Source organism: Labeo rohita, unplaced genomic scaffold (genome assembly GCF_022985175.1).
Source record: "Labeo rohita strain BAU-BD-2019 unplaced genomic scaffold, IGBB_LRoh.1.0 scaffold_175, whole genome shotgun sequence".
In the NCBI taxonomy this organism is placed as follows: domain Eukaryota; kingdom Metazoa; phylum Chordata; class Actinopteri; order Cypriniformes; family Cyprinidae; genus Labeo; species Labeo rohita.
In genome coordinates, this window is record NW_026127945.1 from 20,311 (window position 1) to 92,399 (window position 72,089).

A 72,089-nucleotide genomic window follows, 5' to 3' on the forward strand; every position below is an offset into this window, starting at 1 on the left:
GTCACTGTGGTTGTCTTTATTGAAAAACCTCTTCTGAGGGTTTGGGCAATACGTGTTAACGTGAGTTAATAGATTATTCACCTTAAAATGAAAATAAGTACATGTCAATGCATTTCAACCTTACACTTTTAAAGTATCCTTAGGGTTTAGTGTAGATTGAGACCTACTTTGTTAAGCGCCTGTGAGGCGGATTCTACCAGTGAAAACAAAGTCAGCATGGGTAGAGGAAAGTACGAGTTCTGTAGCTGGAAATAGAATCATTATTTTGAGTTTATTTCTGTCAAAGGAAAGAACATTATTGTGCGTTGTTAGAGGGGAAGAAAACCTTTTCGACCGTGAAAAACACCATATCCATTTTAAAACACCTGAAAGGGCAGCAAGGCACATTAAAACTTCTTGAGAATGTACCGGGTGTGGAGAGCAACGCACCAACTTCCATTTGTCTTCACATGAGTCTCCAGATTCACTTTCCAGTCCAAGTATAACACCATCCACATCACCTATACTGCCATGCTGCACTGAGGTAAGCGGCATTCTACTCTCAATTGAAAATAAACTTTCTGGACTTGATACCAGGATCACACTGATCAGTCAAGGACTTTATGTCAGTCAAGGAAATCTGCAGAAACCATTAAACAGTTCATGAGTGATCTTGGTCTTGGTGATAGTTGGCGTCTACAATATCCTAACGTTAAAGATGTTCCCACCGGTCCTACAGCATGCTAACATTAAAAACGTTCCCACCAGTCCATCACTCATAATTTTGCATTGACTGCTTTCTCACCAGTAATCATATCAAATATTTCTGAATCAAAGATTCATCCAATAGTCATTAGTGAGTAAAAAAGTTACTTGTCCGGGGCAAAAAAAAAAAAAGCATAAATGTTATCTATTCTGAAGCAATAGTCTCATCACTGCTCTATGAGGTTTTACTTTAAGCAGAATATTTGTGATATTTGCCTTGATTGATTTTTAGGACACTTTTTAGTTTCATGAAGGGCAATATTTTCCTAACCTTACCAAATGTATGTGTCATCATGTATGTCAAATTCTTACATTTTAATAACACATTCAGTTAGAATAATTAAACTCTGTATGGTTGTTACAATTCAAATAAAATCAGTATCAACAAACTCATTTCGCATCGAAAATGCCATTTAGATGTATTTACTGTTTAATGAAGATAAGAAGTTCCATAAATGCATTTACACAGTAAAATGCAGAAATAAGATTAATATTTTACTTAACGTATAAATCTAAAATGTTGGAAAAATGCAATGATACTTTTACATATAAAAACCAAGCCACCAGTAGGTGGCGGCAAGTCACTGTCTTGAAAAGTGAGTTACAGAGTAAACAAATTCATTCAAATGGCTAATTCAAGTGACTTTATTAATGGCTCACTGAATCACTGACTCACCCGATTCCTTCAAAAATGCTGAATCATTCAGTAATGAAACACTGCTGTGTGCTGCTCGGAGATGCGTGACTGTTCTGCTGTCGCTTTGCTTAGAACTATTTTCGTTAGCAAAAATGTTCAAAAATGTGTCTACAATGTAAGTCAGTTAATTTTAACTACTTGTTTATTGAACTACTGTTGTATAAAATCAGTCACATTTGCAGCTGTGCTGGTGCTTGGTCGTGTGATGTTTCTTACGTATATCATATGTAATATACAATATTTATCTTTTTTTCTACCGCAGTATGTTTGTTCATGTTTGTTTCTTTGTGTGTCCTGTTGTGCCTATTAGTTTTGATTTTTCTGTGAGTCATATAGGATGCACAAGCCTCAACTGACACAACCTTGATATTGTCTGTTCGTTATCAGTCACTAAGTAATAACATCAGAATCATTCTCACCACAGTTTCGGTGCTGCCCTTGTTATTGTTTGTTATTGATGTTTTAAACAGGTTACTTGTCCGGTCAGGCAAGAAAAATTATCTTTCACTTGCCCCTTCACAAAATTCACTTGTCCCCAGACAGGCGTTAATGTCGAGCCCTACTACCACTATCTATTATGGGCAGAATATTAGTAATTAAAATGAGTATATTCCCTATATCAGGGGTCACCAAACTTGATACTGGAGGGCCGGTGTCCTGAAGATTCCAACTTGCCTCAACACACCTGCTTGGAAGTTTCTAGTATGCCTAGTAAGACCTTGATTAGCTGGTCCCCAGCAGCAGCATCAACCGGACTGGCCACAGACAGCGGAGCAACAATAGGTAAAGGAGACACATCTGGCCACACGCGCTCCCCAGCCAAGTTGTTTCCCAAAATCACTTCTACTACCCTGACTGGCAATGATAGGCGAACACCCATAATGACCTCGCCGTTCACCAATTCAGATTGCAGTGCCACTTTGTGCAAGGGGACAGACATACATGTAAGTGCTATTCCTTGAACTATTACACTCTTCCCCAAACTTGACGCAGTTGAAAAAGGCAGGGTAGATTCCAAAATAAAAGATTCTGAAGCACCTGTATCACGCAAAATCTTCACAGGTACATTTTCAGCTTCCCCCCGGTAACGAAACAAACCCCTCCGTCACAAACGGAATGTAATTCGGATTTAATCTGGGCAAACATTCATTGTGCGAGACAACCTCAAACGGTTTCTCATTCGGACAAAGTTTGAAGTGAACAAAATCAGTCAACAACACGGGCAAGGAAACATTTTGCGATCTTAATAATCCCTTGCCACGCGCCTGTTTACTTTTGAGGATGGGACACTCTTTTTTTTCCAATGCCCTTCCTCAAAACAATACCAGCACACAGAATCAGGCACAACTCTTTGCGGCCCCAATTGCACTTTATCTGCTTTTGACAAATCAGGTTTCCAAAAATTCGATCTCAAGCGATCTTCACTAAAATTCCTACCCCTATTTAATCGATAGTCACTCGTTCTATTTTTGTGCGTTACCACGAAATCGTCGGCCCTCACAGGAGCTTCACCAGCAGTTTTAGGCTTGTTCTCATTAATATAGGTGGCAATATTTTCTGGAATAATGTTTTTAAGCTGCCCAGTGAGAACCAACTCTCGCAGGCTCTCAAATGTACGTACATTGGAAGTAGAACACCAGCGGTCAAAATGAGTAGTTAACTCACAAAGCACTTCAACATGCGTTTGTCGGTCATTTTTTTTCCAAGTGCAAAAACGTAATCGATATGCCTCCGGGACTAACTCAAAAGCTTTAAGCACTGCAGCTTTTACCTTCATATAGTCTTTACGATCATCCGCTGAAAGCGCAGTATAAGCTTCTTGAGCTCTACCCACCAACACTGACTGCAACATAATTGTCCGGTCAGTGCTAGGCCAACCTCGTTCATCGGCCACACTTTCAAATAACGAAAAAAACCCTCAGGATCCCCTTCATTAACCTTGGGTAGCAACCTTAAATTACTTACTAATTCCCCGGACCGATCACGTTCTCTAACACCGTCTGCTGACAGTCTTCTTTCAGCCATAAGTTTCAGTCGTTCTATTTGTAACTGATAATCTTTAGCTTGTCGATCCAATTCCAATTCTTGCTCATGTCTAAGTTTTTCGTATTCAATTTCACACTGTTTTACCAGCTTCTCAGCCCTCAGTTTTGTTAACTCAATTTCCTTCTCTTTTAGTTCTCTCTCACGTTCCGTAGCCTGCCTACACATTTCTTTTTCATGAGCCTGCCTTAACTCCAACATTTCTTTTCGTTGTTCAAATGATAAATTACTCATTGAAAAATCTGACTTTTCTACCTCTATATCAGCCGTCTCGGACACCTCAGTCAGCACACCACAATCAACCAATTTCCCTTTGATCAGTACTCTTAACTCATCTTTTCGTAAATGTTTATCAATCCCAACCAATTTATAATTTTCTACAATCGCCCATAACTGCTGCTTCGAACACAAATTTAATTTTTCTTCTGACGGGGAACTAACAAATTCTTCTACCAAAGTCATATCTAAAAAAATGTGATCCTAACAAACTTACAAGTAAATGCAATAACTGACAAATAGTACCACATTATTTACTAACATCAGACAAGATAAGCAATTCCAGCTCACAATTAAATATTCCCCTAACTATTCCACATCCCCCCGGCTAACTAACTCAGTCCTAACTCTTCTGTGTTTTCACAAGAGTCGAGCCTCTTTAAGCATCTAATACCGCTGGTGCAAAGCTGAAGTATCGGTCCAGACCTGCAACCACGGCCGTGCACTCAACCCAGGAAAACACCATAACAACCTATCCGGGGAGCATTATGAGCCGCATTGACTTACCTGTCCGAAGCTAAACATGAACGAACTGATCTATCCTACTACGCGCGCACCTGATTCTCTTTACTAATCACCAGTCCGTGTGCCTCTCGCAAAAACGAGCCCCCATATGTTACAACCGGCTCAACATTGCAACATAAACGAGAGCCAACACGGACCAGCAAATAGCAAAAAAAAAGTCATTTATTTAACAAAAGCATAATTAACAAATGAATTTCAACAATCAGTAGTCAGTAACAGTGGAAGTCAGTAACGAAAGAATGCATGACAGAGGACTGTAGCTGTGTCAGGATTGTGTTTTGTTTAGTCTTGTGTTTCCTAGTGTTTTTTCCCTTCTGTTTCTAGTGTATTTGGTTTAGTCCGTGTCTCCCCCCTAGGTTTTGATTATGTTGGTTTAGTCTTGCCCATATTTGTACTTCCCCTCGTTTGCTCATTTGTGACCACTCCCCTGTTTCTGTGTATTTAAGTTTGGTTGTGCCCCTTGGGGTTTGTCGGTGATTGTATTGTTTCACAGTGTTTACGTCGTCGTTGCTGTTCCCTGCTTTTGGTCTTCGTGTTTTGTTCTTTTTGTTTTGTTTAAATAAACATGCATGGATTGGATCTCCGCTCTCCTGCTATTTGTTTCCCCACACGACGACAACCCTGACAGAATCACCGACCGAAATACAAGATGTTCCGGGCTGAGGAGAAGATCAGAAGCCTTCGACAGGCGGAGAGGCCTTTGGAACGGTATGTGGAGGAATTTTTGAGCTTTTACCATCTGGTGAGCTGGAGCGATGCAATGATTAACACGTGTTTCTTAATGGGGCTAAAGGATGATTCTCTGGTCTGTTCGATCGCTTATGAGGAACGCTGCAAGCCGGTTGCAGAGTTTATTAACCATGTCCTGGCTCTTTGTAATTCCAATTTCTGTGTCGAAGTGGAAGACTCCGATCTTCCCCCCATTAACAAACACGTGGCCGCTCCAACTCACAACCAGCCAGCTTCCTCCACGTGCGGTTCCAGCGGGCTCGTTCCCTCCTGTCCTCCCTCGTTCACTCCCGTTCTCCACAGTTCCTCCCTCATCCTCAGCCCGGAGCCCGCGGCCAGCTCCCGGCCGCCGCCGCCCGTGGCCAGCACTCGGGCTCCAGCCTCACTCGCTGCCAGCACTCGGACGCCGCCCGTGGTCCGCACTCGGAATCCAGCCGTGGTCGCGGCCAATACTCGGACTCCAGTCGCGGCCAGCTCTCGGACGCCGCCGCCCGCGGCCAGCTCTCGGATGCCGCCGCCTGCGGCCAGCTCTCTGAGACCGCCCGCGGTCGGGATGGCCCACGTACTGGACCCGCCATTTATGTCAGTATGGGCAGCTAATATACGAAGGACAGCCCCAGCACGCACCTTTGAACCCGCGGCGAGTACTCAGACGCCATCCACAGCTCGCAAGAAGGCTGCAAGGAAAAGGCGCCGTAAGGACACAGCTGAGTTTCCCGAGTCAAGTCAAGTTGTGCCTGCGTGCACGGAGTCCAGTCACGTGGCAGCTGTGGTTACTGAGTTGAGTCCAGTTACAGCTGTAGCTTCTGAGTCAAGTCAAGTCACGGCTGTTGTTCCTCAGTCCAGTCAGGCTGCAGCTGCATCTTCTGAAGCAAGTCAAGTTGCAGCTGTATCTCCTGAGTCTAGTCAAGTTTCCGAGTTCAGTCAAGTTGCAGCTGCGTCTTCCGAGGCAAGTCTAGTTTCAGCTGCCTTTCCTGAGTTTAGTCAAGTGGCAGCTGCACTTCCTGTGTCAAGTCAAGTTACAGCTATGGTCCCAGTGTCAAGTCAAGCCGCTGCGGTTGTTCCAGTGTCAAATAAAGTGACCGCTGTTGTTCCAGAATCAAGTCAAGCTGCGTCTTTTAAGGCAAGTCACGCTGCAGCTGCGTCTTCTGAGGCAAGTCATGTCGCAGCTGTGTTTACTGAGTCAAGTCAAGTTACGGCGGCGCTTCCCGAGTCAAGTCAAGGAACAGCTACGTTCCCCGAAGCAAGTCAAGTGGCAGCTGCGACCCCAGAGTCAAGTCAAGTCAAGGCTACGGCTGTTGTTCCAGTGTCAAGTCAAACTACGGCTGTTGTTCCTGTGTCAAGTCAAGTCAGAGCTATCGTTCCTAAGGCAAGTCAAGTTGCAGCTGTGTTTCCCGAGTCAAGTCAAGCTTCCAAGTCTAGTCAAGTTACGGCTGCTGTTCTAGTGTCAAGTCGTATGACAGCTGTTGCTCCTGTCTCAAGTCAAGTTACAGCCATCTTTCCTGAGCCAAGCACGGTCAAGATGGCTGCCACGCCAGAGCCACCGCACAAGATGGCCGCCACGTCAGCCAAACCACAGCCTGCTAAAGCCTCGTCCGCCAAGCCAGCGCCCGTCAACACCACGTCAGCCAAGCCACATCCTGCTCAGGCCAGCTCAGCCACGCCATCGCCTGTACACGTTATGCCTTCTGCTCCTGAGTCTGCACCCATCATGGCCATCCTTCCTGAAGTGGTTTCTGAGTCAAGCAAAGTTCAAACCACGGTTCCTGCGCTAAACCTATCCAAAGCTGCTGCCGTTCCTGAGTCAAGCAAGGTCAAGGCTGCCGTTCCTAAGAAAAGTACAGTCAAGATTGAGGTTCTAGTATCAAGTAAAGTCAGAACGGTCCTTCCTGAGTCAAGTCAAACCACAGCTGATCTTCACGAGCCAAGTCAAGGGATTGCTACTGTCCCAGAGTCAAGTCACGTCACGGCCGAGCCAGGTCACGTCACGGCCGAGTCAGGTCACGTAAAGGCCGGGTCAAGTCACGTCACGGCTGGGTCAAGTCACCACTCGTCAGACCATCCCGAGCCAAGTCACCTGTCTTCTGACGGCGCAGAGCCTCACCATGTCTCGTCCCCCATGATCATGATGGCCAGTAGAGAGATCCTACCATCCGCGGATGCTCTTCCCTTAATGGCGGTAGCGATTTGGTGTGTGTGGGCTGTATACTGTGTTCCTGAGATCAAGTCTGTTCACAAATCTACACCCGAGGTCACTTCTGACCCCTCGCCTACGCCAGAGATCTCGTCTGCTCACACGTCCGCCACCGAGGTCTCGTCTGCTCTCAAGTCAGCCATTAAGATCCCGTCTGGCCTCAAATCCACTCCCGAGGCCTTTCTCACCAGAGAGACCGCGCCCATGCCCCCAGAGGTGTCAGCCCCGGCTGTAGAGCCTCTTATGGGGGCGGCGTTAACCCATAAACTCTCTGCTTCTGCTTCTCCCTCTCTTCTGTCCACCTCCTCTATCCCTGCTCTCCCCAGGTCCTGGGCCGTGACGCAGTTACCCGCGCTGCCCTGGAAGGCTCCTGCACACCCTCCAGAGCCGGAGCTCAGTCCAGCTCGCCCTCCAGAGCCGGAGCTCAGTCCAGCTCGCCCTCCAGAGTCTGCGCGCCCTCCTCCTCCAGCGCGCCCTCCAGAGTCGGCTCATCCTCCAGCGCGCCCTCCTGAGCCCGCATCTATTCAGCCATAGCCGCCCGGACTATACCCTGGGCCATGGCTCCCGGACCTCCCTGACCCGCCATGGCCGCCCGAATTATACCCTTGGCCATGGCTCCCGGACCCCCCTGACCCGCCATGGCCGCCCGGACTATACCCCTGGCTATGGCTCCTTGAACTCTTAGATCCGCCATGGTCCATGGACCAGCCCTGGAGCCATCACCCTGCTTCCCTGATGTCTGCCTTGTGCAGCCTCCAGGGCGCCCACCCTCCCACCCCATTGTATGTAATTACGGCGCGAGTCGCGCCTTAGGAGAAGGGGGGGGGTAATGTCAGGATTGTGTTCTGTTTAGTCTTGTGTTTCCTAGTGTTTTTTCCCTTCTGTTTCTAGTGTATTTGGTTTAGTACGTGTCTCCCCCCCTAGGTTTTGATTATGTTGGTTTAGTCTTGCCCATATTTGTACTTCCCCTCGTTTGCTCATTTGTGACCACTCCCCTGTTTCTGTGTATTTAAGTTTGGTTGTGCCCCTTGGGGTTTGTCGGTGATTGTATTGTTTCACAGTGTTTACGTCGTCGTTGCTGTTCCCTGCTTTTGGTCTTCGTGTTTTGTTCTTTTTGTTTTGTTTAAATAAACGTGCATGGATTGGATTTCCGCTCTCCTGCTATTTGTTTCCGCACACGACGACAACCCTGACAAGCTGAAGGTCTGAAGTGAATGTAACCAAGAACAAAACAAAGAATTGTCAACAGCAAGCTGGCTAGCGTGGTAACATCGCGTCTCTCGTCCTCATCAGCACCGCAGTTTTTAATAGCCCCGCATGATGAGCCTCAGGTGGAAAGACATGCCCACAACAATCCCTCCAGACAATGACAATGTGACAATGTCACATCCCATTGTCTCCCACCCTCTGTATCTCTCTCTCTCTCTCTCTCTCTCTCTCTCTCTCTCTCTCTCTCTCTCCTAAAGATGCTATACATAAATTTATTGGAGAATAAACAAGGGAAAGAAGGGGAAGAAGAGAGGGAAAGAAAACAGAAAAAGGAAAAAAAAGGAAAAGATAGGGGGAAAAGGGGAAAGGAGTGAAAAAAAATAAAAAAATAAAACATACATATGTATATTTAACACATACAGGGTAAGTGTGATTTCGGGCATGGTGGCTTGGACTTTGCACTGGGCTGGTTCCCTGCTGCACGTCACACTTTTTTTTTAATGCATCACACACTAGATGACATACATAAACATCTATCAGGAATTTAACAATAAATGCAGGAAAAGATCAAAAAAGAGGAGAAAAAAAGAAGGAAAAAACAAAAAAAAAACTAAATATAGCTGAAAGCAGCAATGACGGGGCCCAATCTTTCAGTGCATTTGCCACCCTGGTGATATCAGGAAAACAGCGCCCAGTGGGCACATGTAAACAGCAATTCACCTTCAAACACAGAGCACAAAACTCCTTTGCTACAACATTTCAGTTCAAGGAAAAAAGATCATCCACAGACTTATAGAAATTAAAATCAATCAACACACTAGCCTTTACAAGGGTAGAGAACAAAACAACAATATTCTGCCCAAACTATTGTTCAATCTTGTTTTTCTACTTGTGTAGACAGCTAATTTAGCTTGACTCAAGATAAAATTAAGTAATTGACAATCATAACGTCTTTTCTTCACGTATTTACCACCCAAGACAAAAATTTCCATAGAAAATTCAATTCAATTCAATTCAAATTTATTTGTATAGCGCTTTTCACGATCCATATTGTTGCAAAGCAACTTTACACCAAATTAACGTTTTTACAATATATGTAGTAGTATTTTACTAGTGTTGACTTTATGAAGTTGATATGGCAGATATAGGTACACATGGCAGAGATGTATGGTAAAGATCAATTACGTAATCAAACAGACAAAGAACACCATAAATTAGTAGCAGAATTTGGTAGTGCTGTATGTTGTTTTAGGGTTGGCATCATCTGAAGTCTTCTGAGGGGTTGGCATCATCTCTTCTTAAGTGTTCTGGATCCAGACTGGAGCTTGTGAATTCCTAGTTACCACAGGATGTCAATCCCATGGTAGAAACAAAGAACAAATAGGAACATGATTAGCGTAGCTGCTGTTCAAACCAAGCAAAGAAAGATTTGTTCAACCACAGCTAAAAGATTAAAGGTGCAGTGTGTAATATTTAGGAGAATTTATTGGCAGAAATGCAATATAACATACAAAACTATGTTTTCAGAGGTGTGTAAAGACCTTACATAATAAGCCGTTATGATTTTATAACCTTAGAACGAGCAATTTATATCTACATACACTGCGGGTCCCCTTACATGGAAGTCGCCATTTAGTGCCGCCATGTTTCTATAGTAGCCCTAAACAGACAAACTTCTACAGAGCGTGTTTCGTCAGTACCTTGTTCTACTTCTTCGTTGGTGTTTTAAGAGGCTGCTCGTGTCGTCACCACGTTGAAATGTTGAAACGATGTTGAGCCGGCATCGTGATCCCATCGCACCCCCTCCTCCCTTTCCCCTCCCGCAAGCCACCGCATCCCAATGCCGTGTTCGGAAAGAAAGTTGTGTTTTAAAGGCAATAAACATTAGATGGAAAAATATATATATTTCATTACTTTCTCTCGCAGTTATATCGTTAAGTAATTATACTGTATAAATTGCGGGCATCAGGGGCCGCTAGTAATGTGCATGGCATTGAAACTGATTTCGTATGCACGATCGCATTTCACTTTCACTTTTCATCATGATGTTTCACTGTAGACTTCGTCCGATGCCAATTTGGTAGACGTCGCCCAACCCTACTAACTGTCATACAAAAAAATCTAACTAAAGTCAGCGAATAAACCTGAGACAATGATCAATGAGTAACAATAATATTCGCAATAACATACTGGTTTACTGAATAATTAAGTAAATGTCATTCTTTGACATTTTTGTCCTGTGTCAGCTTCCGTAGCTTCTGTATGCGTTTCGAAAGGGCGGGGTGAGCGGGGGACTTAGCCGTTGGTTGAAATTCGAATCCTCACAGCTAGATGCCGCTAAAAATTACACACTGCACCTTTAAGTAATTATACTGTATATAAATTGCGGGCATCAGGGGGCCGCTAGTAATGTGCATGGCATTGAAACTGATTTCGTATGCACGATCGCATTTCACTTTCACTTTTCATCATGATGTTTCACTGTAGACTTCGTCCGATGCCAATTTGGTAGACGTTGCCCAACCCTACTAACTGTCATACAAAAAATCTAACTAAAGTCAGCGAATAAACCTGAGACAATGATCAATGAGTAACAATAATATTCGCAATAACATATTGGTTTACTGAATAATTAAGTAAATATAATTCTTTGACTTACCTTTGTACAGAAACCTCATCGCTTGATTGGCTACTGTCAGGTGTAACAGACTACGACATTTTTGTCCTGTGTCAGCTTCCGTAGCTTCTGTATGCGTTTCGAAAGGGCGGGGTGAGCGGGGGACTTAGCCGTTGGTTGAAATTCGAATCGTCACCGCTAGATGCCGCTAAAAATTACACACTGCACCTTTAATAATGAACATTTGATCAGATATAACTGCAGGAAAAAGTTTATGAGAAGCATTATTTGAATACCTGGCTAAAAAGATGTGTCTTTAATCTAGATTTAAACAGAGAGAGTGTGTCTGAACCCCGAACGTTATCTGGAAGGAGTTTGGGAGCCAATGCAAAAAAGCTCTACCTCCTTTAGTGGACTTTGCTATCCTAGGTACTACCAACAGTCCAGAGTTTTGCTACCTTAGGGAGCGTGATGGATTGTAGCGTGGTAGAAGACTAGTTAGGTACGCAGAAGCTAAACCATTCAGTGCCTTATAGGTAAGAAGTTCTATTTTATAGCTGATGCGGAACCTAATAGCTAGCCAGTGCAGAGACTTTAAAATTGGTGTAATATGACCTGGTAAGGACTCTAGCAGCTGCATTTTGGACTATCTGTAGCTTGTTTATTGAAGATGCAGGACAACCACCTAGTAGTGCATTACAATAGTCCAGTCTAGAGGTCATGAATGCATGAACTAGCTTTTCTGGATCAGAAACAGTTAACATGTTTCATAGCTTGGCAATGTTTCTAAGATGGAAGAATGCTGTTTTTGTAACATGAGAAATATGATTTTCAAAAGATAAGTTGCTGTCTAATATAACACCCAGGCTTTTGACTGTAGTGGAAGTACCAGTACATCCGTCTAGTTGTAGATTGTAAGTCAAGAGATTCTGTGTACTGTTTTTTGGTCCAATAAGTAATATTTCTGTCTTATCTGAATTTAATAGCAGAAAATGATTGGTCATCCAATCTATTACATTTTTAACACACTCTGTTAACTTTGATCATTTAGAAGTTCCATGTGGTCTTGTTGAGATATATAGTTGAGTATCATCAGCATAACAATGGAAACGAATCCCGTTTTTCTAATAATGGAAGCAGCATGTATATTGAAAATAGTAGAGGACCTAGGACAGATCCTTGTGGCACTCCATACTTTACTGGTGATAACGGAGATGACTCCCCATTTAAATAAACAAAGTGGTAGCGATCGGACAGGTAGGATCTAAACCATCTTAAAGCCTGCCTTTGGATATCTGCATAATTTTGTAGTCAATCTATTAGTATGTCATGATCTATAGTGTCGAACGCAGCACTAAGATCAAGTAAAACTAGCAATGAGATGCAGCCTTGGTCTGACGCAAGAAGCAAGTCATTAGTGATTTTAACAAGTGCGGTTTCTGTGCTATGATGGGGCCTGAAACCTGACTGAAATTCTTCATAGATATCATTTTTTTGCAAGAATGAACACAGTTGAGCAGATACAACTATGTATTTTATCAGTGAAGAAATTCATAAAGTCATTACTATTAAACTGTAAAGGAATAATTAGATTGGGTGGCGTCTGGTTATTTATTAATCTAGCCACTGTACTAAATAAAAACCTTGGATTGTTTTGGTTATTTTCTATGAGTTTGCAGATATGTTCAGCCCTAGCAGCTTTTAAAGCCTGTCTATATCTGGACATACCGTTTTTCCATGCAATTCTAAAAACTTCCAAGTTAGTTTTTCTCCATTTGCGCTCAAGATTACGAGTTTCTTTCTTGAGAGAATGGGTATTTCTGTTGTACCATGGCGCAGTACCGTTTTTCTCTTACTTTTTTTTAATTTGATGGGGGCAACAGCTTCTAACGTATTGGAGAAGATGGTGCCCATATTGCTAGTCATTTTGTCTAGATCCTGTGTATTAATGGGCACACAGAGCAGTTGAGATAAATCAGGCAGGTTATTTGTGAATCTATCTTTGGTGGCTGGAACAATAGTTCTGCCCAGACGATAATGCGGAGCCATATAGTTAATATCAGTAATACGCAGCATGCACGATACAAGGAAATGGTCAGAAACATTATCACTTTGAGGTACAATATCTATATCAGTAAGATCAATTCCATGTGATATAATTAAATCTAGCATATGATTAAAACGATGAGTGAATGTTTAAATCTCCTACAATTAGCGCTTTAGCAAAATTAACCAATAGTTCTGAAAGGAATTCTGCAAATTCTTTTAGGAAATCTGTATATGGCCCTGGCGGTCTATACACAGTAGCTAAAACAAGAGATAGGAGAGATTTATTTTGCATATCTGGCAGAGTAACATTAAGCAAAAGTATTTCAAATTAATTAAACCTGTATCCTTTCTGAGTAACACTGAGAGTATCACTATATATTGTTGCAACACGCTTGCCACGACCACTCTGACGGGGCTCATGCTTATAATAGTAGTTTGGTGGAGTAGACCCATTTAGACCAATATAATCATTAGGTTTTAGCCAGGTTTCGGTTAAGCAGAGTGCATCAAAACTATTATCTGTAATCATTTCATTCACAATAACTGCTTTGGGTGCAAGTGATCTAATGTTTAGGAGCCCAAGCTTTAAAAATGGTTTCTGTTCATTTATTTAGCTTAATTTTTTCTGGTTTAATTACGATCAGATGTTTTCTAGATCTTGCATTAAATTTATGTTTCATTAAAAAATGTTTCAATAAACCACCCAAAAAGACTTCTTAATACCATAAATAAAGAATTTAACCTAGAACACTCCAAACAAAAGCATTGACAGCAATTATGCCACGAAGAACTCTCCACTGTATATCTCTTTTAGCTAACGGTGGCTTATACAGTACTCTCCACTCAGTTTTAACATGTAATCTAATTTGAGGAACGAACACCATGGTGTATCTGCTTTGTTATTTAAACACTTCTTATTAAAAATCAGAACACAAGCTTTATACAAAATTGAAACTGAAAAGAAATCCAAACACAAGGATTTGCCAGCTTTTAAAAACCATCCCATACAATTTGTCTAGTTTTGGAAGTAAAGAAATAGATGGAAAAGAGTCCTCAACTCTCTCTTCTGTCGATAGAGCAGATCACCACTTTGTAGGTAATTGGGCAACCTTACGGGTAGTAAAAAGTCTAAGATGAGACACTACTTGCTCAGTGTTCATAAGGTTAGGCCCAGCCACCTTCAACAGATGTAGGTGGTTTTAGAATTGCAAAGCAGATTACTTAATCCAGGAAAAGTGTGGTCACCAGCAGAAATGTCTAAATGTGCTCCATGTATTATGGGTTCGTTTAACAACCAGAAGAGAGAGTTCATAGATGGTGCCCTTTGATGATGAAAAAGACTCCAAACTCTAAAAAGATTGCGATAAAAAATTGGTCAGTTGGCAAAGTCCAGTTCTGGGGGATCCATCAAGAAAAGAGATTTGTCCAACAGAAGATCACCCAGACGCGCGCACCCAGTTGCTGAATCTGTATTTTTCCATTATCCCACCACTGCTGCAGAGAATCAAAAGATGACTTCTTATTCTTAACATTTTTTTCCAAAAAAAAAAAAAAAAAAAAAAATGTAACCACCTCACAAAAAGAATTACCTTGCAATATACCAGTATTAAAATGCCAATAAGCACTTTTTGGCTTGACATTATTAAAAAAAATATTACAGCTGACCAAACTATGATCTGAAAAGCCTACAGGTTAAATTGCACAACCCTTAATAGTATTAAAATTATGTTTAAAACCACGCCACCTGTAAAGCCCTTACCAAAAGAAGTATACTTAAAGTGTATTTCATTAAGTATACTTAAGTAAAGTTCAAATATATTATTAAGTATACTTTATGTAGTAATATACTTATGTAGTATACAGATGTCAGTTTACTAGTAGTATACTTGTAAGTGTACTATTTCAATACTCCTTGGGACTAAATTGGCACATTTTCTAGTATATGAAAGTATACATTTAAGCATATGCGACATTTGACTCTTGAGTCAAGGGGGGCAAAAAAAAAAAAAAAAAAAAAAAAATGGGGGGAAAAAAAAGCAAAAGAAAAAATCTTTTTAGGATAAGCATCAAAACAATGCCCTACTGTATTGCCACGCACCAAAGCAGTCAATAAAGTACAGTCAAGAATAACTTAAAGAGGTTGCCAACTGTGGACAAGCTTTTGACTCTTGCTGCTGGTTTGAATCTGGTGATGCTTCCTGTTTTAAGTGGATGGCCTTTCATTTTTAACCAGAAATGTGCACGCTGCTTTTCTGATTTTCTGTGTCTTTTTCCCGTGTCACTTGAAATGTATCCGTTTTGATTCGTTGTTACTAAAGGTGCAACACGTGAGGAAAAAATGAACTATCAGTAGTGGGACTATTCTGTCATAAATCGCATACCATTCATTCTTGAACTTTACTGTCCATTACTGACAATGAAATTAGGCTACTGGCTGATACGTCCCGGTAGAGCCCTGCATTTCAGCCCGAGCTCGACTTTTTTACGCCCCTAGGGCGTTTTAACAAATAATGCTACCTGTCAGATTGTGCTACCAGCACTGTGTTTTTCATACTGTAATGTTATGTTTAGGGTTGGGGTAGGTGTACACGTTAATAAAGCCTCACACAATATTAATATCATGCTGGAAGCAAAATCTGATAGGTAGCATTTTTCGCTGTCGAATTATGCTACCATCTGTTTTAATGGGAGGTAGCAAAATCTGACAGGGTAGCAAAAATTGTCAGAACACCGGGCTTCGGGCCAGTTTTCACATCAATACAAATTCCGCGTTGGTGGAAACAACATGAAACTTCACTTTTGCTTTCACTTTCGAGACCGGCTCAGAAGGCGTTTAGTGTCTTTGTCAGCAGCAGCAGCAGCGAACGCGCCTTCAGCGCAGCTGGAACAGCTCCACGTTCAAGGGCATGCAATAGGCTAAAGCTTGCCGCAAAGCGCCAGCAAAAGTTATTACCATGAATCTGTCGGGGGGAAATAATAAGGAGATTTTGAATTACTATTTTAAATTATTTATTAATAAACTAGTGTTGTCTGAGTCAGTGTTGCAAGGATGAAGTTGCCGATCCTGACTCGCCATCTCAATGTATAAGTCAAGTGTACTATATTTCTGAGAAGTACATAAAAAGTAGACTGAAAGTATAATTTCCTATTTTTAGCTTAAAAGAGCTATACTAATAGTACACTTGAATAAACTTCTTTTTCTTAAGGAAGTCTAGCCATTGTTACATGATATTTTCTCCATGACCATGTATACTGCCTGAGTTCTATACAACACTCTGCAAATATCATACCAATCATATTCTTTTACCATTTGTTGCAAACAAAACTCTTTCACCCCCCAGAACTGGAGCATATATATTTATAAATACAACAATAACATTTTCAAATGTAGTCCATAGTTTTAACAACTGTCCCTCAACTATATTTCCCACTTCAAAAGAAACTGGAATTATATTTTTCCTTAATAAAATAGCTACACCTCCACTGATATTAGTCTTATGACTCATAATCACCTCTCCTTCCCATTCCGTTTTCCATGCACTTTCATTTTGCACATCAGAATGAGTCTCCTGAACAAACATGATATATTTTTTTGCCTTATCAACTCAAACAGCACTGCTTTTCCTTTGCACCATTTATGTTCAAACTGCCCAGTCTTAAATTACTCATACATTAATGAATAAAAAAAAGAGACTTAACAGAACAAAAACAAAAAATTAATGATTATGATATTAAGGCATTGCTTTTGCATCATTTAACATGGTTGATCTCAACTTTTGAACAATTTTCCTCAACCTGTATACTTCTTGTTCTGTGAGACCCCCTATCCCTTTTTCTTTTATTGCCACTCTTGCTGATTATATAAACAAATCCTGATCAGGAAAGAAATCTTCTACTTGAACTCCCTTCATTCCTTTTGTATTTTGCAGAAAACTCTTAATCTTCTCAAGGGTGTAAGCATTCTTCCCAGTTCTCCTTAGAGAAACTGAATCAACTGAACTCACACATTCACTCTCACTCTCAGTTAATGAATCATCAGAATTGCTATGATCAGATATAACTCCATGATCCATCTTCTCTTTTATCTGCTTTTCTTGAAACTTTTGAAATGTAAACACATCACAAAAATAATTATCTTCCAATGGACCAGTTTTAAAATGCCAGTAAGCACTTCTTGGCTTGACATTCTCAGCATCGACTGGGGTCGATGGTAACGCCGGCTTGACCAGCTCACTTTTTTAAAGATCAGTGCGAAAGACAATAAAAATACTCTGTCAATTTTGGTCACACAAATAAGTGTTATACATCATTAGAAACCATTAAGTGTATACTTTTATTTGTGCACACTCGCAATAAAAACTGAACTGTGTGCTTCTTTAAAATAAAGAAATTAAACAGGATACTTTCTCAGTCTTCACTGTCTCCACGAACTGCTTTTAGAAATGCAATAAAATGAACCTAAACTCAGTGAATACTCGGCACACAGACAGGAGAGATATATCTATAGAAAGCTTGATATCTGTACTTTTAAATAAAGTAAGTCCTATCAAAAACAAATATTCTATGCTAAAGTAATCCGTATGAAACAAAAGTGATGTAGCCCATGAGCTACTTTCCTTTTTGATATGATAAATAGCCACGTGCGAGGCGCAACATGTTAGCACCCACATCACCGTAAACAAAGCTTGATGACTCATTAAGTTCATCTCGACTACTGTTTGTTTCTGGAAGAAGACGCGCTAAGAGAAATAACAGAATTTACCTTCAGAAAAAGAAGACGCGGTGAGAGGAATAACACAGAATTCACTTTAGATGAAGAACACAACGCGTTAATACTCTGTTCCCAAATAGAGTTTAATAACGTGATAAACAATCATTTGTTTCTCAGATATAAAATGTCCTTTTTTTAGATAGTACAAAGCATGCGTTAAACTGTGACTACAAGATTGTTATATACGGATGCTTCTGATATTCTTGAATCTTGAATCCATAGAAAGAATCAACAACCACTTAAATATCAGGTATGATTTACTAGTTTTACTTGCTGAACAGAAATGACTCTGGGTCTGTTCACATCTCTGTGGTTAGGTCAGTGAGTACATTAATGTGTCTTTGACCTTCATTATGTATGTTTTGATTATATTGTGTTGTAAATAAAATACAAATGACCAAACCCCCCCATTATCTTACTCTCATCACATTCTTTGTTACCTGCCTCACAGTGACAGTCACACTGATGGGCCATTAGGGACAGCCTTTTGTCTCTCAGGTGTGAATCACTAAATATTCATGGCCATTGTCAGTCCCTCGCATACAGCAAAACATGTCTTAGAAAATTTACATCAATATATTGTTTTCTGTGAAAGAGTAAGCATGATAATTTTCACATCATTTTGAAGTAAATATTCTAGCCTGCAAGAGTGATTACTCAAAAGCCTTGTTCAGGACTATGTAGTATGAGTTTTATGGCCTTATTTCAGCTACATTTATTTTCCCAAAACTTACTAACCACGCATAATCTTTTTTTTTTTTTTCTAAAAAATGCAAACATGTACATCCATCTTGCTCACATATTATTGTAGCAGTTTGTGCTAAATACAAAAAAAAAAAAAAAAAAAAAATTATGTTGGCCAATAGAATGTTATAATAGCCGAAATAAGCACAAATGTCAGGGCATGTCAAAACATCTAAAGGGCCCCAATATCACCTCAGACCCCAGAGGGTTAATAAAAATACTAATAAAATTAACTATTAACATTAATTAAAAAAATTATTAATACAAATACAGTTTTCTCCTGTCCAAATCCCCCCCATATCCTTTAAACACTTTATTGGTGCCATCTAGGGTGTCATAGCATATAATAAAAGCATGCAAAGTGCATTTACTTTTGCATGACTCGTTCAATGATATGTGATTTCAGCTCAGTAATTCACCAGTTCCGCAAACACTCGGAAACGTGTCAAAATCTTGCCTTGTCTACTTTTCACAGCAATTGGTTGTCGCCTGGCGATTTTTGCTCAAAATTTGCATAAAATTGAGGAATGCCAAACCTTTTTGCCGCTCTCAGCTACTCTCAACGCTTTCTCCGTGCCGCTTTCAATCCCATAATGCACCACACAGGCTTTTAAGCTCAACTTCAATAGGAATTCATTGAAAACGCTGAAAACTACGGGCCGAGAGTTGAAGAATGTTCAACTTTGAGTAAAATGCTGCACTCATCACTGTCACTTTCCAGTCAGCGGCAAAAAGGTTGGACAACGCTGGGCGACAACCAATCGCTGTGATAAGTAGGCAAGGCAAGATTGTGACGTATGTTTCCGATCGTTTGCGGAACTGGTGGATTACTGAGCTGAAATCACATATCATTGAACAAATCATGCAAAAGTAAATGCATTTTGCATGCATTCATTATATTTCAAGGCACCCTAGATGGCACCAATGAAGTGTTTAGTTTGCGAACCACTGTTAAAGGGAAGAGATGAATCGCACACAGGGTGTAAACATTGTTTTCAGAGGCGTGCTCTGCTCAAAATTTGACACACCCCAAAGCGTTGCCAGCGGCACTGAGAGCAGATTTCACGCTGTAGTGGAAATACACCATGACAGACTGAATTGCTGGACTACCATATTATTGTTATGAAAAAGAATGCTCAGAGAAGCATTTCATAAATTTTTGAAGTTGTATCTTGTATACTGTGAATTAACATGAACATGAATATTTTTATAAACTAACATTAAAAAAAAGATTTACATATCTAGTTAATGCAATAACTAATGTTAATCAGTGAAACCTTATTGTAAATTGTTACCAACACATTTTATGATCTATAACCATTTTTTAAAATTATTTTAATGATCTATAAACATTTGTGAAATAATTATATAAAACTATATTACCAGTAAAGTATATATTAACTTATTTTATGTATTTGTTCGTTATTCTGATTAATTAAACTGAGCAGTAAAGGGACATACTCTAAATATTTTTTATCCTATTAGTGAGAGAGTGTAGGATATATAAAACTTAATGATTTTTCCTTTAAAGATAAAACAAAATATTTTAATGTTCTTTAAGCATTTCTACAATAATAATATAAACATATACGGGCAGTACAGTACATATCAACTGATTCTATGCATTATTTTTTATTCTTATTCACTGAGAATGAAAAGGGTTAGAGATAAAGGATTCCTTATCCTATGACTCCATCTGGTGGTCATCCTTCGTATTACAGTCTTCATCTGCCATCTTAAATGTCTGATAGTTTTAATTTTTTGGGGCCCCTGAGCATTATGTATTTATGAAACTAAGCATGTTTCCTAAGAATGACTTGTTCTTCATATTTAAAACGTTTTGAGGAGTTAGGATAATGCACTTTAAAGATATAAGAAAACGTCTCTGTTATGTATGGTGACCCTCATTCCCAGATGGAGGAAACGGAGACATTGTGTCGAGTGTATGACACTAGGGGTTGCTCTTGGGAGCCCAAACACCACAGTGTGTGACGCAGACGTGTGATGTACCTTGGTGCCTTGCCCATCTTGGGACACAGGTATGAAGTCAGTGCTGCAGCGGTCTCGTGTGCAGCAGGTTACAGCCGGTTAGAGCGGGGGCCGCTCTAAGAGTCTTTAGAGGAGCCGCTGTTGTAAGTTTGTGCGCTCTCACACACTCCAGCACTGACTAAATGCGATCATGAAGGGGTGTGCAGTCATAGTGACTGAGTCCAGTTCCAAACCAGGAAAAGAGATACTCCGCACTGAGGAGAATTGATCTTTTCCCAGTTGACCTGAAGTCCCATTCGGGGTGGTGGTTGAGAACCATGTCCCTGTGAGCACAAACCAACTCCTGTGAGTGTGCTAGAATCAGCCAGTCGACAACATAGTTGAGAATGTGTATACCCAATTCCCTGAGAGGGGCAGGAGCAGCCTCCGCAATCTTCATGAAGCCACGAGATGACAGGGACAGCCTGAAGGGAAGGACCTTGTACCGAATGTCTGCCCTTCGAAGGCAGGCCGTGGAATGGCCTGTGTCTTGGAAGGATCGAAACATGAAGTATGCATCCTTCAGGTCAGGAGCCACAAACCAATCCTGAACCCCAACACACATGAAAGTGTGTTTGAGGGTTGATGTTTTGAATGAGAGCTTGTGAAGGGTTTGATTCAAAACTCTTAGTCTCGGTTCAGTCTATCCACCACCCTTCTTGGGTACCACGAAGTGAGGGCTGACACAAACCCCCTCTTCCTCTCAGCTGAGGGGACAGGCTCTATCGCATCCTTTCCCAGGAGGGTTGTGACTTCCGCTTGAAAGACCACAGCATTCTCGCCCTGAACTGACTTTGTAAGAGAATGCCATTGAACTTGAGCAGACACCTCGCAAACTGAATCACACAGCTGAGCCGGGTGGTCCTGCGAGGCCAACGGGAGGGATTGGGGCCACCCAACCATCCCAGGACTCCGTTAGCAGTCTCAGAGGAACTACACCTGGAGTGGGGATGTCATGGCTGAATGAAGCGAAAGGCGAAAGCCCCAAGGAACACGGAGTGCCTTGCCAATATGTGGAGACACCAGGTGAGTGCCCAGCACACCCTGGTCTGCAGTCTCAGCATCTGGCCGTCTCATGGAGGGCCATAGTGTTGTAAGATAACCAAGAGAAGGAGGAAATGCTCTTACTGACCATGTATTGGCTGCGTCGAGAGTGGATCTGGGTAGGTCAGTTGGCCCGTCTTCCCTGGGTTCCTTGTCTGAGAAACCGTGAAGAACTGCTGTGCAAATTCTTCCACAGTGTCGCCGAAAAGAAGGAAATGGGGGCTTCGAAAAAACAGCATTTTCACCAGGTTAAGCCACAGGTGGCTCTCCTGGACCACCAAAGTGGACATCGCTCTTCCCAGAGCCTGCGCCGTGACCTTTATAGCTCGGAGAGCATAACTGGTCACTGAATGCAGTTCCTGTAGCAAAACGATGCAAAACGTTTTTTAAATGGAAACGGTGGTGCGTTAAACACCCTGTCCTCTGACACAAAAGTTGCAACTATGGCAGCTGAGAAGGCCATTCTTTGTGTTCTTTTTGAAGAATTTTCAGAGCCTGATAAAATCGGTCTAAATATGTGTTTAATACTGCAAAATACTCTCAATGTTATAGTCACTGCCCTTGCTGTCCAGAATAAAAGAGAACATCCCAGTCGAGTGAAGGGATTTGTGGAAACTCTGGTTCCTAATTATTGTGATCCAACATTTGCCTTCCATTTCAGAATGAAAAGACAAACATTTTAGGTGAAGGATAATCTACTTCTTCCCTTAGAGACTGTATTATGATCTATATGACCTTATTATTTTTATTGTGAGTGTTAGGCTTATCATTATTGCTGATCACTGTTGTCGTGCTATGTAATATTTACTGTTTTATATATCCCAATTACAGTATAGAAAAATGTAAAAGTGTCACTCCGCAATACAATAGCAAAATTGTATTTAAATTTAATGTAAATAAACGTGCAAACAATATACTTGCTCTTGTGAATTTATTTTGATGTTAATTACATTTACTTACAAATTCCCACTGTATATAGCAGTATGTGCATCAGTGTGTAAACAAAAGCCATAGCAAAATTTGTCAGCTTATTTACAGCATTATAGGGGATGTCGAAAATTCTACTATAAATGCATACATTGTTCGAGCTGTCTCACTTTAATACCACTTGGTTTGTATACATGTTGCAGCTGATTGGGCTGACATTTTTGACACACCCATCAAACAAGAGAGAACATATCTCAAACCCCTTTGCACACCGTTGCACACAACATGTCGTTCAACCCGAAAAAAGGTAGCAAAACGCTGGGCACCGTGCAGATGTGTAGCACCTTGGCCTGGTACACCCACAGGATGGCCATGGTGTGCAGAAGCGAAGCCCGAAGCGAACTTACAGGCCCTGGATGGGAGCCTGGGGTGATCCCGTCAAGCGGCTGTGTTTTGCGGGGAAGTGCACCACCAACACCCTCTCTGCTTGGGGAACCTTCGTATGCCCTCCTTGCTGGACCCCCATCAAGGGTGGTGAAGGAGGAGGAGTTGGTATATCGCGTTCTGGCCGAAAACGGAGCCTTCCGCGATTTCGTCAACTTTTCGTGCACTTCTGGGAAAAAAGGCACTGAGAATGAGCGTGACGGTCATTACCCAGTCTCAATGTTGTCAGAGGTGTTTGGGCTCCCAGGAGCGACCCCTGGTGTTGTACAATCAACACAACGTTGGAATGAACGACAGCTCCAACCACATCATCAAGTTTGCTGATGACACAACGGTGGTAGGTCTCATCAGCAACAACGATGAAACACACTACAGAGAGGAAGTGGCACAACTGGTTGAATGGTGTGGTGCAAACAACCTGTCCCTCAATGTGAGTAAGACAAAGGAGTGGAGAGAGTCAGCAGCACCAAATTCCTGGGGGTGCACATCACGGAGGATCTCACCTGGACCACCAACACCATGTCACTCTCCAAGAAGGCACAACAGCGTCTACACTTTCTCCGCCGGCTGAAAAGGGCAAGTCTCCCTCCACCCATCCTTACCACATTCTACAGGGGAACCATTGAGAGTGTGCTGACCAGCTGCATCAATGTCTGGTACGGGAACTGCAGTGCTGCTGACCGCAAGACCCTACAACGGACAGTGAACACAGCTGCAAAGATCATCGGTGCCTCTCTCCCCTCCCTTCTGGACATTTTCCTTGCACGATGCTCAGGTAAAGCCACCAGTATCGTGAAGGACCCCACCCACCCCTCCCATCATCTCTTCCAGCTCCTGCCATCAGGAAGACGCTACAGGAGCATCAGAGCCCGCTCTGCAAGACTACTCAACAGCTTTTTCCCCCAGGCTGTGAGAGCCCTCAATTCCAACCACCTCACCCCCCTCTGAAACCTTATCCACAATGTAAACACTGTTAAAAAACTCAATTCTGAGTGCAATTCTGAGTGCGCTACACGCAGGTGAGTGGGCTGGACAAACCACCTGTAGTAACGCATTCTTTCATCTCTATATGCACCAGACACTTTCCTATAAACACTACATGTACACAGAAAACATTGTGCACCTCTGAGTGTGCTACCTACAGGAGAGTGGGCTAGACAAACCACCTGTAGAAACACTCTTTTCTCTCTCTGCACCAGACACTTTCTTATTAACACTTATTAATGTTACAAGGACCTAATAAGGACTTACAAATGTCTACTTGTCAATGCACCACAAATCTTTTTGCACTCTTTGCATCTTAACCTTTAATTACCTCTTCTGCACATTATCATGCACAGTTATTATGTAAACTACTTGTATAGTCTGTCTTAGGTTATGTGTATATATAGTCAATTACTTATAGTATATGTATAGTTACATGTATAGGTTTAAAAAATTGTTTCTACGTCTAGTGTATTTATGTTCATATTTATGTTTATTTACGTAGCACCGTGGTCCTGCGAGACAACATTTTTTATTCCACTGTATGTCCACACATGTAGCGGAATGACAATAAAGCTTGACTTGACTTGACTTGACTTGACTTGACTTGAAAGGGAATTACTGTTATCTTTTTTACTGTTACTTTAATAAAATCGCCATGTCAACACTGTTCAAGATATCCAAAATATGTTCGCAATTTAGCATCTTCAATATCTTGGCATCATATTGACAAAGCTTGGTGTGAATTTAATGATTTTTGCAGGAGTAGTATGCATCAATTCATAGCCTGATTTTTCCAAAAATTCACATTCAAAAACAAAATAGCCAACTTCCTGTTGGTTGTAGCTAATGACTGTAAATTAGAAAGTTGTCCGGCTTAATGAGAACAATAGATGTACCGAGTTTGGTGACTGTAGGAAAAACTACCCCCCCACCTTTGTTAAAAGGTGGCATTATAGAGCACCCACTCCACGCCCATTTATGAGCTTTTGCCAGTGTCTAACTATAATTAATACTGATGTGTGTGTTGAGTTTTATGATTGTATTTGATTTTAAATAATATGTTTGCATAATAATAATAATAATAATAATTATTATTATTATTATTAAGTATTAATTTCCTAATGAAAAGATACAAAACAAAAACAATAATTTAAACTGCTTAAGTGGTGCAGAGAGTCAGACTTGCAGAATTGTCTTTTGACACGATCAAAACGGGTTTGAATCCGCATTTTGTGAAGCTATGTATAATCACTTATACTCTATGGGCCTCATTCATGAAACATGAGCAAAACAATTTTTTTTTGTGTAAATAGCTCATAAAGCCGTTCTGACATAAACTTTAGAGTTCATGAAAAATTTCAAAATGTTAGTTGGCAGTGTTTTTAGCAAACTGATGACACTGTGTTTTAATGCAACTCAATATTTTATGTTCATTTGCCCTGTCTTTTTTTTTCTTTTTTTTTTTTTTTTTGTAGTTGAGAGTTGATAACTGTTCAACTTTGGGTAAAACGCAGCACTCGTCACTGTCACTTAAGCCATCTAATCAATGAAAGGGGGGGCAGGATGAATGCAACACCGACCAACCTACTTGTATGACTGAGGAGTGGGGTTGAGAAATTCTGTTCTACATCATAGCAACCAAATTGTCAGCTGTAAAAACGCTGTGCCACCAAAGCATTCTCAAGCACCACCATCCAATGGATGGACATGTTAATTGAATATTTTTTGTTGGGCATATGGCCTATTAGTCTTTCTTGCATTTATGAAATACACTGGAGCCAAAACTGAGAAACGAGTCCAAAATATTTCACTGCGCTCCTGGACACATAACTTATGTAGTTGTAGTTCATAGGCGGGGTTATTATGCTTATTGTGAATGAGCGTGCACGTGCACCCCATTTACAAATACTTGGAATTCATTAACAAACATGTTTAACTATTAAACCTGAGGTTTATGAAGTGTGAATCTGGAAGAGAGTTTTCAGGAAGGTCTGTTTTACTCATATATTTACGCAAACTTCATGAATGATGCCCTGTGTTATTATTGCATCCTGTTAATATAGAAAAATACTGAGGTGCAAATAGTATATGCCAATATAAAGTATAGATAGCATAATTACTATTTACACTTATTGCAAAGATTGCTGTGTACAGGTGATTATAGGCTATAACCTGTTAGTGTAAATTCTGTATAAGATGGAGGCATTTCCAATAAATAGTACACTATATTTTAAAACCTTGATTGTGCACATGGCACATGTGTGTGTGTGTGTGTGTGTGTGTGTGTGTGTGGGGGGGCGGTCTGGATGTGTCTGGAAGCCAGACACATTAAATTTACAAATGGCTGCACCCGTTCTTACAGGAAAAATAAGGTGGATATATTATATTGAGATATGACAAGATGTAAAAATATTAGACTGTGAAACATTTACAGTCTGCTCCTACCTTATCCTCTCAGTAAGTTTCTTCTCTTTTGGTCTTACAAACAGGAGCACCATATCACTGACAGGGCCTGGCTTGACTTCCTAGGTATACCAATGGGCATGTAGTATTATAATCAAAATGTATTAATTATATATGTCATTCATAGTGTATTTGATAATTCTCTTAAATTTACCATTGTTCTAGGTTTGTGGCAGCTCTGCTCCATTTGAGTGCAGTTATGTACAAGAGGAACTACACTGATTCCCAATTCTGAACAGTGTGCTGTCTGGTACAGTGCTGCAACAATATAGATGCCCACTGCTGTCCCAACAGCACAAGAACAACAGGCTGGGAATCCTTTAAAACAAACTGAAGATAATTAAATTGGGTTAAATATTGAAGTGATCTGAGATATTTTGAATTACTTTCAGTTGCATTTTAAAATGTTTACATTGTAAATTAAGCAAAGCTGCATATCAAGCATACACCCTTTGATATTATTGGAAAATACTTGGATACGGCAAATAGTTGTGTTAGGATTTTATTTATGGACTTTTATTCCACTTTCAATACTGTGAATATAAATATTCTTTGCAGGCGGTTGTAGGAGTTGCATGTGCACCATGCATGTGATCTTATAGATTAATAGTTTTTTTACGGAAACTTCCACAGCATGTATTGGTAAACTGTAAAAAGTCGGAGAATGCGCTTTTAAATACTGGCCTTCCTCAGGGGTGTGTTATATCATCAATTTTATTTTCTATTTACATAAATGAAAAGACTTGTGATAATGATAATTTGACACCTATAAAATATGCAGATGCAGATGGCACTGGTGGGATGTGTAAAGAATATTCAGTCATTGGATACTTACCTTAATTTTTTTAAATTTCTTACATTTTGGACAGAGGAGAGTTCTTTGCAGCTTAACATTAGTAAAACTAAAGAAATGTGTTGTGGTGCTAACAACGTACAAGCATTGTGTTTAGTATGGCACTAAAAAGGAAAGCCTTTGTTATTGTGGGAGACTCTTCTCATCCTCTGTATAGTTTCAACTATTTCCGTCTGGTAGACAGTATAAAGTGCCTTTGGTGAAAAGGGCCAAGTATAAGAAGATGTTTATCATAACTGCCATTGGTATTTTAAACAGGTTTTTAAAATTAATGTGTTTTTTTTTTTTTTTTTTGTGATGATGAAAATTGTTGTTGTGAGGACTATTTGTATTGTTTTGTGTGTTGAGCCTTTTGTCTAAAGACAATTTTCTACCCCATTGGGGACAGACAATAAAGCTTTGGAAAATTATTCTGTGTTGTATTCTGCATTATAATGTATTGTTTTACTGTATGCATTAGACAGTAGATCAGAACTATGCACATTATAATTGCTGCACATGCATCACTGCCTGTATATTACATTTTATAATTAAAACTGAGATTTATGCATCATAAACACGTTGAGATAAAAAGAAAAAAATTAGTTGTTTGCAGTTGTTGTTTATTATTTTAATGAATTTGCAAAGTCATACATTTTAATTTTACTAGTCAGATGGACATTTACATTTACCTGAGCTTTAGCCATACGTTTAATAAAAAAAAAATATTTTTTATATTACATATTTTACTGTCAGATGGACAAATAATTCTTAACTTAAACTTTAGCTTCAAGCTTACAAAAACTTTTTTAATTTTACACTGAGATACAGCAGTGGCACCTAATAGAAATGTACAGTGGGACATTTAAGATTATTTACAAGGCAATATCTACTCCGCATGAATCTCTTACGACTTACCTCGTATCGTTAATATGAGAGGATTTATGAGAGCGAGCAACTCTTCACCAAACGGGGGAGGGGGAGGGGGAGGGGGGCGCTATTATTTCAAATTTTGTTTGTAGGAGGAGTTTGTAATCCTATTAAAGCACGGGATGAAATACAGTGAGTGAGTCTGGTAAATCATGAATTAGCTGTCATCATCAAAGCTCATGTATCCAGCTGTGCTGGAGAAACTGTGATGACCATAACCTGTGTCTGCTTGCGAATCGCTCTTGCGGTAGCCTACTTTGATGGTACAAATTCTTTCACAAATCCCCCCTTAGTGCCGGGCCTGAATTACAGTATCAACTGGGGGTGCGCTTGCTTTTGTGACAGGGCGCTTATATTTAAAATGGACTTTCTGATGTATTTTTTAACACGTTTTAATTTTTGAAACAAAAAATTATTTGTGATCAAACATTAATTGGCAGATCCCCTGCAGTGCCGCTGCGGATCCCCGGTTGAAGACCCTTGCACTAACCATTTCCAGGATGCTGCTGTGCTCCTTTCTCAGTGCACACACCAGTCTGCAGACATTTCAGATCATAGACAAAATACAAATAATACAAAAACAATACATAATACAAAAGTTGTCATTTTAACAGCACAATGTCATTTGATCTCTGTATTAGAAGTAACATAATCTTACTTTATATTTTTGTTTCAGGTTTTCCTTTTTTTCCACACAAATGCTGCTGTCACCTTTCCTTGCAGGTACTGCTCCACCACAAAAGCTCTGCAGCAAATGCACAGGAATCAAGAATCAGAAAAGTGCTGTAATAGCTCTGTTTAAAATTACAACAAATTTAAAAAAACTACTTAAAAAAACTTAAGATTTAAAAAATGTTTTATCAATGTCTGTAGTATACATAGATATATATTCATAGTATACTATAAGCCTTTGATCAGTCACTTTGCACTGGATAAGGACACATGTGTCTCATCTGTCCCTGTATCACCCAGAAAAGATTCAGTTACCTTTGTGATTTATGTGCTCAATACGTGTACATGCTGAGGTAGTTGCTGATGTGTTAACTGGCTTTTTATCCAACACAAATGCTCGTCAATTTATCGGCAATACTAATGAACAAATAAAACAGATAACTCACGTTTACTAAAACAGATTACTCATGTAGATTTATTTACATTACATTAATCTAAAACAGTGTTGAAAACAGTGGTAGATGACAGCAAAAATACATTACTCACTCAGATGTCTATTTCATGTTGTGATGTGCTTATCTGCAATTCTCTTAGAACCTTTTTTTCTGTCAGTTGTTAAATAGACATTTAGTAATTATCTTTAAGATGTATATGGTTTATGTAAATCCACTTTGGAGATGTACAGCGAAATCACAAATATACTATAACGTACACTGCCCTCCAAAAGTTTGGAAACACCCCTGGCAAAGTGTGGTTTTGGACAATATCAGCATAAATCCTTATTATTTTTTGGTGCAAATACATTTGTAACACCCCTTGGACTGTTTATGTTGGTTTCTCCCTGCTGTGCCCATATTTGGTTCTTCCTGCCCTCGTTGTCTCCTAATTAGTTAACCTTGTTTCACCTGTGCCTTAATTATGTTCATCGTTATCACCTGTCTTTATAAGTTGCATTCAGTTCTGTGTTTGTCGTCCGGTCTTGTCAACGTCAACGTGAATGTGAGTGTATGCTACCAAGCCTGTAGATTTACCTGTTTGGAAACTATCTGTGGATTATAATAAAGACTTTATCTTGAACGGTCATCTTTGTTTGCCCATTCCTTCCACGTTATGTGACAAGATTAAAGTAAATTGGCATTATCATTGAAGACCAACAATAATAATTTTAATTTTGATTACATAATAATGGCAATATATACATGTCAAAGTCAGACATGCCCCTTTGCCAGCTGTGATGCTTGGTTACTGGTTTAAACTTGGCCCAGGTTTTTAAAAGATTTTTAGGTCAGCACACCTTAATAGCTTGAACAATGGATTGCCAATTAAGTTTAGCATACAATGAACACAATTTAGGTCAGATACTTTACAAATAGTTCTTGCCAATCAAATGACTTGTTTGGCCCATTTTATAGAGAGTTTCCATGTGTTTCTTGACAACACGGGCAGGTGCAAGCAGCTTTCTCTGAAAACACGTCAGTCTGTAATAGTTAATAAGGAATGAAGGCCATTCAATGCGAGATATAGCCAAAAAGTTTAAAATTTCACTGAAAGGTGTCCACTATTGCTTGAAACGAAAGGCAAAGTCTGGGTCCAATAAAGACAGTGTAGCGTCTGGACCAATCAGACATACATTAATTGTTACATTTAACAAATAGTCTTTAAACACAACAGGCCAGCTACATGCTGGAGCTCTGGAGACAAACCCCCCCAAAGCAACTAACACCCCAAAAGGGCTCAGTTGCCAGGACAATGATCTGATACCACAGGTTTTATTGCTTCAAGGAATGCACATCTGCCCATGCTACATTTGCCACAGGAAAGACACAATGCCTATAGAGACAGACTCCTTCCTATTCATTCACAGACAAACCTTTCTTTGACCTTCCTATCACACATAGCCCAGGTTATTGTGTACAGTATTACTGCAATGTATTTTAATTTTGTCTGTTGTATTTGTATTTGTCTTTCTACTGTTTTATGCATGTATTATGATAGATGACTAGTAGTATAACCCACCTATGTCATGCTTGGACTCTTTGAGTTCGTATTTTAATGATCTAAAAGATGGTGTAAATTAGATGTTGATACCTTTGCAACATGTTAGTGTTTTAAGAAACCTTAGTAGTTTTTGCATCAACACCCAATCGAATTACATATGCAAATTACCATGCTCACAGACAAAGAGTCGTAAACTTTCTCTCCAAAGGTGAAAGTTACCATTGGTTCATGGACCTCCTGGAGGCACAGCCTCCAGAGAGTTTAAAGGCATCGACCCCTCTCTCTTCTCTCTCTCTTCACTTTCTCCTTCGTCTGCAACATCTTCTGATTGCTGCCCGTGTGGAGGAACCCACGGGGAGCCTGAGCCGGCACAGGGCGTGCCCGGCGGGCCCGACAGGCCCAACACACAAAGCTGTGGCTCTCGACCACAAAGAGCCAGACAGTTCCACTCAACTCTGGAATTCATCTTCATGACTCGTCTCAGCCAGTCGGTGGTTCTTGGAGAACCTAAGAAGATGGGCTAGAACTCTTCAGGACTTCCCTAAGCGTGTGCCAGGCCTTGCGGCCTTGTCTTTCCATTCCCCAAAGATCACAGGACTTCAGCTGAGTCCCTCTCAGCTCTTGGTTCTTCTTCACTTTTCACATGGGAAGAAACTCCCAGTCACCAACGAGTCAGGACATCTTTGGAATTCATCACTCTTCAGACCCGGAAGAACGTGATTGCAATTCCAAAACCACCACTGCTTCAAACCATCAAGACGTTCAGAGACTGCATTTGGACACTTGTTCGACGACCAAGGCAATGCAAGTATCGTACACTTAACTAAACATACAGAGGTTTGGTATAAGCTGTAGACAGCACTGATGGTTTCACAGCAGGTGGTTAACTGACTCTTTTCATAGCTTCATGTTCCTTCTCTCTCTCTAACTGCTTCTCACTGACCCTTCTCCTATGTATGAGTGCTTTTATGTTTGTTGTTTAAATTAGTTATGTGTTAGTCCTTCGTTAATAAAACTCTTGTGCACAAATTACATGAGTGTTGATTCTGATTCTGCTTTGCAAATTAATGTCCCTTTACGATTCCGATTCGAGCTACATGCTCTAATGCAATGGTACTTTAAGAAAGTTATTTTCTGTGGCTAAGAAAATATCACTTCTTATAGTTGATATAAAGATTATACTGAATGTTCGCTGAGCGAACAGATTAGTTGATGGAAAATTGATTCTGCTACAGTTACTACTGGCAGCTGATATAAGTAATTGTAATTAATCATAATTAATTGTAATTATTTATATACATTTCCCTTTGAGCTAAAATTCGCTACAACAGAAAGAGGAGTGGAAGATCGAGAAGTATCTCTTCTAGTGAGGACAAATATGTAAGACTGTCCAGCCTTCGCAACAGATGCCTAATTTGCCCAGAGCTGACAGCTGATCTCAACAGTGCATGTGAGGTACCAGTGTCATGTACTACTGTCCATCGGAGACTCCAACAAGCAGGTCTACATGGCCGAATATCAGCTAAGAAACCACTGCTAAGATCAAACAAGAAGAAAAAGAGACTGCAGTGGGCAAAGCAGCACAGAAACTGGACAGCAGATGATTGGATGAAGGTGCTCTGGACGGATGAATCCAAATTTGAAGTTTTTGGCTCAAAGAGACGATTTTACGTGAGACAGTTGGTGAAAAGATGTTAGATGCCTGTATCACACCCACTGTGAAGCATGGAGGTGGCAGTGTGATGGTCTGGGGCTGTTTTAGAGCAGGAAAAGTTGGTGACCTGTATCATGTCCAAGGAATATTGAACCAGCATGGATACCACAGCATTTTGCAACGACATGCTGTTCCTTTTGGTCAGCACCTTATTGGTCACGGCTTCACCTTCCAACAAGACAATGACCCCAAGCACACTTTCAAGCTGTGCAAGTCCTATTTGGAGAGGAAACAGTTAGCTGGCATCATGTCTGTCATGGAATGGCCTCCCCAATCACCCGACCTCAACCCAATTGAGCTACTATGGGAGGAACTGGACCGTGACGTCCGTAAGAAGTGTCCAACCAGTGTGAATCATGTTTGGGCAATCCTTCAGGAGGCTTGGAGTAATATATCAAATCAATGTTTGAATAAACTGACAGTTCGGATGCCCAGATTATGCAGAGCTGTAATTTCTGCTAATAATATTTTGATGAATCGAAAATTTAAGTTTTTTTCTATGTATAAACTGTTTATGTAATAAAATATGTTTTCGCAGTTTGTGTTGTCCCCATATCAGTGCAAAATTATCCCAAATTAAAAAGGATTCATGCCAATATTGTCTAAAACCCCACTTTTCTAGGGCATTTCCAAACTTTTGGAGGGCAGTGTATGTTTAGCATATTAACACCTTAAGCAAATGAAGAGTTTACTATACAGTAGCTCAACAAATACAATTTTAAGAGAGGGAACTGAGTTTTGGTTTCTAATACTTACATCTGTAAACACTGTTGTCGCTGTTCTCCATCATTTTCGATGCTGGCGTATTTATCTCCCGTGGACTCCTGGGATTGAAAAGTGTCCATCCGATGTACACTCCAGAATCTGGGCTGAAGCAGTAGGACATCCTGGGATTTCTCACTTACTCTTTTGTGAATACTCAGTTTCTGAACGTACTTCTTTCCTTTCCTATATAGTAGGCAAGTAGGCAATGGCATATAGTCAAGTTAAGTCAAGTCACCTTTGTTTACATACCGCCTTTAACAATACAGAATTGTGACAAGGCGGCGAGTGTATGTACATGACATCACTGTCAGCTGGAGTGGCTGCAGCGGTTTCAACGTGAATGCTGTGACAGAATGACAAAACACATCTAAAATGAGACCGAGCTTTGCGATTGACTGTACAAAGAGATTTGACAAGAAATCTGAGGTAAATTTTTAAAGACTGCCGAACGCTACAGAAAGCAAATGAATTGCTGCAATTCACAGAAACAAATACACTTCAGGCAGCGACACACGGACTTGCAGTTATCATTTCATGTTAATATGTTGAATTTTGCTGTAAAATCGCACCCTATATATTGTATTATAATGTTTCATATTGACAACCCATCAATTAAATATTTACCATCTTATTAAATTCTGCATAACGGACGTTTTTAAATAAACACTGACAAAAACGACAGTTTTTGGGCTGGACGATATGGCGATAAATATAACATTAATATTACAAATACTACATTTTGTAGTATTTACAAAATGCATTAACAGGCAAATTTGCTTTATTTCCCCGGTGTTGAATTCAAGCATTATCAAATAATATTTGTCCTTGTCTTCTTTAGTAAAGTTATGACAGCCAAATAAGACACCTCTATATAACAAAAAGAAACTCTGTAAAGAAAAAGCATGTACAAAAATCCTTCCAAAATAAATTATTGAATGTACATTCCCAAATAAGATAAGACATGGATTCATCTTCAGCCCCACAAAAGGAGCATAAAGAATCAATATCTGGAAACATTTTTTTTTTTCATATAGAGCTTAAAGGGGTAAAAAAGATGAAGTAATTTATAAGAAACATCCTTTACCTTATTAATTACTAAATATTTAGATGACAAAGTCCACACTTCCATGGAATGTTTTCATAGTAACCATTCCAGTGGGACACAAAGTATGGGGGGAGAAGTTATCTCAGCCTGAAACAGTTATACAGTCTAATTCTTTTGTTCCAACCGCAAGAGGTAGATAAAAAACAAGTCTTCCCAATCACTGTATCAAAAGGATGAAACATTGACAAAGAAAGCTGGGATCTAGTCCTTGAGAAGAGTTATGGCCTCACCAAGAATGGTGTCCATTATAATGGCGAACTGTCATTGAGTGACACAAATATTATATTTATTCAGAAACTCTGAAAAAGGATATAAAGAAGTAACCATCAGAGTTTAATAACTGAGAAACTAGAATAATAATATTATTGACCCAATTTGGGAAAAACAAAGATTAATTTTTATAAAGGATATCACCATTATTCCTAATAAAATAACTGTGAGGACTAAAATTATGTTTATAAATCAGATGCCACGCCAGAAGCACTTGCTAGTGAAAATTTGATAATTTAGGGGGCAATTTAATGATATTATAATTACATAACAATAAGACAGCGAGACCTCCCACCTTAAAGAAAACAACATTAGAAATAATATTCCAAAATGAATCAGGATTTGTTAAATACTGCTTTAACCAATTAATCTTAAAAGTATTATTTGAAGAGGCAAAATCTAAATATTTAAGCCTGTGATTTAACTGGGATACTGTAAAGAAAAGGAAAAGAACAAGTTTTAATCGCTAACAATTCACATTTATAAGATTTAGCTTTAAATTGGAAGCTCCAGAATAAAATTTAATGAGTTCAATAGCAACTGGAATTTATGGTTTATCTTTAAGAAACAAAGTAGTGTCACCAGCTAGCTGCTAATAAGTATATGCTTATTGGCAACAGTAATACCCTGCAGATCACTACTTGAAAGGAAGGAGGAAAGACCTTGTGCAGCTATAAGAAATAAATAAGGCGAGACAGGGCAACCCTGACAAACTCCTCTTGACAACTGAAATCTAGGAGAGGTACCCCATTTAAGATTGATAGAGCAGTTGGCGTTATTGTAGAGAGTTCTTGTAAACTTACAGAATGGATCACCAAATCAAAGTTTTTTGAGAGATGAAACAATAAATTTGTGATTGAGAGAGTCAAACGCTTTGTAGAAATCTAAAAAACTGTCATCATTAACTAACTCAGAATAATCGAATAAATCTAAAACAAGTCAGATATTATTAGCTATGTGTTTTTTTTGGCATGAATCCTGATTGAGTCTCGTTAATAATGGAGTTTAAAACACTCTTAAGTCCAATTATTTATCAGAGAAGTATCTTTTTTGAGGTTAGGTATTAGAGTTAGTAGCCCTTGTGTTAAACTTGGAGGCAGATTTTCTGAGTGAATACTCTCCGAAAACATCTCTGGCAGGAATGGTGCTAATTCTTCCACAAAGCATTTGTAAAATTCAGCCGTTAGACAATCCGTGCCAGGAGACTTGTTATTTTTCAGTCAATTATATCAGTATTATATTTAGTTTTATCACAGGCAGACTACTAATCTCTAGATATTACATTAACCTCCTTTAAAGACTGAAAGAAAAGAGAAGCAGATTCTTGCAATAATTAGACTTATAGAGTTCTGAATAAAATTCACTACAGAAAAAGGCAATTTCATTAGGATTATCTGTCAAAGTACCATTAACTTGTAAAGAATCAATAGTAAGATTCCTAGAATTATATTTTTCCATTCTAAAAAAATAAGCAGAGCTTTGTTCTCCTTGTTCTAACCATTTCCTCCTAGAACGAATGTAGGAGCCTTCAGCTTTGTACTTATAAATACTATCTAATTTAGATTTAAGCACTGCAAGTTCTGTTAAATCAGCTTCTGTTAAGTCTTCCTGAATTTTGTTTTGAAGTGTTATGATCTTTGAAATTACCTTTTACCTTCTTTGTTTTGCCAAATTGCTGCTGAAATGCCTAACACACAATCCTATTTCATATTTGAGTAACTCCCATTTAAAACTAAATTTTTTGTCAGATGAAGCTTTGGCCCAATAGTATTGAATCAAAAAGAAAATTCTTTTTTTCAATTCATTATGCTTAAGCAGAGAGGAGTTCATTTTTCAATAATAAGCTCTTAAACTAGTATTTGAGTGTCCTGTGGATAAAGGAGTAGAGAGGAAATAATGTGGTGGTCTGTTATAGGTAAGGGAAGGATATTAACTAAAACATTAAAGTTTTTAAAGGAGTGTGGTACAAGCCAATAATCTAAACGAGAAAGTCTTAATTCTTGTTATTCCATGTATAAGATTTAACGTTTGGAAACGTCTCCCTCCTCTTTTGCCCAAGAGGTCCTAGCTGCAGCCCGTAGCGAGATGACGTAGCTGGATCAGATCCTATACGTATTGGATGTTTGACGCGCATGCGCAGTATTGGGATTTTAATGTGCAAAGTGGGGCTGTCATATGCGAAATACACCCACTAAAATATGCAGACATCTTATTTACACTGTATAAAAAAAAGAAAAACAATCCTGTCAGTCAGTCGCCGATAGACCCGTTATCCTGGGACACAACGGGTTTTTACAGTTTATCCCATGTCCTACAAATAATTACACACATGAGCGCTCTCTCTCTCTTGGGAGACTTTTTTTTTATTGTATCAGACGATAGTGTGAAAATAAACTAATAAAACATTCCTTTGACCTGACTGAGGCGCTATTAGCGAGGTAAAGTCTTAATATAAATTTAATGATTGTTTTTTATTATTATTGAAAATGTTTGTAATAGCTATATTAGAATAATATAAAATCTAAATAAAGAAAATGGATCGGCACTAATCTAATATCCCCAATTAAATTTAAATAAACATGACAAATAAAAATCAAAAAGACATTTAGGGTAACTCTGTCAGAGTGATGTATATCTTAATAATTAGCTATTTACAGTACAACGTCTGCATATCAATCATGTTACAGTGCTTGTTGTATCCTTATAATAATGGATAAACTGATATGTGCATCTTGGCGATAACATATGAAATGCAGGCTATTCAAAAAAAAAAAAAAGTTTTTAATGTGTAAAAAAACGAAAACACTGTGGATGATTTTAATGATTTTAGACATTAAAGTTTTTACGCTGTAATGTAATGTAGGTCATCACGTATTGTAATGTAGCCTAGGTCAAAAACCCGTGCTACATGTACTGCGTTAGACTTCACTTAGACTAAGTCATTAAACTAAGTCACTGTGGATAAAAGTGTCTGCAAAAATGATTAAATGTAAATATAATAAAAATATGAATTTACTCAAGACCTACAACAGTGCACGTGCATAAAACATCTACTATGTAGTGGATATAGTACAGCTATGTCATCATGCTACAGGCTGCAGCAAGGACAGAGAGTCCTTTTGCCACTCAGTCCGGCTGAGGGGGCATGTTCTGGCGGAAAAGTGACGTCAGTGCATACCCTCTCTTATGTATATCTGAATCTAGTGAAAATATGTGTAATTTTTGCCTACTCTTTTAAGAATACTGATTCAAACATACATTTTCGCTCGCCTACTGCTTTTTGCCTACTATACAGTAGGGAAGTATGCTATTTCGGACGCAGCCAGAGCCTTGATCAGCTGTGATCTGGTTGTGGCTAGAAGGGATACAGCTCAGACCGGAAACTAACAATGAAATGATTTGTTCTACTTAGCCCTTACTATAATACAAAAACAGTATTATTTTTGTACAGTGTGACAAAAATAACATTAGATTGATGTGCGCCTGAGGAAGATTTTATTAACTAAAATATAAAGGAATCATGTACAAAAAGTGCTAAGGAAAAAACTTGTATTGCAAGCTCACACTTGACTAAAAAAAATACTTCAGTTCCTTTGCAAATATATGTGGCATTGTTTTGACTCCATGTTGGTACTACATTGTAATTACAGATTTTTATTATTACGCTTGTTAATATGCACAAAACAGTAGAGTAGTTTAGTATTATGTGATATGGAGATAAACATAACACATAACCCCTTAACAAAATGTAAATATCAGCCCGAATTATATTTTGTCAGATTTTGGCTTTATTTTCTTCGGCTGGTTTATGGAGTGAATTTTGTGCCAATATTCATCAACAAATCCATCATTTTGCAAATAAACACAATCTGATTTGCAAAGAAAAAAACACGACTTTCAAACAAATGTAAAGTGAGATGTGAGAGAAAATGCAGTGGTATAGACAAATATATTTATTGTGTATTACAACTGTGAAACTCAGTTGCCTTTTTATGAGGAAACTTGGCTTGATTTTATCACAAATGCAATTGAGCAACTTTCTTTTCCAAAAAAAAAAAAAAAAAAAAAAAACAGCAGATGGCGGTGTTGGCCAATTTAGACTAGTCTCCTGAGACCCAAAACCCATTTACCTTTTCAGGGAATACAGCAGACCAACATGAGTGGGGAACAGGTGAGTTTCTGTCTTACTACATCTATAATTAACTATTTAGATGTTTTCACAAAGCGACCCTATACTACAATGTCAGTGAAATTCACAATAAGTGCTGTAAAGTTGTTAACATGATTGATTATTTCAAAAATCAGTAGAGACATGGCTAAACATTAACTAAGCAGTCTTTCCCTATAAAAACTGATCTTTTCACTGTATCCTCTGTTGAATCACAGGATATAGAATATATACATATGTGTTCAACATTTCAAACAATGCAGGACTATAATAACAAAATATCACGTCACAATATATTGTAATACTAAAATGCAAATGTATTATGCAGAGTGACAATATTGTGTACCAAAAATGAAAGCTCAGACAATTTAATTTAGTATCAGATATGGTAATATCACCCAAGAGGTAATTAATTATTAATAATAAAAAAAAAAAAACTGAAAACAAAACCACATTATTTAGTACAATATCTAAAATGTTTGTGCAATCATTTGTGTCTACAATAATTATGTATTTTTTTAGCTAAGCAAAATGATGAATATTTTTCTTCTGGTGTCACTCTTGTCCTGTGAATTAGGGAGAAGGATCAAGTTAATGCCGATATAATACTAAATTCAGCATTTTGAATAACAGCGGTTTATCAGTATTTCAAAATGATTTTAACAATGATTAAAAAATAATATTTGGGGTCAAAGACCATGCCAGTGTGTTTTGTCACATTTTCTTGATGACCATGAAAAGAATTAAAATACAGATAAGAGTACTGCATCGTTAGAAAATGCAATGGGTCTACTTTTACTTGTGTATATAGTCATAATAACAAAAACAATAAAATAACAACAATAAAATAAAGAAAACAAACAGGGTGCACTCTCTCTGTCTCCAGGAACTTTCTTCACAGGCGCATGAATAAAACAACCTGAATCTCAGTGAATATGTGCCTCACATAAATGATACATATATGTATAAAAAGTTTGAAATTTCTACTTTTAAATAAACCAATAAATTGAAAACAAATATTTTCTGATTATATAATCCGAGTGAAAGTAACGAGAGGTACAGTTTCTCCTGTCTCATCCCATCATCGCTAATGTGATCCCACCTCACACTGACTGCTCTATTCTCATTTTAATAATCTGATTAAAGTTGGTTTTACTATAGTAAAAGTGTGCTAACCACATTTTTTGCAGCTTACCATTTCTTTAATGGCAGCTTTATTATTTATTTATTTAGATTATATTTTAGTACTTTTACATAGCTGAATCACAATAAAGCTCACCTGAACTTAAACTGGTTTGATTATAGTAGCCTATTTGTATAATTAGATTAGCCTACTAGGTTTACTACTAGGTCTAGGTGTAGTTTTATACTTATACTTTATACTATATTTCTCTCCACTGTAGGCTGTCTCAACATATAAAGCAGAATTACAATAAATGTTCACAATAAAGGTGTTTCGGGTCTCAGTAAACTAGCGTAAATTGACCGACAGCACCATCTGGTGTTTTTTTTTTTAAAGGAAATTGCTCAGTTGCATTTGTGAGATAATCTGCTTGCACGCATTTGTGAGAAAATTTCCTCAGAAAAAGGCAACAGAGTCCCACAGTTGTAACACACAATACATATGTTTCTCCATACCACTGTATTTATTCTCAAACAGAGTTTTGTATTTGAGAATCACTTTGCGTTTCTCTTTGCGTTTTCTTTGCAAAGCAGATTGTTTATGTGCAAAATGCTGGATTTGTTTGATGAATATTGGCACAAAATTTACTCCATACTGGTTCCTCCATCAAATCCTTAAATCCAAGTTTTTCAAAGGGTTCTTTTGCCATTAACTGTCTGAGAAATAAATAAAACGTTTGTAAGTAGTTCCTGATGTATTTGTAATTTTACGCCTCCAGGTTAAACCAGTTAATAAAAAAAATAAATAAATAAATAAAAACTCACCTGTCCATCCTACACTCCAGATACTCCTTTGACTCTACCCGACAGCGCGAATTGCCAAAACGGTTGTCTTTAAGGCATCGCATATATGTCTCTTTAAATGATTTACATTCACCTGTGTACAAAAAAATTATTTTGATATATGAATTCAAAGTCATTGGTTGTGACTGCTTGTTGCATGCGCACAATCACTCTTACCGAAATGATCCAAGGGAAACGCTCCTTTGTCTGGTGAACGTGGCTGGAAAGTCTTGGTTCTGAAATTCAATGCTGGTGACATCTTTTCCTAATGTAAAGTTTACTACATTTAGATGTTAAAGGGGACCCACTTTTGGGTTTTAGCAGGCACTTGACTGAAGCTGTGAATTAAGCAACAACCGGACTGTTTACTTCCCCTGTAATACCAGACCTTAGTTTTTCAAAATAAAGGTAACGTTATGTCAATATTGAATAACGTAACACACAAAAAGAAAATACAGAGGGAATGGGAAGATTATATCAAAATAAATTATAATGGATCTGTCTCTCCTTTTGTGTTATGGGCAGGGCTGCATTAAGACCAGGGCTATGACTTACTGCAGGGCCCCCCCCCCGCCATCACAATAATGATTTATATAGCTTTAAATAGGATTTTTATCCTATCAATTTTTTTTGCATTAATATTTTATAATTAAAAAAAAATAAAAATAGCCTAATAAAAACAAGTCACGACTTAATAGAACAGAAAAAAAAAAAAACCACAAAAAACTAATTTGGTGATTTAGTGAGTGATTTCTTTCTAGTAGTTCACACAAATTCTGTTCATAGGTTCACATACTCACTCTTGCGTGTTGTTTGTGCGTGTGACGCGTGCTGTGTGTGTGTGTGTGGGTGTGGGTGTGGCTGACGTTCGTTGACGAGCTGATCTGTTTCAGCTGCAGCTCGTTAACTTTGCTATTTAAGATCGGCTCTGTTTGTCCTTTGTTGTCAGATCGTTTGGTTGTGTCGTTCGCCTGGCTGTTTCCTGTGTTCCTTCCAGTGCTCGCCTTTGTTGGATTACAGTTTCATGGTTCCTCGTATTCCCCGTTGCCTGGCGGTTTTCACTCGGTTGTCCACTGGTTCCTGTGCTACCGGCTGCACCATCTGCGGTTCGACCAGCTTATCTGACCCTACTTGTGATCATTTACTATCTGCCACAATAAAGACTGTTCTTATTTACATTCGCTCTTGAATCCAGTGTTTCCTTCCTGACAGGACCCCTCTTCATAGTATGAAAAAAAATGTCAAAAAAATCCTATTGGAATTTTAGTTTATCCTTTCCTATTGGACAATCTGATTTATTTTAATGAAATTTCACTTTGTCCTATAGGATTACAGAATCTTACTGGACATTCTGATTTATTTTAATGGAATTTCACTTTGTCCTATTGGATTTTAGAATCTTATTGGACATCCTTTTTTATTTAATGGAATTTCACTTTGCCCTGTAGGATTTTACTTGATTCTTAGAATCCTATTGGACATTCTGATTTATTTTAATGAAATTTTACTTTGTCCTGTAGGATTTTTTAATGCATTAAAAAATCATACAGGACAAAGTAAAATTCAAATAAAATAAATCAGAATCTCTAATAAGATTCTAAAATAATCTCCAGTGTTAAAATCCTGGTGTTAAGGACTTTTAGAGTAAAAAGTTAAACTTGTGGTGTTGAATTTGAGAGGATTAACACTAGCTAGTGTAAACAGCGCCCTCTGGCCGGTGTAAATACGCAGAGTTACCCTTATTAACACTGTTGAGTGTTATTAGTCACATCCGGGACATTTGCTCGTGTGCGCGCCTCACCCATCTGAAATATTTTTCACAGACGCCATTTTCTTTTCTCGCGATGCGGAGCATAATGAGGATGGGAAACAGCGAAATACAGCGTTTAATCTTACTCCCAAAATGTGTTTTGTAATATCATATCGTTTAATAATAATATTTATGTGCTGTATATGGCTAAAATTTTCTCAAAGACATTTTTATCCACTCGCGATGTGGAACAGAGTCCTGTGTACTCCTAAACTTCTTTTTAGAGAGATATTTTCTTTCACTCACGATGCAGAGGAGACAAGTTTTATCAAGGAAAACACCGAAAGTAAGTGTTTTATCTAAGTTGCGATATGTATTTTGTAAGATATTACTTTATGACGATATTTATAATGTTATGCTGCTTGCGCCTAAACGTTTCTCACAGATTTGAATTGCAATGCGGTGCTGATACAGAGGTCGCTCTTAATAGGTAAACTTAAGGGGTAAGTGTTTTACCTCATTTAATATTTGTATTTTATAACATAACATTGATTATTAGTGACATTTCTGTGTTGTGCACTCATCAACTTTTTTTTTCAGAGATATTTTCTTTCACTCACGATGTGGAGCAGACGGGGAAGTAGGTTTTATCAAGGAAAACACCTAAAGTAAGTGTTTTACCTCATTTACATTATGTATTATATAGGATAATATTACTTTATGAAGATATTTGTATGCTGTATATGCGCCTAAACATTTCTCACAGATTTGAATTGTTATGCAGTGCAGACGCAGAGGTTGCTTTTAACAGGGAAAGGTAAGAAGTGTTTTACCTAATTTAAAATATGTATTTTATAACGTCATACTGATTTATAGCTATATTTATCTGTTGTGCACTTCTAAAGGTTTTCCCAGAGAGATATTCTTTCACTCGGGAGATGAGATGCTTGGAGAGTATGAAGTCACCAATATATTAAGTGGGATGAGAAGAGCTTTGTTACATACCAGAGACAAGGGTAAGCCACAACTGCATATTTTAAGATTGTTGATTGTCATGCTTAATTTTTTTGATTATTAAACAATAATAATAAAAAGTCTGATCTCCTTCTAAAAAAAATGTATCAAATGTAAGTTTTTGGTATGCTTGCACTGCCATTTATTTATGTGCTGTCCCATTTATGTGCATTCATTTTGGTAGGAGGAGTCCAACCTCAATGCAAAGAGAGATCAGTATACACTTGGAATTATGACTTTGTTTCTGTTGTTAAAAGACTGACTTTCTTTTTACAATATATATTACACATACATTTACAGTTAATTAAATGATTTTCCTTAAAGCAGTAGGTCATCCAAAAATGAAAACTGAGTCAACATTTACTTAGCCTTGGCCTTGTGTTGCTCTAACGCCATATGCCTTTCTTTCTTTTTTGGACCACAAAAGGAGATAAAAAAAAAAAATTCCCTGAACAAATTTATCCATATAATGTCAGTATATGTCTTATGTAGGTTATTCAAAATAATTTTTTTTTGTGCTTCTCAAAAGACAGGAGGTCCAAAATAATGACAGAATTTTCAGTTTTGGGTGAACTATTTTGAACTGTATTTTATTGTATTGTCTAGATTTAAACTGACAGTCTGCCTCCTGAACAGTAGGAGGTAGATTATTCCAGAGTTTGGGAGCTAAATAGGAAAAGGATCTGCCGTCCACAGTTGATTTTGATATTCTGGGTATTATCGACTCCGGCCTTGAATCTTGTCAGTTTAAATCTAGATTAAAGACCCATCTTTTTAACCTGGCTTATACGTAATACACATACACATTTCTATAATTCAGATCCATTAAAGGATTGTTAGGCTGCAGTAATTTGGTCAGCCAAAACTGGAAACACGTCCCTTAGCACATGATGTAATTGTTATATTGTAAGAAAGAATGGCATCTACGCTAATATTAGTCTGTTTTGTTCTTATTTCGAGGTCACCGTAGCCATCCAGATCCAGACTGAATCCAGATCAGATGGTCACTGCAGTTCCCTGGATCCAGTCCAGATGGTGGATCAGCACCTAGAGATGACCTCTACAGCCCTGAATGTCAGCGGAGACCATGACAACTAGATGAGCCCGAGACAGATCCTCTGCGAACACCTCGTCAACTACACACCCATCGGCACAAGACCTCTGCTCAATCTGACTTTGTTGCAGCCTAGATTTCGAGACACCATTTCCCTGTTTAATACTGTAAAGCTGCATTGATACAATCTGCATTGTAAAAAACGCTATAAAAAATGGATGTGAAATTATCCTGTCTTTTTATGTTTTTGTTATTTAGTTTTCCAATTTTACAGGAGCACTTTTGAAATGCTCCAAGTGGGAGTGGATATCTTGCTTGGCTGAAAACAGCAGAGAAACACATCTTGTCATGCTGAAAACAAAGCAAAGACTGTTGTTAAAGCTGATAAATGTAAGCATTATAAACCTTAAAACATTTTAATGGAGTGAGGAGCGGAAATTTTAAAGGTCGGAGCGTTGTGGTTTTTACTCGCTCCAAGAACGCTCCACTACCACTCCATCACGAGTACAATTCATGACAACGACCCATAATATAACTGCATATATAGCAAGAATTCACGTGTTAAACAGCCTATTTAGCTAGCTTGATAGAGATGGATCACTCAAATTCAGAAAGAATGTGAAAACTAGGATGACTGCAATGGACATGGGCAGAAAATTATAGTTTTCATTGAATTAGTTTGTTCTTTCAAGATACTGAATATTTTCAAGTGAAAGCGTGATTTAATAATGAATTCAAACACATGTAAACTTACTGTGGTACTTCATCTGTATATCCGATTTCACATGAGAAGAAATCTCTAAGAAATGCAGCGATCTGTCCGTAAAATAACTGACGAAACGTATTGTTATTATTATTATTTATTTTTTAATCACAAACATTTGCACTGCAAAAAGCAGCAATTATACCTTTTAATGCTGACTGACAACCATGTTAGCTTGGCATGAGGAAAAAAGTTTGCACACTAGTGTTCCAATGAGCCACTTTAAAACTATTATGTTGTTTTATTTCTGTTATTTTCTTCTTTTAATATACGTTATGAACAGAACTGTGGTATTTCAAACATACTGATATAGTTTAGACGCGAAGCGAAGGCGGAGCGGTGTTTCTGGTATCAGTGAGCGAGGAGTGGAGCGAGAGCGGGAAACGATGAACCCGGAGCGGAGCTGTTATAAAATGCATGGCGCGGAGGGGAAATTGTTGTCGCTCCACTCCGCTGACATACTCTGGTGTTGACCAGTTAATCCATGAGTGCTAAATTTGAACACCCACTTTGGTGTTTTCATTATCCGTTCTGGTGTTAATATTTTACATTTTAACAGTTTGTTAGTAACACTGTCAGGGTGTTAAAAATGTCAACACTTTCAAAAGTGTTAGTGTTAATTTTAACTCTGAGGGAGTTAAATTCACCTGTTAAAATTTGTAGTGTGGGATTTTAATTTCACTTGACTTTTTATTTTGTTCATAGAATCTAATTTGAATTTGTGATTTTTTTTAATTGGAATTTCACTTTGCCCTGTATTATCTTATTTGATTCTGTTATTCAATTACTTTTTAAGTGTAACTTTTTTCTGTGTGTGTGTGTACTTGTACACAATAAAAATGCAGCATATATGAAAACACAAATATAAACACTGAAATCCATAATATTACAGTAAGACAGGGATAATAAATATGATATTTTATAATGTACGAATAAGTTTAAATGTATTACATGTGACTAAGAATTCACAGAAACACAAACATCTGTATAGGGTATTGTCCTGACGTTTCCCCTTTAAGAAATCCGAACGTAGTGCGCGTGCAACTGTAGGGCGCATATTTGAACAGTAAAGGCGGGCGTACACGGTGCGATTTTTGAGGTCGTACGAGCTCGCATGCGATTTTTTTGGTTATCGGAGGAAATCGTCTCTTCTCGTATGGTCGGGGCTCGTATGGTGTGTGAGAAATTACGAGACGAGCAGAGTGCCTTACGAGCACTTCACGACCTTACGATCATTTTTAAACATGTCAAAAAACTTCGGGTGCTGTCGGATTGAAAGCGTGACATGTGTGCTGTTGAACGAGCCGATTTGTTGAGCAAACTGGAAAGGACCAATCAGAAGCTAAGAAAAGAAAACCATATAGCAAAAGTCCTGAAGGCAGTTTTATGATTCTGCATTACTGTTCTTCCACAACAATAGAACATGTAAGTTACAGTATGTATACAATAATACCTGAACTATCCAGCATTTTAACATGTATAAAAACAACTTCACAAATTGCAGAAACTTGCATGACACGCAATGATTGTGTAATTTACATCTTCCACGACGACGATTAAGAAAAGAAAGTCTGCCCTTCAGCCAAACTCTTTGCCATGCCCTTCGTTTTCTTTTCTTTTTTTTTGTTTTTTCGCAAGCCATTGCTGCCACAAAGGAAAGGATCTCTTCCTCGGAGTCCATGTTTTTGGCGCGGAACTTCGTGAATGTGATTGCCTCCGAAATCGGCAGGTTTTAAAATCGTGCCGTCTACCACTGCGTCCGTAAACAAAGTCACTCGTGACGTGTGCGTGGCCATACGGTCTTCCGACTGTCCGAATTCGCACCGTGTACGGCCGCCCTAACGGTCAAAGAGAGAAGAAGCTGAGTGATTAACGTTGTTTAACTTGTTAAAAGTTGACTTTAAGACACTAAAAAGGAAGAAATGCTAGTAATGCGGGCGTACACGGTGCGATTTTTGAGGTCGTACGAGCTCGCACGCGATTTTTTTGGTTATCGGAGGAAATCGTCTCTTCTCGTATGGTCGGGGCTCGTATGGTGTGTGAGAAATTACGAGACGAGCAGAGTGCCTTACGAGCACTTCCCGACCTTCTTTTTTCGCAAGCCATTGCTGCCACAAAGAAAAGGATCTCTTCCTCGGAGTCCATGTTTTTGGCGCGGAACTTCGTGAATGTGATTGCCTCGGAAATCAGCAGGTTTTAAAATCGTGCCGTGTACCACTGCGTCCGTAAACAAAGTCACTCGTGACGTGTGCGTGGCCATACGGTCTTCCGACTGTCCGAATTCGCACCGTGTACGGCCGCCCTTACAAGTAAAAATAGCTGCTGCCTTTTAATTATTTGTGGAGTAATATGATGTTCTTATGGCCTGTCCAGATCAGGTTCCAGTTAAAAAGTTTGACACGGACAAAGATTCTTCCGTGAAATGTGTGTGTATATGGAGAAGACTTGCATAACAAGAGAATTAAGATGGCGACTGGCGAGCCAACCCCAATTGTGAATTTCATCTCTTCATCAGCGAGTGGACCTGTTATGTTGACTGGGAACCAGTTTACTTTATACAGAAGACTGCTTCATTTGAAATAGATTCGATACGATCTTCTTCCTACTTTTTGTTTTCCTGAACTTAATTGGATGTTTGTTTGTTTGTTTGTTTGTTTTCCCTCCCTCTCTTTACACTACACACAAACTTAGATTTATTTAAGACAAATTGAACTTTATTAAATGTATATTGTTTTAGTGTTCTGTGTTATGATGTGATTTTGCTTTGCCTTGAGAACAACAAAGTTATTTTTTTGCCTGTGAAGGAAAAAAATGGTTAATAAGAGAAGAAAAAATAAATTACCTTAATTACCTAAACTAATCATTCAGCTGGGTGTAATTAAACTCATTTTCAAAGGAAAGAGTGTGTTTTGTTTACCTTCTCTTATTTTTTGGCTAACCTTTTGTTACACATTGTATTATTATTATTATTATTATTATTATTATTATCATTATTACAGTAAAGTGTTATTTTTATATTCAACTTCTCCTGTATAATTTTTGTATGTTCCACCCTACTCCTATCCAGTCTAGGACTGGTCCAGTGGATATTTGCATTGGAAGACGCAAGTGTGTGTGTGTGATCAATCCATTATCAGTGCAATAGAAATTTTCGCTATGTACTGCACAAATCAACTCCTATGCTGTTTACAATGTTACTGCAGGTTGTGCAACATGAAATGAACAATGTCTATATCAGGGTGAGTTTAAGCAAACTGCAAGCATATCTGTTAGTAAAACAAATACAGTGGAAAAGTGCACCTTTAGAATAAAAAAATAAAATAAAATAAAAAAGAATTCCCATATAGATATAAACAGTCGTCCGATTGGATCCCATTAAAATACTATAGGAATGGTCCTACAGGATATTTATGTCTTGTCCTATAAGACTCTTCCTATCGAAATCCTATAGGAATGGTTCCAAAATATGCTTATTAGAATCCTGTACAAGTTTCCCATTGGAATGCTATAGGATTTTTTGACAAGGGTATTTGTGCCGTTAAAACAAACACTGTATCTATTTTCCTTCCTTAGATAAAACGAAATTATTTTCGGGAACTGTGGCGTCACTCTCCACCCCAGTTCGTCTAAATCGCACAAAACTGGTGTCATTCGTTTGTGCTCGATTTGTGCCGTTGAAATGAACGTCAAATATATATCCCCTTCTTAGAAATAACAAAAACAATTAACGTCACTCTCCACCCCATGCCGTCCAAATCTCGTTTGAGCCATTAAAAGAAATCACTTTTTACCCCATGCCGCCCAAATCTTTCCAAATCGGTGCTGTTTGTTTGTGCTCCATTTGTGCCGTTAAAAGAAACCATGTAACCGTGAACTCTTCTTAAATATAACGAACATTTCACTCTCCTCACCGTTTAGCACCACCGCAGTTTAAAAAAAAAGTGTTTGTGCTGCCTTAAAACTTATGAAGTTAGTGAAAACTTGGAGCTGACTAAACATTTCAAGATGAATAAGCTTCAATTTCAATTTATTAATTTCAACTTTAAATAAAATCGTTCTAATTCGTTTGTGCTTGATTTGATTTGTGCCTTTAGAATATAAACATTGATTACCCACAAATATTCGTTCATATGAATATTAAATAAGGTGTATTTCTTTTCTTTATTAAGTTATTTTAGAAATATGTTTGGAACATTTTTTTTTTGCCGACCAAACCGCCAGAAGCTGATCATACACTGTTAGACATTTCAAAGGGTTTTTACAGTAGCAAACCATATTTAATTTACAGTTGCAAACTGTAGCTGTTTTACAGCCAAATACTATTAAAAACGTCAAATTCATCAGTATACTACTGTAATTCATTCATTTTAATATAGATTTCAGTAGATTTTATAATTTTATATTAATTTCATTTAAATTTATTTTATTTTCACTCTGCATAGGTACTACTGACATTCAATTAAAACAAACACAATAAATCACAAAATATTAAATACTTTATTTAAAACAATGCATGTATAACACTTAAAAATACAGTCTTTCAGTGCTGGAACAGTGCATCTTCAACACTTCCCCTGTCTTAGGACGTTTTGTAGTGCATTATGTTGTATCCTCACAAAAAATCTATAGGCAACAGAAACAATGGAGAAAAAGACACGCAGTCAAAGAATACACAGCCATCTGCAAAACCCAGGTGCTGCTCCAAAATGTGGCCACCACCTTTGCTCACCATCCACTTTGTTAGTGACAGAAAAGTCTTCTCTGAAAAACAAGTGGAAGAAATGGCACACTTTTAAAAGGCAAACCCCGCATAGAATACACAAACATCTCAAAACCATAGTTGTTCACTTACCATGAACTATCAGTCTCAGTGTGGTTGGCATGTTCGTCTTTCTTGATGCTTCATTGCAGTTGCCTTTAAAACACAAACACAACAAAATGCAGTAAATCTTAAATTCCATTAATAATTATAACAAACTAATTCTAAAACTAGAAATGCAGCTAACAGTTAGCTATATGACTTGTCTAACCTAGCTAACATACGATTTTATTTCTCAATAGGCTACTGGCCAACATTATACTAACACCTGAACAAAATTTCACATTAGTTAACCTAATGTTAATATAAAATAAGCGTTGCTCGTTGAACATTATTTTAATTCAGTAATTTAATAAGCTGACAAAAGCCGTTTGAAACGACAGCGCAGATAGTAAAGTTTGTAACCACTATGTTGACTGGTAAATATTACCAGGTTAAATTGGTGTGCAAAAATCTGACAAACACTCAGACAAACGTATATTTATTTTTACCTTACTTGCTGGTCTTAATCTCTCGTAAATTGCATCGACACACAGCGTAGATGTTCTCCGGAACTCTTCCACTCTCGCGTCACAGAAAATTCCCATAATGCAATGGTTATTACAGTTATTTACTGCAAAGGGAATTTGCAGTATTATACTGGGTGATATACAGTTAATAACTGTAGAAATTACAGAAATGTCTAACAGTGTAGTAACAGAATTTCTTTTAATTGCACAAAGAAGCACAAATCCAGCACAAACGAACGGCACCGGTTTGGAAAGATTTTAATGGCATGGGGTGGAGTGTGATGTCACTGCCCCGAATTGTTTTTGTTATTTCTAAGAAGGGGATTCATTTCAACGGCACAAATCGAGGACAAACGAATGACACCAGTTTTGTGTGATTTAGAAGAACTGTGGTGGAGAGTGACGCCACAGCTCCCAAAAATAATTTGGTTTTATCCAAGTAAGGAGAATAGATACAGTGTTTAACGGCACAAACGGGCACAAATCGAGCACAAACAAACCTAGTCCCTCAACTCCACTTCTGTCATCAAAACAGTGCCAGAAAGTGAAATGCGCAGAAACAGGAAGCGCTAAGAAAAAGCTCACACTTGACTAAAACGCAAAATAATGGACTCCTTGCACAACTACTTCCGCGTTCTACTTGTTACGGCTCGGTAGATTCCGGTTAGTGCTCAGCAAACCTACATACAGACAGTTTCTCATGAGAACGCAGATTATTACTACATTTTAGGGCTAGCATTTCTTTAAAAAAACAATTAGTCATATTCTCTGCGTTAACATTCAACTTGCTGAAAGGTTACTATAAATAACTACACTGTAAAACCCAATAGTTATCTTTACTTAGTTACTATACTTACTAGGTTTTATTAAGTTACAGCTACTTTCAAGGCAAATAAAACAATTTACTTACTTGCTTTGAGTGATGTTTACTTAAAATATCTAAGTATCCACAAAAAAACCAATGACATTAATAAACCAGTGAGAGGCAGCAGTGCACTAATATGTTGCTAATGTGCAACATAACAACAGAAGAAGAAGAAAAAGTTTTTGAGATGGGGCAATTTTTAGTAGACTTTTCACTCACATCTTTCTTTCACTACTTGAATTCACTCATTTCCCAAAGTCATCTTGAATGTTGAATTTTCAATACAACTGAAATATTTGAGAGAACATCACAATTTTTTTTTTTTAATACTCACCATTATAGTGAATAGTGTTACTTTTGGTTGGGCATTTGGAACTTTGTTTATATTACTATAGTGTTCTTTCTATTGTTGCAGCAATACAACATGAAATCAGAGTTATTTGATTTCAAAGAAAGAAAAGTAATAAATAGGTTGCTTTTAGAAAATGACCTATATTTTAATTAAATAATTAAGTTGCATACTTTTCATGTTGATTAATGATCTCTTACAATTTTATTGTTTTTCTATTTTTTATAAATACTACAAGAAGCTTGTATCTGTGTTGATACAATCTTTTAATATTTGGGGTAATGTGCGTGAGTCACACACAGACTTCAACATTCAGCGTGTGAATCACAACAATGGTAATAACTCAATTTTATTTATTTTTATTAACTGTATCAATAACCATTTTATGAGCTTTTTTTTGTTTGTTTTTTTGTTGTGCTACTACTGACACAAGACAGCAAATGAAATTGGCAAATACAAACAACAACAGTAAAGCAAAGCAATTGCATAATTTATTCATGTCGCAATGCACTCTGGGAGTCAGTGAGTACCTATTAGAGGAATGGAGTAATTAGATAAATTAAAAGCATTAAGTAAATTCAACTTAAAATGGTTGTTAAAATGACTCTTATATTTAAGTAATGATTACTTCAAGTTTTCCAGTAAACGTTACTTAAATATTTTAGGGCAACCAGTTTCCTTAAGTTTTTTTAAGTAAATTCAACTTAACCGGGTTTAGAGTGTAAATAAATAACTTACATAAGCGCGTTGGCGCACTTATATCGAGCCCATACTTGCTTATTCCATTGTTTAAAATTGCTGAATTAATGTGCGGTAACTGCCTTATTTAACGATGTTAAACATAAAAATAAATTTTAACAGTAACACGCTGACAGTGCGACTATTGAATACTCATATTTTGGCATTAGACTACATACAGTGAAATGATGACAGAATACGACACAGAATAGTGACTAACATATTTAATACAGATAAGGTTCATTATGATCTTATTCATCAGATCTCACAAGCTGCAGCATCGCGATTAGGCCACTATAGAGCACTGACACCCTGTTGTGAACAATCACCTATGATTACCAGGCACTGCTTTCTCAGATCGCTTTATGTTGGATTAAAACTTCACGTTCCGTTGAGTTTGGAAAATTCTATACTCAGTAATCATCATAATGTCTTCTCCTGTCTTTGAACATTTGTGAATTTGAAATCATTCCGAGAAATCTCATTTTATTAGGCGTTTAAGTCAACTAGATGATTACAGCGCATTGAAAATGTACATAACTGGAAATAACTGAGCCGTACGATTTCAAAACGGAAGTGCGTCACGAGGCTCAGTGCAAGTAGTCCATAGCAGTGTTGTAAAAAACAAAAAAAACAAAAAAACAAAACAAAACAAATAAAAAAATCTCAATACTTTCATTTTCATTTGCAATACTTCAGTTCCTTTGCAAATATGTATGTGGCATTGTTTTGACTTCATGTTTGTACAACATTTCATTACTTGTTTGTTCAGACTGCACTTACTTAAAAAAAAAAAAAAAAAAAAAAAAAAAAGTGAAGTTAAGTATCTTAATTACATAAAATTTATTTTATTTGATCAAGAGCAAGGCTGTGCATAGCAGTGCTGAAAGCCCAGCTCATTCTTTAAACCAGAAAAAAATATTTCAAGTAATAAGAACAAACCGCATAACAAAATGTGAATATCAGTCCGAATTATATTTTGTCAGAATTTGGCTTTATTTTCTTTGGCTGGTTCCTCCATCAAATCCTTAAATCCAAGTTTTTCAAAGGGTTCTTTTGCCATTAACTGTCTGTGAAATAAATAAAACATGTATAAATAGTTCCTGATGTATTTGTAATTTTACGACCTCAGGTCAAACCAGTTAATAAAAAGAAAAAGAAAAAAACAAAAAAAACTTACCTGTCCATCCTGCACTCCAGATACTCCTTTGACTCTACCCGACAGCGCGAATTGTCAAAACGGTTGTCTTTAAGGCATCGCATATATGTCTCTTTAAATGATTTACATTCACCTGTGTACACAAAATATTATTTTGATATGTGAAATCAAAGTCATTGGTTGTGACTGCTTGTTGCATGCACACAATCACTCTTACCGAAATGATCCAAGGGAAACGCTCCTTTGTCCGGTGGACGTGGCCGGAAAGTCTTGGTTCCGAAATTCATGGCTGTTGACATCTTTCCTAATGTAAAGTTTACTAAAGCTTACTTTGATGTTAAAAGAGACCCACTGTTGGGTTTTAGCAGGCGCTCGACTGAAGCTGTGAATTAAGCAACAACCGGACTGTTTACTTCCTCTGTAATACCCGACCTTAGTTTTTCAAAATAAAGGTAACGTTAGGAGAAACAAACAGACTTAATCCAACCCTTATACATTTAGCAATAAAAACATGCCTACTAGTTTTGAATCAAACGTCCAATAAATACATACATACATAAAATGTTTGTTTTCTTTAGCAGTGGTTTTATGTGCTGGTTCCGAACAGGGGCGAAGCCAAACATTTTCAGGGCTGGTACACAACACGTTATTGTGTAATGTTCAATTCCTGTGAAAAACTTATAAAAAAATTTAAATGATATCTACCCATCTTCAGAGTTTCTTAGATGGGTCGTTTTATAATTAGGGGTACATTTGGAATTTGACAATGTGAAGAAAAAAGTTTTCCTTTTTCCCAAAAACCCAAACATGGCCTTACATAAAACCCTTAAAATCATCTACTTATTCTATTAGCCAGGCTCAGGGTTACCTGGTTTTTGGATTTTCTAAATTCAAAAAGCAGATGTTAGATATATTCCGGTCAACTATGTTACTGACAGGATACGTATTTGTACATAGCTTGAAAAAATACCTAAAATTTAAATAACATCCTGATTGACAGATTCTTTATCCACTCACCAAAATAAAAATAAAAGAAAATAGTTAAATGGTAATCACATTTTCTCAAATAAGTCAAATTTGTATATGCTGTTTAAAAGAAAAATACCTTGAGGGACAAAGGACACAGTGGGTAATCTCTTAACACTAAACATGTTGTACAGTATTTTTGAAACAGTATTTTTGAAAATTATAAACTCATCAGTAACACAGTTGACCATAAGGTAACATATAGTTGACAAAGGTAACATGACCAAGGAAATGACCAAGAAACAATACATCACAGGTTATACAACAATTTTTTTTTCTTTTTTTTTTTTTTTTTTTTTTTTTTTTTTTTAGGGGCCAAGCACTGAAAGTGCGATGGCACCTATTGTATCCATTAGCGTTCTTTTTCCTCCGCTCAGTAAGTCTATGGCAGCCCATAGAACCACTTGCGGGAAAGTTGTGAAATTTGGCACACTGATAGAGGACAGTCTTAACATTAACCATAGCATTTGGAGTCTCTAACTCAAAAGACTCCCGCCACCACTTGTCCAAAATTTCTCTTATGTTTATGCTAATAACTTTTGAACCATAAGGCACAAAATGAAAATTATTATTTTATTTTTTTTCTGAATCCTTGACTCAAGCCGAGTCAAATGTATGGAAGCAGATTAGACTCATTAATAATTCACGCAAAAGACACGATGCACATATGCGTGTCCCAATTCACATACATGAAACCCAATTCATGTGCACGAAAAAAAAAAAAATTATATATATATTCACGTATCAGGCCCGTAGCCAGGGGGGGTTCGGGTGGTTCGAACGACCCACCTCATCCAGTCAAAGGTCCGGAATTTATGTAGGTTTTTTTTTTTTTTTTTTTTTTTTTTATTAAACAAGTGTTCTTTTAAATAACAACGCACTTTTAAAGCCATAAAAAGTATTAAATACCTTAATAACAGTGGCGGCTACTGGTCTGTCAAATAGGGGAAGCTCATTTTCGGCCTACATCATAAAATTGTCTATTCATTTATTCACAAGAATGTGCTTTATTGTCATAAGTAAGTCACAATGCAAACAATCGTAAAAAAAAAGCTTTAGTTTTATTATGCAAAATATGATGTATTTTTTCTTTTAGTCAGATGCTACTATATAGTATAAATATTTAGCAATTTAAATAAGGTTATTATGGAGATTTATTTATTTATTTATTTATAAAGTATTTTAATAGAAATATAAGGTTTCATTATGTTATGTTAAAATTTTTCAAGATTACTATATATATATATATATATATATATATATTAATTTATAGTCATCCTCCATGTTAATATTTAATGTAGTAATCTATATATATATATATATATTGATTACTACATTAAATATTAACATGAATGAATGAATGAACGATCTAAAAAAAATATTAAACTCTGTAAAAGTGAAACAAGGAATGTGGTGTATAATTGTGTGAAATGTATGATGAAAATCAAGCAATTTCGCCAAGCAAATATAAAGAAATAGGTTGCAGCAGTTTTTATTTCGACTGAACTTGAGAAATCCGCGATGGGACTGAGCGCGAATAGCTTCAGCGATTCCTTATAGTACAAAATCGCTGTCAGTCAAAAGGAGATGCAATCTTTCGACAGACCCTCCAATCATCACGCAGAAGCTCGGAGTCCAGGCCAGCCCACTCCTCATTTGCTCCTCATTCACCCCCAGAGACGCTGAGCGTCCGTGGGCGGGACATAATCGCAGCGTTTATCCAATGACCGTCTAGTTTCAAAGCACTGAAAAAAAACGTTCAAAGCAGCCGCATTGAAGTCAATGGACGCTGGGCTTCAACGGGGAAATGCACTGTGACGCTACGGGAATGTATGAGAAGAAAATCAAGTCAGCCGACCTGCTATATCTAACTGATTCTGAACGAACTCGTCTTTGAGATGAACGTTTTCTAACGCATTTTTAGTCAATAAAATGTTAATACAATAGTACATAATTTGACCATTAATTTTGTGACATTATAGGGGAAGCTGAGCTTCCCTTGCAGTCTTAAAGAAATCGCCACTGCTTAATAAGTATAAGAAAAGTCTTAATTATAATTTCAAGAGGTCTTAAATTTGGGGACGGAAAGACAAAAATAGCGTTACTTATGGATTAAATGTGCTAGTCGTTTGAAGCGCAACACGGACCGTTCGTCCGCTCGGATCACAGTTCACTCAGCAGCGGAGCGCAAGTTTACTAGAGCAGAAGCGTTTACTCGCGATCACTAAACAGCGCTGTGAGATCCAGAGTGAAGTGCTTGAATTCGGTGAAGAACACAATGACATGGCGATTTAAACATGAAACAGCACTGACAAACAGGAGAAACACTGTGCGCAGCCATAGTCAGAATCATTTAATATGGATTATTTTTACTGTAACACTGACTGCACTATGGTATTGCGTCAGAATTGTGGGACATGTCGCGCTATGTTATATTATTATGTAGCCGTATTAAATCTATTAAAGGAGTAATGGAATATAATTACAGTATTTTGTGATTAATAGGGTTTGTGCATTAATACTAAGATCACTGTTCTTCATACAAACACCTAGAACCCATGTAGTTCATTTTTATACCATGGTATTGAGGTGAATAATTATTATTAATAATTTCATCATACAAAAATAAGGTGGTTGTCGGCGCCGATGGCCTTGTGGGCAGCGCGCTCCGGGCTTCCCGTGTTCGAGTCCCGACTCGGGGACCTTTCCCGCTGCCTATATCACTTCCTGTCCTTTCTGATCTGTCCTGTCCATAATAAAGTTTTTTTTTTTTTAAAAAATAAGGTTGTTACAATTTTAACAGATGTTACTGTTTTTGATAATGAACATTATCTGAGCTGTAAATCAGGATATCAGTTTAATATATTACTAGACAGCTTTTTCCATATTAATTCTATTTCTGCAGGTCTTTAAAAAAAAAAAAAGATATATAAATATATTATTTCTGCATAAATTTCCTTTCTTGACATTTGTATTTTGAAAAGGAGGAAAGACTGCATAGGGCTCAGAGGTTGAAAGGGGCCCAGAATGGGGGCTCAGAAAACTCAGCGGAAGGGTGTAGCATGGGTCAAGGAAGAACACAGTATATTCTTACCAGGGGCGGTTCTAGAACCGATTTTTCAGACTGTCATCAACTTTTTTGTTTGTTCAATTTGTACAATGAACATGGGTTAGAGCTCTTACTTCTGAGTTCTTAAAGTACACCAAATTAATGAGTTTCACTTTAAAATGTGTAAAATTTTCTCCTGGGGGGGCATGCCCCCAGACCCCCCTAGAGGGACACACCTTCACCCACCATTTGGATATGTGTTAGTACAAAGAATCTGTGATTTTATTACATTCAAAATGTCATTCATTTAATTAAATTACTTATTGCTTTAGGTATTTGTGTATATTTACTGAACAAGGCGATATCTTGGTAAGCAGTTTGACAACATTGTAGTAAATATTTTTGGTGAATCAAAAAATCATGCTTACTAAAATACCAGCACACATGATAATACAGCACAAATTGGTGTATGAGTAGTCAACAAAATGAAGTATTTGAACCTCATAGTTAAATACAAAATGAGTGGGAACTGAAAAAGGTCCACTTTTTGGAAAAAAAGAACCCCCCCTTCCGCTAGGCTGGCTACGGGCCTGCGTATATATATATATATATATATATATATATATATATATATATATATATATATATATATATATATATATATATATATCCAATTCACGTGCACAAAATAAGAATATAAATTTATAAATTACGTTTCACAATTGCAAAACACAATTCACAGATGTACAACTGTATAAAAAAAAGTGTATCACGGACTGTGAATGTGTGAAGAACCTTTTTTGCGTGTGTATTTTTTAGACTTGCCTGTGTGTTTTTAAGACTTTCCTGGCAGCGAACTCCTCCCACGTGGGTCACTCGTACTCTTTAGCCAATCAGATTTGAGCCTGTTGATGGACCAATCATAACCTGCTGTGGGCGTGCCTACCTGTTACGTCATCAGCGTGAGTCCATAGTTCCAGTTACGATTCAGCTGTTGATTGTCTCATTTAAGTAAACTTGCCTAGTAAAGGTGTATTGTTTTATATTACATGCCTACTTAAAATTTGGAAGTAAAATTGGTCTTTTAGACACACTCGTTAACGTGACCAGCGTAAGCCAGCAGCTGCTGTTTAGTTTAGAGCGTATTATGTTTTAATATTTATCGATTGTTATGTTTATTTAATAAAGAATCGTTCACGTGAATACCACATCACGTTAAGAGATTAAGATTGTAAACTCAGTGTAAAACATAAAATAAGGTTTTGACAGATGGGACATAAATAGAAGATTATGAAAATGCAATGTTTGGATTTTTTTCAAGCAGTCTCTTGTGTTTTTGTTTTTTATTGAAGATAGAAAAGAGCTGTCAGAGCAGAGCTTGTCTTTTGTCTCAAGTCCTGCGATGGCACGCATTCAGCTGATGACGATGTAATAACATGCACACATTGTAAACTACGTACATTTCATTTAAATTTGTTTATGCTGTAGCCTGCAGATACTATTTATTTCAGAACTGTGAGGCTGATGATGTACAAGTAGCTCCTGAGACGCCTATGAACCTGCTGCTCCTAATTCAACCCCTACCACAAATTATGAGGTGATGTGAATCTAGAAGTTTCATTTGGAACTGTAACTCTTTCAAAACAGTCATTTTGCAACCCATCCATTTTGACAGTTTCAAATGATTTTTTAAAGTCATGAATTATTACTACATTTCTTTTAGAATGGTACCTTATGACTAGGGTTGGGTATCGGAAATCGATTCAGATTCCAGGATCGGATACTTCTTTTGAAATTAAAATTTCGATTCCGCCTATCGATTCCTATCCACGTACGTGTTTCCGAGGGGCGCTACTGTAAAAAAGAACGTGGGTACAACTTCCGGTGAGGGGGCAGAAGTAGTATACCAATGGTATTTTGCGTGCTAATTAGCAAGAGGCAAATTGTTTTTTGGATCATTGTTGACCTTGTAAAGTTGCAAACCTTTATGAGAGATGTCATTGTGGTGCTCAGGGACAACGTGTTGTTCGAAGCTGTGCGAAGTTTGGATCGCTAAATCTTGAATGACTGTTAACTAGTGATGTGACATTTAAACCCAGGCATCAGAGCTTGTGTTAAGAGGTGTGCCAGATGAAGCCTCGATTCGAGGCTTGTGCTGTAAATGTAGAAATCATGAAACCAGTGACAAACGAAGCCTCACTTTCTCTCCAGTCCCCTGCGAGATTCACTGTGTCGGTTTAAACCCCCAGATGTTACTTATTCATTTATATTTTTAAATTCCCAGTCATACAAGTAATATGAAAAATAAAAATTATTTCAGAGAAATTAAATATTTGCACATGCACTTTATTTGTACATTATTCTTCAGTTACATCAGATATTCGTACAAGCATTTAATGCCACAGTTTAATGGGTAAATGAATTTATCAGAGACCGAAATTCAGCAAACACACATGCTGTTAGACTTATATTTGTGCACGTAAATGAGTCGATCTGTGAAATGTGTGGGGAATGCTTCGTCCGACGGTGTTTTTTTTACATGCTTTTGCCTGCTTTATTTTTTTGCCAAGGGCTCATGGGGCGTGGCTATGAGGTTTTTTTTTTTTCATCTGTGAGGACCCGTCCTAGCGATCTGCCAGGATCTTGCTCGCTAATCTAAGCGCATAGTGCTCCAAAGTATTGCTACACTTGTGATTAGAAGTCGAAAAAACAAAGCAGCCTATAATATTTGTGATAAGATAAACATGTTGCAATAGATGTGTCGCCACCAATATGACAAAGCATTTTAATTTAACAGATCGTTAAAGATCACAAATACGATTCAAATACCAACGTGATTCTGTTCCTAAATTACAATGATTCATCTGTTTGATTCCTCAACCTTTCTTCCGTGCAGTGTACGACCAGTGTGATTTGAACATTCAAATCTGCATTCGCGTTGCCGCTGACCTAGAATGAGCCACTGTCATGTATATGAATGAAACATTTTCAATCTTTTCAACCACACAGTTCATTATTTGTTTTACAAACATTAACAGATGACTGCCTGTGCAAATTTGATTTACATTATAAAATAATCACGAGAAAGTGTGCTGAACAACACAAGGTTCCTGTGAATCACAACAATCTGTAAAAATAAGATTAACATTATGATATATTTTTTTAATGTCCTCTACCCATTTTGTCACATCGGTTATCCTTGGGGTCAGTTTGACCCCAGGCTCTTTTAACTGTATAAACATAAGAAATATCAAAATTTTACACACATTTTTTGGGTGATATTGAGGTCACTATAAAATGCTATAATTTTATAATATTACTATAATTTTAAATATTCAGTATAATATTCAAAACATAATTCTCATTGTTTTCTGTGGAGGAACAAACATATGAAAGCTTACACAGAAGCCTTCTGAACCATTTTTCTTTGTGTTTTGTGTGCTCTCCCTTTATGCGTTCTCTCTATTGAAAATTGCCTCTAAACAAAGGTTTACGGTCAATGAGATTTTGTCACATTTTTTTGACAGTGAAAGTGACAGAGGAAAATGTGTCTGAGACAGACGATAATGCTGAGGAGGACCCTGATTATGAGGCATCCTCCTCTAGATAAGAATGAGGCTCCTAGTGTTGACCCCTCTGTTGTCTCTCAACCACCACCAGCCACATTACCTTACACAAATCGAGAGTTATTATGCTCCCACTCCCCACTTGAATGACTGGGAAGACTTAGTGCTGCTAATGTTGTCAAAATGGTTCCAGGGCCCACCAGATATGCTGTCAGCCATGTCCAAGATATAAAATCAGCATTTGAGCTTTTCGTTACACCATCAGTTGAAAAGGATATTCTAGAAAAGTCAAATTCAGGGGGAAGGACCTCTTCGTACCTGTCCTGGAGGCCCCCAACCCTGCACATTTTGTGTCTCCCTCATCTAACACACCTGATTCAACTCATCAGCTCATTAGTACAGACTGCCTCAAGCCAGACTCACACTACAGGATTTTTGGTCAGATTTTGCCCGATTTTCCCCTTTTCAACATAAAGTTGCTAGCACGCTAGTAAATGTAAATGTTAGTTGCTGAAATGAAGATCTGTTGCTTAAGTTCACGTGCTCCCACCATCATGATAATTTTAATAATATCTTGTAGTGTGTGATGCTCCAAATTTTCAAATCTTGTAGTTTGTATATGTTTAAGATTTAAGGGAAGATAATCTGCAAAGATTCTCCTTATGTGTGCGCTGCAACCAGATTTCATAATCGGTTAGGATTTTAAAAATCCTGTAGAGTGAGCCCGGCTTCAGTAGAGAAGATCTGAACTGGGTGTATCTCATAAGGGAGACATACAAAACATGCAGTGCTGGGGGCCTTTGATGTCATATAACAACACTTGGTTATTTTAGGCAAATTAGAAATCTAATTATATACATATATATGGAGAAAGCACACAAAGACGAGAATAACACAACAGGTATTTTAATAACTTCAAACAGGTAAATCCAAGAAGGCAGGTGAACACACAACAAAGCAACCTTAAGATCAGACACAAACACAGAACTGAATACAACTTATAAAGGGTGGCTAATGATACACAAACAGGTGAGGCAAGTTAACTAATTAGGACACAAGGAGGGCAGAAAGAACCAAATATGGGCACAGCAGGGAGAAACCAACATAAACAGTCCAACGGACTTTTTTTTTTTTTTTTTTTTTTTTTACATCATACGCCCTGCTAAGTAATGCAGATAAAAGGCTGGAATGTACCTTCTGGTGGGCTGTAAGAAAAAAAAAATGCTGTGCTGTTCATATTCAGTGTGTGCAGTTTGTTTTATGTCAAACTTATATATTTGCTTACAAAGTTGCATAAAACAAGTCCTGACACATTACTTTTCATAGGTGTCTTCAGTTGAATTCCTTTTACTATTCTTGATAAAAGAAATTGTTATTCTTTCCAAATGTTATAAATGACAAAAATATATACTTATAAATAGTATACAGCAAATACCAACACCAAAAACATATATACTTTTCAAATTTTAGGTCAGTCAGTGAATTTATATGGTGATTTGTGAATTTGTCCATAGTCATGCAATAGGTATTCTGGATATAAAACAGGTGGGGGTGGGATGTTTATTTAAAAGGCCTATTTAAGTAGTCAACAAAGGGATAAATGACCTGACACAAAACTTTTAGTAAAAAGTCATATTCTGGAGTTTTCACTTGCTGGGGTCAAATTGACCCCAGTGGGAAAAAGGTGTTTTAGGTTTAATTTTAGGTTAACAGGAGGGTTAATATACTACTGCAGTTACCAAAAATGAAAAATAAAAAGTGAAATGAATCACTTACCACAGTTGTGAATCATACTTATTGCCGCTCCCGAATGTCGACCATTGAAGAAAATCCCGCCTCTGTAGATTTGAAATCTACAGCAATATGCTGTACTTTTGCATTTTTTTTTTCACCTAGTGTTTTTTTAATTGCAGGTTTTGCAGGATTGGTTTTTATTATATAAAGACTGTGTTTGTTTAATTTATATTTTATGTAAAAGTCTATTCAATACCGAAACACGTGTTAAAAATAAAACAGCTGACTATATTTGGTCATACAACTATGGTGAATGTATTTCTTCAGACTTGATTTTATGTTATACTTTATACTATAATTTATTTGTGAAACCACTTTAATAATTTTGTTTTAGACTCTTTGCAGATATATTATCATTAACAACTAGAATAATTTAAGACGTATCATTTAGCCTACCTGATTATGATACTAAACTTACCTTGAATTGAACCTTGTCGGTAAGTTAAACAAACTGATTAATTTGTAATTAGGTCAGATGGACACCAGCTTGGCCAGGCTGGGAGACCAGCTAAAACCAGCTACTTACAGCTTAAACCAGCTAAAACCAGCCAGGCCAGGCTGGGAGACCAGCTAAAACCAGCTACTTCCAGCTTAAACTTAAATGTGGGCTACCATCATGGCTGCGGCCTGGGTCTCGCCTGGCTCCTCCTTCTCATTCTGTCTTCTCCCTCTGTCTGATCCACCCTGGATCCTTCTGTCTCCTCCATGGCTTCTCCCTCCATCTGAGCTGCCCTGGACTTTGTTTGTTGTCCTCCTCCCGGGAGTTTGTCCTCCACCAAAGCCTCCTCCAACACTTATTTTGTTGGAATTCCATGTCCACTCCTTTGTTTTTGTTTTTGTTTTTTCTACGGAGCGAGGTCACGCCTTCCGGGAGGGGGGGGAAGTAATGTCACACCTCTGTGGATTATAATAAAGACTTTATCTTTTACCTTCGTCTCCGTTTGCCCCTTACTCTCATGTAACGTGACAGACATGGATATTGACACAGGACTTTCTATTATTCAAATAAAACCAGAACAGCTTTGAATGGATACAGTTGAAGAAAATGTGCTCTGTGGTTTCAGTATCACTTTCACAAAATTGACAAGAGTTTTCCTAAATATTAAACTTTGATCGAAGAAATTCTTTCGATGGATATATATCATTCATTATTTTAAAATGAAGCTCTTTAACTTTTGGGAAGATTGGAAAAGAAAGGTAACTCATTCTCATCTCTTTTAATTCCTTTAAATCAAAATCCTTAAAATTATGGTAACGTCTGAGTCGATTTGGGTAAAGTCTATTAATGAAAACACTTCTTATAAACAAGTTGGTACATTTTTGATCTCTAACAGAATAAGTACTCAAATACAGAGATGAAATAAAGAGAATGTCACAGAATAGTGAGAAAGAATTCCTTTGAGCAATAATACCATACTTTTAGGAATGGCATTTACAACTGTATAAAACTCTTTAGGATGACATACAAATCCATGTTTCAGGCAAAAATCATTGTAGCTGAGAATGCCGTGGTTATCCATCATATCCAATAAAGAAATAATATTATACTTAATAATAATAATAATAATATTAAACCAATTTTCATAAAATAAAGACTTTTTGCGATGTAAAATAAAACAATTATTCCAAATACAAGTCTTGTGAGAACTGAAATTGTGAGAAAATCTAGTTTGCAATGAAAGAGAGACAATTTGAGAAGTAGCTTGGACGATTCAAAATCACATTTGATTAAAAATTCAAGACCACCTACTTTCCCAAACACTGAAGAAGATATTGTAAACCATAAACTGTTTGTGTTGTGAAGAAACAATCTTAGCCATTGAGTTTTTAAAACATTATTAAATATTTCCAAGTCAATAACATTTAGACCTCCTTCTTCAAACCTGCGAACCAAATCATTCTTGTTTATATAGTGATTCCTATTTTTCCAAACAAAATTAAAGATTGTGCTGCTATATTCTTTTATTAAATGAAAAGGAATTGCTAATGACGAGGCTGGGTAAACAAATCTAAACATTCTTCTAAAAATCAATCTCTTTGTAACCAACTATTGAGAATTGATTTTGCTTTTAGAAATTTGTTTACAAAATTTTCCTGAATGTTATGATTATTATCTTTAGTAATAATTATACCCAAGTATTTTAAAGAGGTTTTACCTGGGATATTGCATAAAAAAGTCTAATTCGCTGTCATGAATTGCAATTAATTCACATTTGTTTATATTTAAGTGTAAACCAGAAGCACTGGAGAAGAGATTGACTAATTTAATGGCTCTTAAATTTGATATTTATCCTTTAAAAAAAAAAGAGTTGTATTGTTTGCCAACTGACTAATAGAAATTTGTCTTTCAAATACCTTGAGTTTATCTAAACTATTGTCATTATTAATCAAAATTCCTCGTGTAACATTAAATCTCTGAGATGTCCCATGCGACAGTGACATACAACTATTAATGTCTTTATATAGCATTTTTATTAAATATATAAATTTGATACCAAAGCCATATTTACTAAGAAAATCAAATATGAAATTGTGCTCAATTGTGTCAAATGCTTTTCTAAAATCCAAAAACAAAATTAACCATCACCCTCAATCTATACTTGATAATTTAAAATATCTAAAACTAGCCTAATATTATTATGTATCCATATGCCTTTCAAAAATCCAGATTGTGATTCACTATTTGGTCTAATCCTTCCTTTAGTCTGTTGGCAAATATGTGAGCTAGAATCTTATAATCGCAGTTAAGAAGAGTGATGGGTCGAAGATTATCTATTTGTCGAGCATCCTTGTCTGGCTTGGGTATTAGGGTAATCAGTCCTTGCTTCATAGTCGAAGCAAGTTCATTACTGTGAATACACTCAAGAAAGACTTGAAACAATAAATCCCTCAAGTCTTCCTTTAAGAATTTATAAAATTCAGGAGTGAGGCCATCAGGGCCTGGAGATTTTCCTGAGGATAATTTATCTATGGCTTTTTCAAGTTCCTCAATTTTAATGTCTGCCTCACACAAATCTCTAAAAGTTTCGTCAATCTGTGGTATATCAGTACGTATTTTATAAAAAAAAAAAAAAAAAAAAAAATATATATATATATATATATATATATATATATTACAATCTATTGCAGAAAAAGCTGAGCTGTATAAAGTGCTAAAAAACCTCAGAAGAAATTATTTTTGGCCAATTATTTATATTTCCATTAACATAAAGAGAATTTATAGTATTTTTTTCCTGTCGCCTTTTCTTGAGTGTGCAAAAATAACTATTACTTCTTTCACCTTTCTCTATCCATCTTGCTCTAGATCTCACATTAGCTCCTTGTCAGGCATTCACCACAGCCACCTCCATCTGCCACACCTCCGGTAGCACCGCCCACTCATTCATCATCACCCGAATTCTAATCTGTTGCACCTGATCCTCATTGAGCCACGCCCTATATAAGAGACACTCGCACACTCTCTCATTGTCTGGTCTATTGTTCACATGCTAAGCTACTTTGGACTCTATGCTGTTTCCACGTGCATCTCTCTCCATTGTGCTCTGGCGTTTGGTGTGGCTCAGTATCTGGACTCTGTGTCATCTCTACTTTGCAAAGACATTCAATTAAAAACTCTTTATTCTGCTTTTCACCATTTTGTTCATCGTACAAGTTTGTCAATAAAACGTTGGATTGGATTGCTACTCACCTCTCGTCTCCTCCGTATCAGTGTGTGTGTTTGTGACAGAAGACCAGACCGAAAAACAAAGAAAGATGAGCACCGAAGCACCAGCTGCACCTAACCCTCTCATCGAGTTGGTGAATGCCTTAAAAGTGGCATTTCAACCCACACCTGCGCCGCCATCTGCCTCAGGATCTCCCATGGCCATGCCCACCACGTTTGCGGGCGAGGCGGCTGAGTGTAGCGGTTTTCTTCAAGTCAACTTATTCCTCCAGATACAACCACAAATGTTTCCGTTGGAGAACGCTAAGGTCGCCTTCCTCATCTCATTGCTCACCAGTAAGGCCCTACAGTGGGCAAAAGCTATTTGGAACTCTGAAAATCCCATCATTCATTTTTACGAACAGTTCACGAGCCATTTCTCCGAGGTTTTCAGCATGACCACCGGTACACTCACCCCTTTCGACCAGCTCTTTCGTCTTCAACAAGGTACTTCTTCAGTGAACGAATACACTCAGTACACTGGCGGCGGCTAGTGGCTGGAACGAGACAGCACTGCTGGAAGCCTACAGACAGGGACTTAACCCGGACATTCGCGCCGCGATGGCTTTGTACGACGATAGTTTTAGACTGGAGTCCCTCCTGCAAAGAACCACTCGAGTTTCCCAGCAACAAGCGCCTGCCAGCCCTCAGTAACCGCCCCTCAGCTCGCCTTGGTGGCTGCTAGCTCCCCAGTACCAGAACCCATGCAAATCAACTCGCCTTTCTCGCACTGAACAAAATCACTGCATCTCGAATGGATTATGTCTTTACTGTGGCTGACCTGGTCATCTTCTACGTACCTGTCCCATCACACCCCCACGACTCATGGTGAGTACCCTTTCCACAGAGGTTGAAACCACCTCTCTTACACTACTACCTGTAACATTGCATACTTCTAATTTGTCTATATGTGTTTCCACTCTGGTAGACTCTGGATCCTCCGGCAACTTTATCTCCCAGGACTGTTTAAATCTTCTGTTTAAAACTTCAACTCTCCCGTTGTCAACATTCTCAAGTCCTGGCAGTGAAAACCATTCAGGGAAAACCACTGGGGCGTGGGAGGATACGTCATTCATCACCTTTCATCACTCTACAAATAGGACTGTTTCACTCGGAGGAGATGCGGTTTCTGGTACTGGAGCATTCCACCGTCAGTATCATCCTGGGACGCCCGTGGCTCCAGAAACATCGTCCTGATACAACTGCCTTGTCAACGTACCTCTCTCACCACCCGTTCCTGTTAACCTGTCATCAACACAAGTGGAAAGCCCTAAGCCATCCTTCACCCCTGAGATCCCAGCTGAGTACATGGCGTTCCAGGATGTATTTAGCAAGCAAGCATCCACCCACCTACCACCGCATCGGCCATGGAATTGTGCCATCGAGTTGCTACCTGGGGCCCAGCTCCCCAAGGGGCGAGTATACCCTCTGTCCATCCCGGAATGCCAGGCGATGGAGGAGTATATTGCGGAGGCTCTGAGTCAAGGATTCATCCAACCATCCACCTCACCGTCCGCTTCAAGCTGCTTCTTCGTGGGCAAGAAGGATGGAGGTTTACGTCCATGCATCGATTACTGTCAACTCTATTCTCAGATCAAACAACAACCATATCCGCTCCCTCTGGTCCCAGCCGCCCTCGAAGAGCTTCGTGGAGCCCAAGTCTTCACAAAGCTGGACCTGCGGAGTGTGTATAACCTTGTTTGTATTCGTGCGGGAGACAATAGAAGACGGCCTTTGTTACACCTACTGGCCACTATGAGTACCGGGTCATGGCGTACTGCTTATCCATCAGCCCATCCGTCTTCCAAACGTTTATGAACGAGGTGTTCTGGGAGTTCCTCCATCGGTTCGTTGTTGTCTATATTGATGCTATTCTGATCTACTCCCGGAACATCGCCAGCACGTCCAGCAGGTCCTCCACAAACTACGTGAACAGCCTCTATCTCAAGCTTGAAAAATGTGAGTTCCAACGCCCATCGGTACAGTTCCTGGGATACATCACTGCCGAGGGCGTGCAGATGGATCAGGGGAGGGTTTCTGCACTTCAAGAATGGCCACAACCCCTTACAGTTAAAGAATTTCAACATTTTCAACAACCTAATCATCAGCACCATTCTCTGGGAGCAGGACGATACCATCAGGCAAGCTCATCAGTCTCCGGGCTCTGGACACCCAGGTAACCAACGGACCCTCTCGCTCCTTCAAACCTGATACTGGTGGCCCAGTATGCGCCGTGATACCATTAGGTACGTCCAGAGTACGTACAGACCAATGGCCAGACAGAGAGAAAGATCCAAGAGCTGGGACGTTACCTCTGGGAATACTGTCACGAGGACCAGCACAGCTGGAGCAGGTTCCTCCCGTGGGCCGAGTACGCACAGAACTCTCTCCGCCAAGATACCACCAGCTTAACACACTTCCAGTGCGTACTCAGCCTCCGCTGTTCCCCTGGACGGAGGAACCTTCCCATGTTCCAGCTGTTGACCACTGGTTTCGGGAAAGCGAGAGAGTGTGGGACTCAGCTCATCACCATCTCCAGCGGGCAGTTCGACAACACAAGAGGTTTGCTGGCGTCAGAAGAAGAACGCTTACCAACCTGGGGATCAGGTCTGGTTGTCCACCTGTGACCTACGTCTACATCAGCCCTGCTGCAGGCTGAGCCCCCGCTATATTGGTCCGTTCAAGATCCTGAGGCGGATCAACGATGTCACCTTCCAGCTTCAGCTCCCTCCAAGGTACCGCATACACCCCACGTTCCCTGTATCACTCCTAAAACCCTTCTATCCCTCTGCCACAGATCATACGGGAGCTGAAGCGGAACCTCCTCCTCCAGAAGTCCTGGACCAGCCTTCCATCTACACGGTTCACGAGATCTTGGACTCATGGCATCGAGGGGGCCACCTAGAATACCTCATGGACTGGGAGGGGTATGGACCCGAGGAAAGTAGCTAAACCCCACTTGCAAAGTCGCCAAATGTCGCTAGATGACGTCATATGCTAATTAGCATATTCATGACGTCAGTGCGTCCTCCTGTTTTGCCTCTCTGGGCTCACATACTACATTTTAATGCAGCCAAATTCTCAATAAAACGGTTTACATTCATATATTTCATTGATATATTGATATATTTTACTGTTTCTGTTGTCAGACAATGGGATGAATATGAAATATTGACTAAAACATGGCCCATTAAGACTACATTACCAGCTCTCAAAGATATTAGGCTAATTTAAACTAAAATCCTGATTCATAATCACAACATTGACAATGGCTGTGCTGTGATTTCGGCTTTACACTTCCATGTAAAATAGTTAGAAGCAACAGAATATCTTTTTTTAACTGAAAGAGCTGCTCTTCTGCTGCTTGCTGAACAGAGCAGACGCAGCTAGAGAGAGAGAGGTGTGTGCGCTGGGAAAGCATGACCTTGCGCTTGTGTGGCAGTACCGGAGAGCTTTAGAAACTAAATAAGGTGCTTTTTTGGAAAAAAAGGGGGTCTGTCGTTAAAGGGGTCTGAAAAGTCACTAAATCTAGCAACAAAGTCACTAAGTTGGCAACAATGGAAATGATTTCTTTACGGACATCTTCGCCTGCGGCCTCCTTCACTCCAAACACTCGGAGGTTCCATTTTCTTTTGTAGCGTTCAAGCTCTGATGTACGACTGGTCAATTCTACATGTGATGCGAGAGCAGAGATGAGTTGTTTATCGAACAGATTCATTTTGGCTTTATAGTCTTTCATTGCCGCCACGGTGAATTCCACTGCCTTGGATAGGTTTACAATCATCAGACTGTTCTCTGTGATCTTACGTACAATGCTACTCAGCCTCCCATCTTGCAAATCAAACCTGGTGACTAAAGCTTCCAGGTGAGCTGCATTGGAAATCTCAGGATCTTCAGTACCTTTCAGTTTCTTGGAGGAAAAATCTTAGTTGGAGTGTTTTGTAAGGATGAAGACTCTTTGCGTTTATCTTAGTAGTCATTACGACCAATTTCCATAGCGTATTCATGTTCGACATTAACACCTGATGTTTTCATAGCTGTTGCCTTGTTTCCTGGGATAATTATTTTTGGGTGGCTAGAAACTTTTCTTGCTGACATAATGTCACTCCTCTCTGACGAATCAATTGTAAAAATAACACTTGGGATGATAACAGATAAAATATGAAAGAAAAATTCTGAAATTGCTGAAGAGCCGAGAAAACTACATATGCTTAGCTAGCCATCTTGTTGCCGCCCCCTCTGAATCATAACTGGAACTATGGACTCACGCTGATGACGTAACATACAGGTAGGCACGCCCACAATGGGTTATGATTGGTCGATCGACAGGCTCAAATCTGACTGGCTAAAGAGTACGAGTGACCCGTGTGGGAGGAGTTTGCTGCCAGGAAAGTCTCAAAAACACACACAAGTCTAAAAAAAATACACACGCAAAAAAGGCTGTTCACACATTTACAGTCTGTGATACACTCGTGAGTTTTAAACATTCTAAATTTTTGTATACAGTTGTACGTCTGTGAATTGTGTTTTGCAATTGTGAAAAGTATTTTATGAATTTATATTTTTTTTTGTGCACGTTGTAGCATCTGGACCAATCAGACATACAGTTATTTGTTACATTTAACAAATAATCTTTAAAACCAACAAGCCAGCTATATGCTGGAGTTCTGGAGACAACCCCCCAAAGCAACTACCACCCCAAAAGGGCTCAGTTGCCACGGCGACCATCTGATAACATGGTTTTTATTGCTCAAAGGAATGCAAGCAGAGCACAATGCCAGTAGAAATGGACTCTTTCCTATTCATTCACAGACAAACCTATCCTTGACCTTCCTATCACACATAGCGCCAGGTCATTGTGTATAGTACTACTGCCTTGTATTTTGTGTTTTTATTGTATTCTGTTATATGCATTTGTTATGATAGATCTCTAGTGTAGTATAACTTACCTATGGCATGTTTGGTCTCTTTGAATTCGTATTTTGATGATCTAAATGATGTTGTATATTATATGTTGATAC

General features: G+C 38.3%; 2 protein-coding genes and 1 long non-coding RNA gene across 3 annotated transcripts; 1 reads left to right on the forward strand and 2 right to left on the reverse strand.

Moving 5' to 3' along the window:
* Positions 1-26,827: 26,827 nt before the first annotated feature.
* LOC127158869 (cytochrome c oxidase assembly protein COX19) lies at positions 26,828-41,571 on the reverse strand. The gene is made up of 5 exons (XM_051101839.1): positions 41,088-41,571; positions 40,893-41,004; positions 33,394-33,585; positions 28,912-28,998; positions 26,828-28,789 (listed from the first exon to the last, which is right to left on the reverse strand). The coding sequence occupies exons 1-4, from the start codon at positions 41,167-41,169 to the stop codon at positions 28,926-28,928; spliced, it is 459 nt and encodes a 152-aa protein (XP_050957796.1). The 5' UTR covers positions 41,170-41,571; the 3' UTR covers positions 26,828-28,789; positions 28,912-28,925.
* A 945-nt stretch (positions 41,572-42,516) lies between these two features.
* Positions 42,517-46,571, forward strand: LOC127158871 (uncharacterized). Its single transcript, XR_007826297.1, has 5 exons — positions 42,517-43,006; positions 43,106-43,163; positions 43,261-43,328; positions 43,445-43,477; positions 43,566-46,571. It is a non-coding gene; the product is annotated as an uncharacterized LOC127158871 (long non-coding RNA).
* Positions 46,572-52,980: 6,409 nt separating this feature from the next.
* On the reverse strand, positions 52,981-54,350 carry LOC127158870 (cytochrome c oxidase assembly protein COX19). Its single transcript, XM_051101840.1, has 3 exons — positions 54,148-54,350; positions 53,952-54,063; positions 52,981-53,841 (listed from the first exon to the last, which is right to left on the reverse strand). The coding sequence occupies exons 1-3, from the start codon at positions 54,227-54,229 to the stop codon at positions 53,754-53,756; spliced, it is 282 nt and encodes a 93-aa protein (XP_050957797.1). The 5' UTR covers positions 54,230-54,350; the 3' UTR covers positions 52,981-53,753.
* Between the last annotated feature and the right edge of the window lie 17,739 nt (positions 54,351-72,089).

Bases quoted from the DNA above. Each gene is read 5' to 3' on its own strand.
- LOC127158869 (XM_051101839.1), bottom strand. From the start codon at position 41,169: ATGTCACCAGCATTGAATTTCAGAACCAAGACTTTCCAGCCACGTTCA. The intron at 33,586-40,892 runs GTGAGTTTTTAT...CCTACTATATAG, and splicing joins CTGGAGTGTAGGATGGACAG to GAAAGGAAAGAAGTACGTTC. The intron at 28,999-33,393 runs GTAAGTATTAGA...CATTTGCTGCAG, and splicing joins CGACAACAGTGTTTACAGAT to AGCTTTTGTGGTGGAGCAGT.
- LOC127158870 (XM_051101840.1), bottom strand. From the start codon at position 54,229: ATGTCAACAGCCATGAATTTCGGAACCAAGACTTTCCGGCCACGTCCA. The intron at 54,064-54,147 runs GTAAGAGTGATT...TTGTGTACACAG, and splicing joins GTTTCCCTTGGATCATTTCG to GTGAATGTAAATCATTTAAA. The intron at 53,842-53,951 runs GTAAGTTTTTTT...TTTATTTCACAG, and splicing joins CTGGAGTGCAGGATGGACAG to ACAGTTAATGGCAAAAGAAC.